This window comes from Pseudochaenichthys georgianus, chromosome 5, assembly GCF_902827115.2.
Source record: "Pseudochaenichthys georgianus chromosome 5, fPseGeo1.2, whole genome shotgun sequence".
Taxonomy (NCBI): Eukaryota; Metazoa; Chordata; class Actinopteri; order Perciformes; family Channichthyidae; genus Pseudochaenichthys; species Pseudochaenichthys georgianus.
Window position 1 is genome coordinate 29,292,761 of NC_047507.1, and position 72,089 is coordinate 29,364,849.

Here is a 72,089-nt window from a genome sequence, read left to right on the forward strand (position 1 = left end):
CAGTATTACAGCTTCTACAGATGACATTTTTTTTATGGCTTTTTTGTCAAAGCACTTAAGATATTCATTGCTATCGGGATGTTAAGAGCATTCCATGGAATATAACAAAAAGTGTATCTCGAGCCAGTTTCTGAAACTTACCTACCCCACCTTTAAGTGTATGTAAGTTGCTTTGGATAAAAGCGTAAGCATGTAATGTAATGTAACGCCCTGTACTAGTGCAAAGTCATGCACCAGTGTGTCCTAACGCACAAGAAACAAGCAAAGATATTGCCCAATAGGACTACTACTATTACAGCGTGTCTGACTTCATCAAGTAAATAATAGCATGATAGTTTAATATCTCTACAAAGCACAGCGTGTGACATTTTTCCAAAAGACACAATTCATGTTTTCTAGAGCTTTTGTTTTTGTGTTTCACAAAGGTGGGAGATAGATTAACTTAAAATGTATTCAATCTGTAGTTACATTTAGTTTAATTTAATTGATTTAAAACATGTTAAGACTTCTGCTCGTCTAGCTTCTGTCCAGCAGCTGAAGTTCTTCTTCACTCTGTAAAGAAAAACATTGGTGGTATAACTTTGTTTTATTATCGTACTGTACTCTCAAATCTATCATCAGTCTCTTTATGAAAAACGGTTACATTCTCAAACTTTAATTAAGTGTAAATACCTCTGACATTCAGCAGCATTGAGCACTCGGCTGTCCCCAGTTTGTTCTCAATGACCACTTTGTATTCCCCGTTGTCTTTGGGCCCCACCCGTAGTATGAGCAGGGAGCAGACGCCACACACATTTGTGATGTGGTAGTTGGTGTTGGTGTTCAGGCTAATATCGTTGCGGTACCATGTCACACGTGGAGCTGGATCCCCCTTAACTGCACAGCTCATGTAGCACTCATAACCCTGTGGAGTTGTACGCCTCTTTAGTGGAACGAGGAACGATGGAGGGGACTGGAAGTCCAAAGATTTTCTCTCTGGCATGTCTACTTTGAACTTTCCTGAAACACAAGACATGTATCAAGTTGACATTTTTAGATTATTTATCTTTTAAAGATTTCTCCCTTAACCATCATATTGAACATTTCTTCTAATGTTTACATTATAACGTTGCTGTAATCTATATCCCCTATGTGTCTGTCTATGCTTTTTAATCGTCCTGCTATTGTTTCTCTTTATCTGCATCAAGTAGAAGTGACTAGAAGTAGAAATAAACAGTATCGGCCTGTGTTGCTTCGATTTTGTGCATCTTTTTCCCCGCTATTTTCTTAAACCTATTACAAAATGCGCTGGATTTTGCAGGAACCTATATCTTAAGAATACGAACCAAAATGCAGCATTGTGTACAGGATAGTGAGAATGAATTCAAATGTTTTTGTGATTGAATCTGAGGCACACACCTTTTTCCTTTATGGTTCCAAACACAGGGGATTCAGAAGGTGGTGAAGGACCAATGTCATTTTTAGCAAACACCCTGAAGTGATACTCCCGTCCAGACAACATATTGACTACTGTGCATTTATTGTTGAAGAGGTTATCTGCGATGGTCCTCCAACTGCCTTTGAAGGAGTCCTTCTTAGCTACCATGTAGTGTAGTCTGTCATCTCTCTTCTCATCTGGAGAGGGAGTCCAGGACAGGGTCACTGTTCCTGGGATGTTCTGATCCAGCTCCACAGGACCTGGGGGCTTGGGATCATCTAAAACCAAATGTTAGAGGCACAAAAATACAGAGGTCCAAGTTACAAAAGTGTATATTTATATTCACAAGCAGTACATTACAAACAATCTGCATCCAGTTCAGTTTCTCATTGCTGTTAGTCTGTTTGCATTTTATACTTGGATTTGATTATTTCAACTGGGGTTTATGGGGTCAACTGTATATTGTGTTAAATGTTTGATGGGAACATACTGTAGAAGGAAGCCATGAAAAAGCATGCATTCAGTGTCTGTATTGTCACTGTTTTTGTATTATCCTGAACAGTAGTTTGTGGAGTGCGCACATAAGTTTACCTGTAACTCTTATTTCAACATTGAAGCTTGCTTGGCCGACAATGTTTTTGACAGTTATGGTGTAGATGCCACTGTCGGGCCGATCAGATGTGGGGATCCACAGCTGAGAGCCTTTATCAGAGTTGGTAATAGTTACATGTTTGGCCACTGGAATACCATCTTTTTGCCAAGTGATTTCTGGCAGGGGACAGGCCTGTAAAGATAAAGAAAGATATTACATTTGTTGATTCCACAGTCATCCCATTGGGAGGAAAGCTTCCAGCACAATACCTCAAAGTTGATGTTCAGACGGACTGTGTTTCCAGACCTTACCACCACAAAGGTCTTCATGTTGCGATCGTTAAACTTTGGCTTTACTGTGAGGTTGAAATATAGATATTTAGTACAATTCAACAAACTAGTCCTTTTTCTATACATCATTTTCTCATTCTGTCTAAAGACAAAAAAGACTGTCTTTTATACTGGATATATTTTAAGAAAACACAGCTTTGTTCAAAATATAATATTTCTGAACCTTAAAGGTGGGGTAGGTCATTTTGGAGAAACCAGCTCGAGTGCGCTAGAATTTGAAAATACACAGCCGGAACAAATCTGCCACTTCCTTACAGAGCCCCTCCTCCAACACACACGAACACGCACATGACCAATGAGGGCACGAGATAAGTTTGAGCACAGATGGAAGGCTGACAGGCAGGTAGGCCATCCAGTTACTTTAGCCGTGCCGGCTCAGATGATTGGTCGTGCTTTTTACAGTATTACGGCTTCCACAGATGACATTTTGTTATGGATTTTTTGTCAAAGCACTTCAGATATTCATTGCTATCGGGATGTTAAGAGCATTCCATGGAATATAACAAAAAGTGTATCTCGAGCCGGTTTCTCAAACTTACCTACCCCACCTTTAAGGCATGGATATGAATTTCTTAAGGACATTGTACAGATTTGGGATTAAAGCATATTTAAAAGTTGAACATTGTCTGTATCCAGCTACTGTAGGTCCCTTTCAAATCTTTTGTTTACTGTAATCCATTGTATGCATGCTTCAGTTAAGTATCCATTATTGGCATGAAATGCCTTTGGTATTAAACAACATGTCACGTTGCCTGTAATACAGTGTTTTGATGTAGCATCATGCCTTACAATTACCACTGTTGTTGGTACAAAGATTCAATTGAATTAAGGTATTTTGTTCATGCTGGTCTCCCCAAAATTGTATTGAAACTGTCTTGTCACAACATTATACCCTTGAACTCTGGGTTTAAAAGAACTGTCAATAAAATACATTACTCATCTTTTGCATTCTTGCAGTAATAAAGCAGTGGCAATGTCACTTTTGATATAGCCTTCTGTATTCCAACATAATATAGAGAACGATAGAAACTGTTGATAATTCACATTTTCTTACCAGGAGGAGGCATGGCAATGATGTAATTGTCAAAGCCCTGAGGTTCTCCATCACCTCCATAATTGGTGGCAATAACTCTCACCCAGTATGTGGCCATTGCCTTCAGGCCAAGCACAGTGTAGGAAGTTATAGTAATTGGGGTAGCATTACACCGAGTCCATTCAAGGTTTTCAATTGGTCTGATCTCCACATAGTAGCCTTCGGCCTCATCTTCTACTCCTTTTGTTTCTTTGGGTTTTATCCAAGCCAGAGAAAATGTGGTGTAATTGGAGGATGTTAACTTCAGGTCTGTCACTTTGCCTGGGGGTTCTGCAATTACAGTAATGAGATGTTATTGGCTGAGCATTACATTGCTTTTATAATAACTTAAAAGGCGACATACAGTAGAGCATAATGTTGAGCAGCATTTCAGTTCACCATTAAGCATGACTGGCATCATTTTCAGTGGAGAGAACTGTGGTAGAAAACAAGAGTTCATGTGTTACTTACTCTTTGGATCTCTTGCAATTACTGTGTCAGATGGAAGACTTGGACCTCCAGCACCAGATAGGTTGATAGCAGACACCCTAAATACATATGCCGCCCCTTCGAATACATCTTTCACTGCATATTTTGTATCTGTGGAAAAAGGAAGAAATCGTTATCATGTTGATAGGGAATGTTCATTTATTTTTGGCGAATCATATCAGGCATTACATTTACACTGGATTCTTCCTGCAGCTAGCCATAAGTTGCATACCTGGAATCGGCCCTCCTTGGTTTACAAGGCTCCAGTAATTGGTGCCTTTCTTGTTTTTTTCCAAATTGTATCCCACTATTTTGGTTCCTCCAGTGTCACATGGAGGACACCATGTCAGATTGATGCATACTTTAAAGGCACTGACTAATTTAGGTGCTGCTGGGGGTCCAGGATAACCTGTGAGGGGAACATGACATTTTGGTCATCCTTTTTCTGTAATTTAAATTCTGTGATTAATGGTCCTCCAAAATACAAAAAAGAAAATCACATTTGTTTCTTGTTTCACTCTTGTAACTTTACCTGCTTCCCGGGAAGTTGGGAGTTTTTCAGCAGCAGCCATTACAAAGCCTAAATTATGTTTGACTTACGTAATACACCAGCTGGTATGTCCTCAGTCTGCAGGTATTCACTGATGCCTTCTGCGTTCTTGGCTCTGATCCTGTAACAGTATCTCCTTCCGGGTGTCACATCTGAATCTCTGTAACTTGGGTTGCTTCCAGGAATCTCACCGAGATTTGTCCATTTATTGCGCCCTACTTGTTGCCGCTCTAAAATATAGTTTGTGACCGGGCATCCACCATCGTCTTTTGGCGGTTTCCATTTGAACTCAACAGATGTAACAGCGCTTTCCATAATGTCCACAGGTCCTTGTGGTGGTGTGGGTTTGTCTGTTGATAAAAATAAAATAAATCATACTAACCTTTATCTCCTTACCTACAGTACAATGTGGAACACATGGCATTATGTCTCTTATTGGCAACTTACCCAGCACAATAAGTTTGGATATTGCCTCAATTATACCGTATTTATTTTTGCTTTTGATTTTGACCTCTCCACAGTCTTTCCTTTGACACTTAAGAAGGCGTAGTTTGCTCTCAGTATCTGATGTTTCAATTTTCACATTGAGAGCGGGCAACAGCTCGTCACCATCCTTGTACCACTGTATGGTCATTGGCGCCCCACCTGAGAATGGCAGTTTCCATTCTGCATTTTCACCTGCCCTTATAATGACTGGCTCTGAGAATTGTCTTAGTGCATCGCCATCGATTTTTGGTGGATCTTCAATGTTGGAGAGAAAAGTCTTGTCAAAACCGCAAACCTTTTTAAACCATTGAGTAATTTATAAATTGATACCATGTTAATACTTTTCATGCTGACCTTGAATATTGAGTGTTGCCTCAGATTTACGGCCTTCAGCTTCAAAGCGGTACACAGCTCCATCATCTTTTTTACAGCAATCAATTATCAACCTATGACAGGCTCCATCTTTGATAATTGTTACCCCATCCTCCTCGGTTAGCTTGTCACATAACAACATTTCATATTTATCAGACCACATTTGGACTAATAAGGGTATGCAATGCACTATAACACTTGTGTGTATGATGGATCTATACGGTTATGCAAGCTAGGAAATGGTCGATATGTATGGCAAATAGCAGTGGTCCATGTAGTTCTCTAAAATTGAAGTTGACTTACCAGCTTCCCATTTTTATACCAACGTCCCACAGCGGTCTCACTGCTTAGTTTGCAAGAAAGCTCTGCCCGGTCACCAACATTAGCAAGCGTATCTGACAGCCCACTGACAAACTGAACGCCAGTAACTGCAACAGTAAAACCAAAAGACATTTAGAACATGATACGTGTGCATTGTATTCATCCATATGCAATTCTATGCATTGTATTCGTCCATATGTAACTGTATGCATTGTATTCCTGTAACCTCTTGGGCATGGAAAGCAAAGACCAGAACATGCTGGTTTTATTTTTTACAGAATGTCTCTCTCTAGTGGTCAACATGCAACAATACAGAAGATTTTTCATGAGGCAGATCATAACCGAGGGTCCATTACATATATCATTTATTTGAGTTATTAGTTTGTCTGATGACCCTTACAAATTGTATTCGTCATAAAATGTCTAGCTATAGTGAGTTATATACTATTGGAATACCAAAAGCTATTTACTCCTAAAGTACTTTTATTATAATTCATAATTTCAACTCCACATCCTTGACTACTGATTTCTGACTAATTTCTAACCCTGAAGTCAGTTGTATTAAAGATTCTGAATTCTGACATTAAACACTCCATATTGAACATTTTGATGTTTAATTTAATGTATAGGTCTTAATGATAAACATCACATTTGTCACACACCTTTTTCCTGTTCTTTCCTCCCTGGAGTAGAACGCCTCCTGCTGTGCAGTCACTATATTACTATTTTTAGTGAAACTTTCAGTGCTATACCTAGGATTAATTCTGAGACCCGTGATAAATACGGACTCCAAATAGCCTTGACAATTACTATATAAGGATTTTACCTATAACAGTGTCTGGAACCAAAGGGCTGCTTCGTTCTCGCTTCTTGTTCTTATCATCTGCATCATCCCCTTTATTTCCGTCATCTCCACCTGTCTGAAGGTCCTTATCTGTGTCGTCTCCATCACCCTTCCCACCGGTCCCATCACCATTGCCATCTCCAGTGCCATCTGCCTCCAACTGTTCCGTGTGTGTTGGTAGCTTGGCCTGCTGATCCAATGCCAGTTTAGTCAGGTCTTCTTCATTCCCAGTTTGGGTGCCCTTTTGGCCTTTACCATTTGGATCAACTGCATTTCAGAAAACACATTGTATGGAGAAATAATCATGAACTTTTCTTACATTTTTAAAACGAGCGCTTCAGAAAGTGCTCATCCAGGTATCAAACTATCAAGACTAGAAATTGTATATATTATTGTGTTTATCAAATGACTTCCCACCTTCTACTGTGAGAGAGGCACTGCTAGAAGCTATTCCAGCAATGGCATAATATGCTCCAGTATCTGCCAATTTACAGTCTGTAACTTTCAATGTGTGGATTAGCTTGTCCTCTGAGACAGTGATCTCATATTTGTCCCCATGTTCAAGTGTCAAGTCCTTATTTGACCAGGTAATCCTGTTGAGGGGTATTGACAAGACGCACTGAAAGACGGCTTCTTCACTTTCGAACGTCTTCACGTCCTTGATCTTGGCTATGAAACCCACAGGAGGCACTAAGAGAGGAGAACAAGTGTGGATTAACTGGCCGTATTCTCATTTCTGAATGTTCCTTCAATTGTTTTGCAAACTCCTAGTACAATCATGCTTTTTAGTACAGTTGCAGTAATAAGACCCCACCTTTAAAGTCAGTTGCTAAGACATTTGCATCTTCAACATCAAGCTGGTAAAATCCAGCATCTTCTGGTTGAGGATTTTTGATGCTGAAAACATAATTTGTCCCAGTTTTCTTAAGGCTATGCTTTGAATTGTCATCATCACCATATGGAAGCAGTGTCCCATCCTGTAAGGAGAACACAGGTTACATTTCTCTTTTTGTATTGCTTTTGTTTTGTTTTTGGCAATCATTTTATTCAAATTGTTGATCTTCAAATACTGATAACTCACCTTGTATAAGTTAATTGAACTGTTGGGATCCTGAAGTGTCATGTCGAGGCTAAATTCAGCTGTCCCATTGGGTTTTACTTCTATTTGTTTCACATTGTCCAGTTGCTCTACAACCTACAAAAGAAAAACAAAATGTTGAAGCGACCTTGAACGGAGCATGGATGTTTACTTTATACTATATAAGATGCACTAGTACGTATTTGCCTCAGGCATATTAATACATTCAGAACATGGAAGAAATGACTTCAAACATTTTTCATGAGCCACAAGTAGCCTAACACCCACCTGAAATGTTTAATTTAGTATTGAAACTTGTTTAAAACCCCACAAACTTAAACAAAATACATAATCCAGAATACATTTACATTTTTTATAACCTGCCGACAGCTCAGTACCTTAGCCTGCTCATCTGCCCGTTCCTTTTTCAGCTGGTTGAGTCTCTTCAGCAACCAGCGAAAGTCAAACACACCAAAGTCTGTACAGATCTTTTCATAGTCCTTCTTTGGTGCACAGATAAGCAGTTCAAGGAGCTTTGGGTCGATTTCTCCATCTTTTTTTGGTGGGAGTTTTTTTTTTCTGGTGACAACAACACTGAAAAGAGAAGAAGTCAGGGACATATATTTGGAGTTCTGCAGCAGGAGATATTTGAAAAGCAATAACAAATCATTGAACTTACGTTTTCTTAAGCATCTTTCTGAAATCTAATGGTGGATCTCCATTTGCTGAAAGAAAATGAAAAATAAGACACAGGTTTTCGTGATGGCAAATAACTCAACATATATAATTCTCATAATATTTATTCAAACAATAAACTGTCCTTTATGAATCTATTTAAACCCTAGAACAAACTCTTTTTCTTACTTTGTACTTTGAATCTATAGCATCTCGCTCTACACTTTTTTAAATTAAGGCATAGGTGTTAGTATATTAGCATATTGTCCACCAACATTTCTATTGAAGCTAGAATTCAGTAAACAACACAATTATGTAATCTCTGTAATTAAAAAAATATGAATGCCTAATCACGCATACAAAGCATAGTTTCATACCCGCCGGAGCTTTCTTCTTAACTCCAACTTAAATAAAAACATGAAAACAAAAACAAGAAATGATAGGTAAATATTAGCTTCACAATATATTACCTTCATTTAATTGATTTACATTGAACATGGCATGGTAATAACCCATCTTTTACCTTCAATAACATTGAGATTTGCAGTGCAGACAGCCTGTCCATACTCATTGGTGGCGAGGCATTTGTACGCGCCAGCTTGATCCGGTTTGATATTGATGATCTGATAAAGCAATATCATCATAGTTGGATTACATCTTTAATGCTGAATATTTGGCAATGTCTCACATTGTGATGAATAATAAGCTTTTGTAATTGAGTACTTCAAAGTTCTCTGAGAACAAATCAAAGTTAGTAAACTTGAGTAAGCAATTACATTAAATTACACATTTTTTACAAAATCACTAAGTTTGGAATAACAGGAAAGGGGTTTTGTGTTTACTAGCCGTTTGTAGTAGTGATTCATGTAAATACTGTTTTCTCACCTCCAGAATGTGCTCTTGAGATCTTTGATCATATCTGGTCGTGTACTTTTCTGGCTCATTGAGCTCGCCGTTATTCCGCGCCCATGTTACAGTGGGTGCCGGCTCACCACTAACAATGGCTTTGAACAATCCTTTTTTACCTGAAAAATCCAAACAACAGTGATAGATTTGTAGAAATGGGTGTTTGATGAACAATGTTGTGGTTGTTTGTAATTTACCCTCTTGAGCAGTCACAGCCATTGGCTTGCGGGTAAAATCAGGTGTGGTCTTTCCTGCAGGTAATATCTCCAGGTACTGAGTGATCATCACCCCGGGAACTCTGGACCTTTTCTTTATAGCCACTGTTAGGATCAGAACATGTGGTAAACTCATGTGTGAGCTTTTTGAAGCAAACATAGGCAACAGAAAAAGTAAAGCAAATGTTTTTAAATGCTTGGAAAATCACGTCATGACTTGAAACCTTTATTCAGAGTCTGTCGTTAAGCCGGGGAAAACCATGTAACTGAATATGGTTAGAAATATGTGTTAAGCATATGACTCTTTCCTCATTTATATTGTGTTAAAACCAGTTCTATTATCTGTACAGTCACAAACAGTCATGGTCACATCAGAAGACATTATTTGTGCTTTTACTTATTGCTGCAGTTAATCCACAATGTCACAAGGGGTCAGTATTTCCTTTCACTTTGTCAAATATTATAAAAGCAGTTGTTTGGATAAAGCAGTATGGATGGAGCATTTAAGGTGATGCATTTGATGATATAACAACAGTCTGTGATTACAGATTACATGTGGTTGTTTACATGATGTCTGGGTATCCTTTTTAAAGTTCTGGTTAGTGTGTGGAGTGAGGAGTTAGTTTAGCATTGTGTGACAGATAGCAGTATCCGTATACACATATTATAAAACAATATAACAACACATTGATCATATAGCCACATTATCATTGTCACAATTATGTAAGCTAATAATATAATAATCATCATGACGTAAATTACCACCATGGACTAACGTGTGTTAATTATTAAAACAAGTATTTGAAGTGCACTGTCACCCTTGGAAACCATTAAAGTTCCTCCTGTGTCAGTGGAGACAGTATTAGAGAGATGGGTGACACATGTTTGTAAGCCTTATTCCTTTTTAATATTCAACCATAGGATGACTCGGCACAGACAAGTGAGTTCATCAAACAGCTTTGAAATCAGAAACTCTGACCTGCCATCTGTTACTGCTTTTCCTTAAGCAGCATCACAACTAGCAATGACTCAGAGCTTCTTCGTTTCACTATGAAGCCTGCTTAGAGCATGACTTTACTGCTGCATAACACAGAAAGGACAAACAGCTTACTGTGTGCAGAATCTAATGTTTCCCACAGCTGTTGTTAACTGTACAATCTTGAGCCATATGGCACTATTGTAGTCTAAGGATTTAAACTATTTTTAGAATGATCTCTTATACTTCATACCACATACCATAGCAACACGTTCAGATATAGTTATATATATATATATAAGAAATGACAATCTGGTTTTCAAAAGGAGTCAGTGGCCAGTGAGCCATTTTTAGAGAAAAGTTATTTAGACAACTTATGATTATAAAATGACTCTTCAAGCTATATATTCACTTTATAATTAATGTGTTAATATTCTGTAACATGCTGTAGTTGCACCAATTCACATGGAAACATATGTAAGAGGCAAGTGAAAATGTTATGGAAAAAAAAATTGAATTCAATAAAAAATCACAACTTTTCAGTTCCCCAAACAAACATACCTGTCATGAAATAAATGATGTTGTCAATATAGGAATGCAACAACAAAGTGTTTTTAAAGTGAAACCATATCCTGCTCTCTCTTGAATAAATAATTTGCACGGACACACAGAAGCCAAGGATTGACTTATTATTTTAATACTTCCAAGGTGAGTTATGTTAAGGTTACCCATCCTTCATCACGTTTAAACAGCAGCCCTTCTCCAAATAGAGGGCATTACATTGCATATTCATCATACTGTATGCGTCATCTCCCAGGGGATTCAATCAATCAGTCAATCAATGTTTATTTATATAGCCCAATATCACAAATGTTACATTTGTCTCAGTGGACTTCACAGTGTGTACAGAATATCAGTATGACAATACAACACCCTCTGTCCTTAGACCCTCACATCGTACAAGGAGAAACTTCCGGAGAAAACCCAGTTTAAAGGGAACATGGGAGAAACCTCAGGGAGAGAAACAGAGGAGGGATCCCTCTCCCAGGACGGACAGGCGTGCAATAGATGCCGTGTGTAGTGGATTGGCTTACACTCTTACAGTATATCATCTGAATGCAGGCAGGATTCTTGCTCCTCTGGCATTGATTCACACATAATCCAAGTCTGGTAGGGAAGCAGTCAGGCGTTGCATACCAATCACTGCTGAGGAAATGTTAGATTGGCACCAGCAGTTATCAGGACACCTCAGTACAAATGTGTCGGCATTCTAGAGCTGATGTAGCTTTCATAAAGCACATTCAAGCCACCGACACTAGGCCTCTACAACATGTGTGAATGGTGCAGACAGTCTGGGATCGTTTTTTCTTGGAGGTATTTTATATAGATATATTTATTATAGAGTTATTTTTCTCTAGTACTGAAGAAGTACATTATGACCTGATGTCAAATGAAGTTCAAATGCATGTTTATTACTTTTCTTCTCTTTTGGTTAGGTTTATGCCAATGTGTGTAAAGTATAGGCCATTTAAACAAAATGGTCTATAAACAACACTCCATATTTCCTTGTACAATAAACAAAACACACAACACATTTTGCAAACTTACCCCTGGGCATATTGGGCCCTGCTTAGTTTTCAAACTCATTGCAGCGACGTCTGATGTTTCTCAAACTCACAGATTTGATCACTTTGTAGTGGAAACACACCAGCCTGGAACACACCAGAATCACAATTGTATGTAAGCTATTCCATTTTTTTTCATTGTTTACAGTTTTTACAAGTTGACATTTAATCGTAATAGAGAACGGTTGTTCCATGTTGATCTGATCCAGTGGAGCTCTGCAATACACTCTGTTCTCTGATGAAGACAAATAATTATTTACATTTGAGTTTTATTCCAAATAATAATAATAAACTTGAATCATAGTTACATTTTGAATTTTCTTAAATGTTGTCAACTTTGGTGAAATTGTAAAGAAAAGTCTTTCTTAGTCTACAAGGATGGTCTCTGCTTTTAAAATTCTTATTACTTTTAAACTTTTGTAAAACAAAGTTTAAGTAAGATTGGAAGCTGGATAATGATACTTAGATAATGGAGTTAAGACAAAAATATTCACATTTATAAAATGGAATTATATGCATTTTAGCTTAGAAAATTACTTGGGAGCATGAATCCATTATGATAAAATGTGTCTACTTGATAATTCAACTATTGTTTCAGCTCAATGTAGTAATATCAAACTCATGTAAGATGAGCTCCCCACACAGTCCCATGACTCAACTTTAGTGCCGGGGTCACAAGAACTTGGCGGACCCAAAATGGGGGCATGGGGGCAACCCGGGTAAAGGTTTGAGACACATGCCTTTGAGGTTCTCCTCATGTGTCATCTATGTTACCATATGGACATCAGCCTGTCAAAGTGGGGATGCCTGACTCCAACGTGATTCGTGCAGACATGCTGGGACACAGTAAATCGGGAATGTGAATCCCACCTAGTGGCTGACTCTGCCCCAACTGCATATGGAGACTCGTGGCTGGGCCAACAATTTAACTGCTCAGGACCCAAACTTAGACACGATGCAGAATGTCTTCAAATCAAACTCCTAAGCCAACGCACATATCTGTAAATCTCTTTTATGCCACCAATTAAACATTATGATTTGCCCAGTCGGGTGTCTGGTTGTTTTACTACCAGCAAAAGACTGAAAATGTAACCTCAAACTTCTTGTCCTGAATGTTTATGTTGTTGTTATTTGAGTTGGTAGATGAAAAGCACTAATTGTGAACTGTGAAATTTAAAAACAAAACCTCCGCATAGTTAATAAGAGATACAGTAAAAATGTTAACAGGGCTTTAGAAAGATTCTAGAGATTACTTAGACCTACTTTACTGTCTCTAACGAGACCGTTATGTCAAGTATCAGTGGATAGCAATGACCAAACAACTGTTTATGGTCATTTAAATCTAAAAGTAAAATTATTTTTTATTTATCGTAGTGCTGAATGGAATTTAATTGGCTGTACATCAAAATAATGACCATAAGGTTTTTTTCATTGCCCTTTAATTTAAAGGACCACAAGAGGAACATTAAAATTGTGAAAAAGGATACGTGACCTTGAACACCTATAAGCCAGAGTAAAAAATCAAGGTTTGAATTGTGTAACACATCCTGTAGTGAAAACTGATCATAGTCTCCTGCTCAATCCCTTGTTAGTCATGGGGGAGCTAGTTTTAAAGGTCACATTCATGGGTGAAAATATGTCACAACAGATCCTAAACATCAGTATAACAGGGATTGTTTTCAAGAGGTCCATACATTATTTTACTGCTTTTACAGGGCATACCAATTCTGCCATTTCCACTGCAATCATCTTAAACGACATAAAGTAAGTACACATTTAGGGTTTACTTTATATCACATTTCCTGCTACTGAGCCTGTAGCGCTACATACAGTATAGTATATTTATGATTCTGGTTGTTGTGGCCCAGGTAAGAAGTGAGGCTGTGCTATCATACAATCCACTTACAATTTTTAAGAGTAAAATAAAAAAGAATTATATATCAGAAACATATATCAAATACTCTATAAAAGGCCGATAAACCAATCTAATGCTGAACATAATTGATGGTATTCATAAACCCACTTTAATAACTTATTATTCTATTTGTCTTGAAGTAACCTAGTGTAATAAATAATAAATATTAGAATTGAAAATTTATTTGATATGGTCTGTACTGTTTGTCATAGTGTCCTCTCACAAAGTGATGCATTTCTGTCTGTCCCATATTGTACCTTTTGTAGACTAAAGCTGTCCTGTATGAGGGTTTCAATCACAGACCATGTGACCTTTTGGTCAGTAGATCATTTTAATTAAATACAGTATTTTGACAGTAATTTAAAAAAAAAAATCAATCAGACTGACTTTCAGTTCTTTGTTTCTATCTTCAACTATCCTTTCAAAGCCTGTACAATATTTTAAAGGTGACACCCCAATTTGATCGGTGATAAAAGTTTGAAGTGCAGTGCTACAAACCCATATTACAGCAGTATTAAAGGTAGAGGTTCCTCTTACCCATCTCTATTGAAAGCGATCACTTTGCAGTTTTGAAAACACATTATTTTAGGGTTTGCTTTTAAAGATATCTATCCTGTACCTGTGGCACTACACAAGTTATTGTAAAGAAGATTCATTTAATGGTAATTATTCACACAGAAGGGAGTTAAAAAAAAGAAATCGTACTCACTTTCAGTTCTTCGTTGTCTATCTTCCTCTATCCTTCTTCCGCTAGAACAGTTCTCACTGTCCAATATTTTAAAAGTGACACCCCTTTTTGTTCGGTGATAAAAGTTTGGCGCATAAAAACCCATACATGGGTGAAATGCAGTTGCGAAAAACCCATATTACAGCAGTACTGAAAGGGGCGGAGTTTTCCTCTTACCCATCCCTATAAAAGCGATCACTTTCAGTTGGCACTGGAAATACATTATGACTGTTCATTCAATCTGGTATTGGACATATCCAGTCAACAGTTTTTCACCAATACTGTTGACAATATAAAACAAACAGGTGCATTATATACCAATATCGAGATGAATTTTAGATGGATGTATTTTTTGATAGTTGAGGCATATGATTATTGATGCACAATAGCGTTGCAAGGGTCAAAGCATCTTCCTTTGGATGCCCTACTAAGGTCTCTAGTAATTGGATCACTTTACTATTGACTTTATTGGCCAATAAACTTTAACACGAGACATTTACTTGGTAAAATAATCTATGTTGAATGAATTGGCTTTCCAATTAGATTCCAAAGGTATCAATGGAAATCCTCCACAGCATGCCTGTGGTTCGGTGAGTCACACTGGACCTGTGGGTAGCATTATAAAAAGATGTTGCTCATAGTGTGCACCATGCACTGAGCAGGTTTTTGTGTTCACATTGTCAGAGGTTAAACAAGCATGACTTGTGCAGAGAGTTTGAATAGTCACCCGACCTCACAAAATAGACTTAACTGCAAGAAAGCCTGAAGGCACGAGTGGAGAATAAACACATATATCACCTCTTGACTTGGCAGAGGAAAGAGGTAAGTACAAGTACATTCAAAACCCACTAAATATTTCAGGGAAAAACAAATTGGAATTATTTAAAATGTTTGCTCTTCGGGGTAAGTATAATTCCCTTGAAAAATAAAACTGGCAATACATGGCGTCACAGCCATTGATATAAGGGTGGGACAAGTCCCCCCCACTTTTTCAAATGATTAGTTGAGGACCCCCCCCACTTTTACCATGTGGAAAGTCCTGAATCGGTCTCTCACTCGCCGCACTTTGTAGAGCGGCTGTGTCAGTGCTTCACTATCAAATCCATTCCACTTGCTTATTGAGAGAATGCCCAAATCAATGAAACTCCGTACCATGTTTTCACTGCTACTTTGGTACCAAGGCAGATTCTCACATAGCGCGCGCATGTTCAAGGAGTGTTGTCATAGTTGGACAGCTCAGGGGCCTCATTTATAAAGGGATATACGCTCAAAAGATGGCGTACGCCAGTTTCTACGCAATGTTTGCGATTTCTAAAATACTAACTTGACGGGAAAACGTGCGGTCCTCCATGCAAACTCTAACCCATGCGTACACACTAAGCACAAAAACGGGAGAGACGAGAAACTGCGACACCGTTGGCAGAAGGAAGAATGAGAGAAATATGTGGAAATAATACCATAAACAAAATGTTACCTCTCATTTATCATATATGAAGAATTCATTTTCAAACATTGATTAAAGCCAATCTTAAAATGATTAAACAAACGCCTGTTTGAGACTTCTCAGTGCACACAAAAACATAACTTGGAGAAATAAATAAATACGGAAATGTTATTGAAACCACCTCGAATATGTTGTGTTAATGTTATGAAATGTTTCTCATAAATGATGCGGTTTTGCATTTCTATAGTTGTACGAGCATTGTTTTATATACTATCACGTTTAATCGTGTTTTATGACGTTTGCTAAGACTTGATAAGTCGCTCATAAAACACAGGAGGTATGGAAACTAAGAACACCATATGTGGTAAATTGTACAGCTAATATAACACAACACATTAGTTGTATTTCCTTTAACTGGTGGATATAGAGTTGCTGCAGTGGAGACGTTGCGCACAGCTGATCGACAGCTGGACACACACTGCCTGAGGAAATCTATGTGTATTTGTTTTGTCATGAACCTTTTTCGGACCATTTATTTATTTATTTTGGTGACGATCCGACCTCCGTGCTACTCTGGTTCAAACTGCATCCACCAACAATATGATTTATCTCGACCTCCCCAAAAGAACCAAAATCTGACACGGTGTGAGATGTCTTTTTTAGCTGTTCTGTCGTCATTTCCTGCGATCTTCTTCATAAAGTCAGTCAAAATGAATGAATGAATGAGCGTTTCTTTGACTATTTATAGGCAAATATGGGCGTTACGTGAAGCCCGTAAAAGCTGCACCGCATTTCGAGTCGGTTGTGATTTATAAAGGGAACCGGCGTAGGAAGTGCTGTACACACTTTCCTCGCCGGTACGCAATGTTTGGTGAATCGGAAAATGTCGGAACATTTCTGTACCTATTTTTTGGATTTCTACTACGTAAGCAACCTTCCCACGTGAATCCTACGCACGGCGTTATAAATGAGGCCCCAGATCTGTTGTATGAAGCGATGCCGGTAGCAGAGGTAAGGCACACACACCAAGTGTTCAGGAAATGGTTAATACAGCGAAAATCAAAGTTGACGATCTCTTGGTTTGAAAGGTTTTCTCCCCCAGACAACATGGACATAAGAACATTGTTTTCAAAGAAGAGGAAAGTAAGTCTTCAGCTGGTAGCAGTTAATCAGTTAACAGTGATGGCGGCAAAAGCGTCTCACTTCTGGAGAGGAGTTTCGTCTTCATGTCATGATAGATACAAATACTGAATAGTTTAGATGAGAAAAGGCATCGAAATGCCAGGTTACTAGTATTTATCATGTAAACAGGGAACATGAATAACCCGATCTCTCTGTGCTCATGTAAACACCATGATGTCCATGATCATAACCGGGATAATACCATATACAGTCTATGGATAATACTCATAAACGCTTTACTGATGTCCATGTTGTAGACGCAGTCAGTGTGTTTTACTGGAGCCTCAGTTCGATAAGAGATTATTTCTCGAGTTCTTTAAGGTACTCTCTCTCTCTCAAAATGGTAATGTGCATTATGTTTTAATTATACTTCTTATCATTCAGAAGCCTTTTTGTGTGTGTTTATGTTTTACTGAGTGCTTATAGGCAATTTACATCCCAGTATTCAGTTAAACTATTTATTTTCTGTGCACATTACATAGACAGCTAATATTCTACTTACTGCTTGGGACTTTGAGTCTTCAAAATGTCCAATGTCACAGACTGGGACTTACTTAGAGTCAGTTGTATTACATTCAGTATGACTTGTTATGATTCAACGTGAAAGAGTATACTGTTCAATAAATAATGATCACTTCACCACCTCTCTTGACATCTAGGCGCTTGAGAGTGAGTCAGAGGCAGAACACAGGGACAGTGGAGAGAGGTCCGTTGCTGAGGTGAGTGATGAAAGGGAAATGACAGTTTAGAGTCAATTGTGATGTGGACTCTCATCCCAGAATGTTAAGGAAGTCAGTGGGGATATTGAAACAGGAAGCATTTCAGTCAAGGGGCATCATATGGCCAATATAGACAGAAGAGCAACATTATTTGAACATTTAAGTCAATGATACCATTCCAAGGTGAACTTAACATCTGTATGGAGTCAGATCAGTCCTCAATATTAATAAATGCTCACAGAAGGATACACAATGTATTTTGCGATTTATATATAAATGACTCCACAAACAATATCTCTCAATGCACTTACAATATAAATGTACAAAAAATTGACATTTAACTGCCTTTTTATAATTCAAAGATGGCTCTGAATTAATAATCAAATATGTTTTCTTTCTTCACTACTGGATGAAATTACAAAATGTACCCATCATTTTCCTCATGCTAGTATAGCCCACATAAAAGTATCAAAACCACCTTTTTTTATTTTTTTTCGTGGGGGAGATCCCCAAAACCCCCCCGTTAAAAATGTCCCCCCACATTCAGGATGCTTCCTACGCCCATAGTGGCTATATGTGGATCAAAATGTAAGCCAAGGTCCAGCAGCAATGTTTTTTAAAAATCATATTCATTTCTGTTAGCCTTTTCAGAATGGCCTTGTACACTATAGTATGTATTGTGAATGTATCTGTTCAGTTTTTTATTTTGAAGATATAAGTACGAGCAGGTTAACATGGTTTTCTTCCTCAAACGCTTCCTTCAAAGGTTTGTTATTACAGTCTTGAGCTGTTGGACTGTTCAACTGTAGATTTAACAAGGACTAATTTAAGGTTTGCAGCTAAGGATCTCGTCCTAGACAATTTACTGGGAGCTTAGGTATATATAAATATACTGTATATGGAAATGCACTCGGTTCATGGGGGTTTAATTTGTTTCAGTGATGTGCTTGACGTCACTGACTGAGATATTTGAGCCTTGTGTTACTGAAAACACATGCTGGAAACATCTGATGCTTTAACGATGGCCGAGTTTTTTTCCGTCAGCAAAATCTGTCTAGAATATAAGAAAAGTTATAGATAAAGGAATAATCTAGTGACGATAGAAGACTAAAAAAACGTTACACAAAGTTGTCTTTTTGTTGATTTATTGCAGTTGCTACAAGAGAAAACATGTTGACGGATGTCTTTGTCATCAAAGTTTGTCACTTCAATCATGCTAAATAATAATTATTTCTGATGACAAGATAACAATTGTAAATCAGTTATATTTCAAAATAATAAAATAAGTTAAACCATTACAATTCTGGTTATATTGTTTTGTAAAGTGCTGGTGAAACTAGCACTTTACATAACAATTTCACACACTTTTAATGTATTCTATGCAGTCAAACAAAACATTCCACACCCTTATCCAGAATATCTCAAAAGAGGAACAGCTGCATTGTCTCGATGCCATTCTATTCTGTGAAGAAAAAGCAGACAACAATAGTCATTATAAGAATAAACAAAACTGGGTTTTCTGAAACAATTGAAACTCTTGAGTTAAACCTTACCTCTCACAATAAGTTTCGTAGAACACTCTGCCTGTCCAAGTGAGTTGAGTGCAACAACTCTGTAATCGCCGCTGTCTATTGATCTTACTCTGAGAATGTAAATGGAGCACACACCGCATGAGTTGGTGATGTAGTAGTTTTTATCTGAGTTGATGCAGACGTCGTTCAGGTACCAGGCTACAGTGGGTCGAGGGCATCCTCTGACGGCACATGTCATGTAAAGTTGGTAGCCTTTAGGTGGTGTGTGGACTTTCAGAGGAACCAAGATAGATGGAGGCCTCTCAAAGCTGATCTCTGACGAAACAACTCCATATGAAGATATTGGAACTTGATGAGAAACATAAAAGAGGAAAATTGTTTCAGACTTTTGCTTGCATAACCCAAGTTTGAAATAAATAAACATGTAGGGTTTTTGCAATGTTCTTTCAGAGATTTCAGTGCTCCATTATTGTGAATATACTTTGGAAGTAAAAACAAGACTGTCTACAGCCATGCTAGCAACTTTAGTAGGTTTTTATTTAGTCTTATCTCAACAATATGCAATGAAATAGATTCATGACAATCCATCCAATATTCTGTAAATGTTTTGATCGATTGGCTGACTGACATGTCCTTGTTGGTGTAAAAGCTCTATACATCTATAACCACCACAATATATTGAATCTCTTTTAAACTGTTTGGCATGTTATTAGTGCACCAGAGCTGTTAGGAAGCATGTACAGTACTTAAACCACACTTTAGGCTATATGGGAACATACACTGTTGGAAGGGTGTGATTGTTCAGAAGTCTAGTTAGTTTTTGGTCGTTTTAGTAGTTAATGTATTCACATGTCCGATAATAAAGACGCACATTTTACAAACACACAGAAGCTAGAATATTCTTCTAGCATTGAAGTTAGCTAATGTGTTATGAAATCATGATTAAGCCAATCGTAAACAAACAAAAATCAATAATTAAGTTGGAAAAGATAATTATATTCTTATCTAGTGCAGAGAATGCAACATTTGTTAAGTAAAATACAACTTTTTACGATTACATTTACATTTTTCAAACCTTGTCAAACATCCTAAACTGGAACAGCTCGTAATACCCACCTCTGTTGCTGTTGGCACCCCATGTGGGAGACTCGGATGGATCTGAGAGTCCCATGTCATTCTTGGCGTAGACCCGGAAATGGTACTCTCTCCCAGGATAGATTTTGCTGGCTGTGTATGTGTTAGTGAAGAGGCGATCTGCTATATTCCGCCACACTCTGGTGTTAGAGTCGCGTTGAGACACCATGTAGTACAGGCGGTCGTCCAGCTCCTGGTCTGGAGATGGAGCCCATGAAATCATCACTTTTTCCTCGACTGTTTGCTCCAGCTCCACTGGCCCTGGAGACTTGGGTTCATCTAATAACAAAACATATAACAATCTGATTATTGGCTAAGAGAAGCCAAGATCAATTTCTCTAGGCTTATAATCTTCCTCGAGGCATTTCCTTTCCCCGTGGGTTTTTGTATAACATTTGCAATTGACCTCTGTTTTTAAATTAATCATATCCTATTACTGCATGTTACACAGTAAGAATTATGTTTCTCATTCTATTTAGAAGTTGTTCACAGTTAATTAGGGTTAGGCATTGATTTACTAATACATCAGTGTGTCATTGAGGTTTAATTGGCTAAACATTACTCAATGAATATTGTCGGGTGTCAATATTAATGAGGTTTTCCTCTGACCAGGGGAACGAAATGCAGGCAAATGAGACATGAATTCCTCATTAATAATAAAATAATAATAGATTTAATTTGTTAGCGCTTTTACAGGTGCTCAAAGACGCTTTACGGGCGGTGGTGGCGAAGTCCATAGGGACTTGGCTTGGCAACTGGAAGGTCACCAGTTCAAGTCCCGGAAAGACCAAGTGCTACCGAGGTGTCCCTGAGCAAGGCACCGTTCCCTACACGGCGCCGGCTAGGATGGGTCAAATGCAGAGAAACCGTTTCGTTACATAGTACCTGTATTACGTAATGACAATAAGTTGAATCTTCTTCTTTACATATATAGTGAAGAGAAAATAAAATAAAATAAAGGAACAACAAATAAATATATAGTTAAAGTTAAAGTCAAATAATACAAAAACAATCACACATTAAAAGCCAGATTGAAGAGGTGAGTTTTTGTAAGTTTTTGAAGGTGGTGAGGTCAGTGCAGTCTCTGATGGGTTGTGGGAGTGAGTTCCAGACGGAGGGGGCAGCGACGGAGAAGGCTCTGTCCCCCCACGTCCGGTGATTGATGTGGGTGTCATTAGAAGACATGAGACTTACATGCAGTTAATATCAGCACAAAAATAATAGCTATGAGTAGTTTCAGTACAAAAATGGACTGTGTCATTATTTGTCCTTACCTGTGACTCTAACCTCAATGTCAAATGAAGCTTCACCAACTGAGTTCTTGGCATGGATAGTGTAGGTGGCTGAATCTGAGCGCTTGGATGAGGGAATAACAAGCTGAGACATTCCCTCTGTATTGATGACACTAATCCACGGGGATATTGGCTCATCATTCCTCAACCAAGTGATCTGAGGTGGAGGTTCAGCCTGGAGATATCAATATTGGATACATTAGATAAAGTGTGAGACCTTCAATATGCAGTCACGTCACACTATAGTAAACTCATCACTCAAGAATATGACATTCTTGCAATGGTTTAAGGGGTTATTAAATGAGTGAAAAAAGATAGATTTAGGATTCACACCATGGAAGAAAGACGCTGTATACATACCAGCTTTTAGGCTTGTCCTTACCTCATAGCAAATGTTCACACGTACAGAGTTTCCTGCTCTGACAACAATGAAGTCCTCTGGGTCTTTAAAACAAGGTCTCACTGGAAGAAAACACATTAAACATGACATGCTGATGGAAACACACATTGTTCTGGATAGCAGAGTTAAATAATGAATAGACAGTTAACAACTTACTGTTGGGATTCTTTGCACACACCATTTCAGAGGGGGGACTTGCATCTCCTGCTCCTGACTCGTTGATCGCTGCAACCCTGAACTCATACTCTGCTCCCTCAGTAACATCTCTCACTGCATAGTTCACATCTGAAAACACAATTATAGCCGTGCAGGACACAATGAAATTAAGCACATTTTTATTCAATCAAAAACATAATCGTATGTTTGTCTGACCAACCTTCAATAGGTTCATTAACGGCATTCAGGGCAATCCACTGATTTGTATCCTTCTTTCGTTTCTCCAATTGGTAACCGATGATTGGTACTCCTCTGTCGTCCTCAGGAGGGGTCCAGGTCAACGTGATGCAGGTCTTGGTGGCACTCACCAGTGTGGGGGCACCGGGTGGACCGGAGAGAACTAAGGAATAACAAGAAGTCTAATTAATCAAGTGTTCATTATTAATAATTAAGAAGTAATTAAAGACATTGAATACATTAATGACATCCACATCACTAAAGGGCATTTACTTACTACATAGGGCAACGTTTACATCAATGCTACAATGTACAATGTACAGTGACAATGTAGTGCAACTATACAGAGGCATTTTCAGTTATTACACCCTGAGGGAGATTCACATGGTATTCGCTGAGGAATGCTAAATGAGACTTGTTTTTTCTTTTCTCACTCAATATTCCAGCCATAATGCTATCAGCCGTCTCCAGGGAGTCGCTGATGCCCTGTGGGTTTTCTGCGTAGATGCGGTAGTTGTATATCTTCCCATGAGTCACATTCCTATCTCTGAAGGAGGTCTTGTCAGCTAAGACATCGCCAAGTTTCATCCAGTGACTTTGTCCTTCCTGCTGACGCTCTATAAGATAGTTGGTGACAGGGGAGCAGCCATCGTCTTTGGGAGGGTTCCATTGAATCTCAATCATGGATGACGTGCTTTCAACGACTTCCACTGGACCCTCCGGTGGACCTGGTCGATCTGTGACAAAAAGATGGGGTAACATTTCAAATGTAATTATATAAAGTATAGTAATATGATGCTTATCCGAGGTAGCTATTTTCATCGATATCTTCAACGATGACATGTTTTTTATTTGACGCATGTCTGTCATTTTGAAAAAAGCACATGATGAAAGGCTTGCTCCTCGGTGCATTGGTCGCTTGCAGGATCGGTAAATACAATGTTTAGCGAGTCCTGCTGACTTCTGATCGATTTGTGTGAGAATTTTTCCGACTTTCAAACTTTATCTGAAGGGTCCCTGGTAATTCATAATCTACATTGTGAAAGATGAGCTCAATTGGTTTAGCTTTTGGAATACAATCTAAACGGCCATGAGAAGTTGTATATCTGAGGAAAAGGCACCAAAAAATATGTTTGTCAAATTATTCACATTTTCTATTTAGGTAAAGTGGCTGGTTTATTTTTAGTGTAAGCACAAGAATAAATGTAATGTACTTTATGTAGGTTTGAGAATAAAAGTCGAACCCACTTCAGACTTCAATATTTATTATCATCTTTTTTCTCCATGCCCTTATACATTCAAGTATATTTATTAAAATAAATCGTATCAGGGAATTATTATTAAGTGCTCTTAAATATGTTTTATAATCAATAAAGAATAAGAATGACAAAACAATACATTTAGACTGCATTTTTGACACAACGTAAGCCCTGATGATTAGTACGTTCACATTTGATGTGTTATGTGTTGGCTGTGAGTGTAGAGGCAAACGTTTACTGCAAATGTGATCTTGTTATCCGTCAGTATTTCTCACTTTTCTTGTTGGATCACTTTTTTTTCTTACCAAGCACAATAAGCCTAGATGTGGCCTCCACAGCCCCAAATGGGTTTTTGAGCTGGATCTTTATTTCCCCCGCGTCTGTCCGCAGGCAGTCTCTGAGCAGCAGCCGGCTGTGATTGGGCTCCCTCACGATCTTTACTCCTCCTCCGTCATTGAGCTCAGCGCCATCCTTGAACCAACTAACCACCAAACCCTCCTGGGGAGTCAAGGGCATCTTGAAGGCAGCGTTCTGCCCCACTCTTACGATCACAGGTTTGGAGAATTTGTGAAGGTCATCTGGGTCAAATTCAGGTACGACTATGAAGCACAAAGAATAATTCAGTTTACTCCACAGAAACTATTGTCGCAGTTACTATATGTTCTGCTACCGAGGGATATCATTTCTACCTCCAACAGTGACTTTTCCTTGTGTACTGACACTCCCTGTTTCAAAACGATAAAGTCCAGAGTCGTCCTCACTGCAGCTTCGAATCAACAGGTTGTGAGAGGTTCCAGCTTTGGTTATTTTGACCTCAGAACCTGAGTTTAACTAGCACATTAAAGGGGAAAAGGAAACTTTATTTGTTTGTGTTACATTATCAAATATGCAAAAATATCCCATAAAAGAATATTGTACTGCTTATAGTCCCAAACTACTTACTAATTACTAAGTCAGGGAACATATCAATCTCTATAGTTTTCATATTGTAAGTGTGTTGTTATCAATGGGCTCTACAGTACCTGCTCTCCATCTTTGAACCAGGAGCTGTCGCAGTCAATGTCGATCTTCACTGTTAAGTCAACCGGATTTCCACGAAGAACATAGACGTCAGACAGCGCGCAGATAATTACAGGCTCTGGGAAACATTGAAAATAAAGTTACTCTCCTCTGCTGCACGCAAATTAGTGTGCAGAAGCTTTCAGTTTACGATTACATATATACTGATAAAACTACACATTTACAATACAATAAATCAATTACCTACACATATGATTAAAATCCTTCCTTATTAATACACTTAAAATAAAAATAGGTTCTGTAAATGTTACGTCAAAATCAATTTCCTACAATAAATAAACTCATACTGTAGTTCTTAACACTAAGAAAAAAAGTGAGACACTTTTACAAAAGATGTCTTGACACATTCAAATAACCAACCTAGTGCAATGTTCAATTGTTATATTAGGGCAGTGGTTCTCAAACTGTCAGGCCCCCCCAACACAAATAGTCAGGGCTCAGTGGCGGCGCCAGAGATTTTCTTTTGGGGGTGCTGTGGGGTAAGCTTGACGTTTTCATAGAGGGTGCTCAAACATTTAGGGTTTCCCATTAATGTACCGGGTCGCTACAGTGGAATGTTCTACGGCAACAATCCCCACGCAAATACACAATGTACCCGCGACTGTCACAATGAAGGCTCGATAATCAGCTCACGGCATATAGGTGTAAGCAGGGGTAAAGTGCTATTTTTACAGGTGGTGTGTGGACCTCACATAGGGGGGTCCGGGGGCAAGCTCCCCCGGAAATATTTATTTTTAAATATTGAAGTTAAATGCATCAATCTGGTGCACTTGAGAGCAAAAATGAAGCGGATCTATGGATACATCTCTCAACATCCATATGAAACAGAACTGTAAACAGATTTACTTTTTCTTTATGGATATTTTACAAATCACCCTTTTAAACTTTATTCTTGTTTTACTGTCATATAGTATTTCATACCTGTTTTTCATTTATTCTCTTATTTGTGTATAACTATAATGATCATATACACGTGTGCCTCGGAAATAATTGTTTACATTAATGGTGACCAAAACGTTTGAGACCCACTGAGATAACACTGAGAGAGTCCTTTAGCTCACTGAGTCTCTCAGTCTGACAGAAGAGGACTCTCCTCCACTTTGTTGTTGAAAAAACTCTTAATATCCGTTAGCGTAGCTCGCTAGCACCAGAAGCTAACAACAACGATCTCCAGTACCGGTGCGCTCTCTCTCTCGCGCACACAAAATGGCTCGTTCCACACACACACACACCACACACACACACACACACACACACAACACACACACACACACACACACACACACACACACACAGCACACACACACACCACACACACACCACCACACACACACACACACCACACACACACCACACACACAACACACACACACACACAGAGTCGAGCTTTAATTGAAACACAGAGACCCAGACGTACTGTATCATATTATTTTCGAATCAATAATTTTTCAAATTCAAATATAACCATTTTTCCTCCTGGTCTCCTCGCGCCCCCCATGGCATGCCTCTGCGCCACCCAGGGGGGGCGCACCCCCCACTTTGAGAACCACTGCATTAGGGTGATCTGGTTAGAACATGTATGATAAACAAGACACACATCAAAAGCAAACATGATTACAAGCAGCAAACTGTGAAAGCTTTGTTAACAGAATAACAGTGAGCACACAAGACTTTTTAAGAAGACATCTAAATTAGGTATAAGTATTATATATATATATATATATATATATATATATATTAAAAAATCCATATGTTATTTATTATTTCATTCCCTCTCAGTTCTAATATTGCAGTCTAAATTAGAGTAAAACATGTAAATTCACACAACCAAGATGTTAAAGAGAATACAATACATTGATTAGATATAAATGTGTTAACTTTGAAACTATATTTTGTTACTAGTGCAAACCATAATTCTTCTGCATGACTTAATGCAAACAATTAGTTTTTTTTTTTTTTTTAAATGTGTTACTTTTGTTCTTTCAGTATTCATTGTCTGGCAATACCAGCTCCTGCATCTGCGAGTGGTGGGTCAAGTCTTTTATCGGCAATGTCTTCTTCAGCTGAGCGGCATAACAATAATAAACATTAGTATGTCTATTAAACTCAATTTTAAAAAATGACTCCTTCAAATTTGATTATACTCGACTGTGTCTCTCTTACCACTTCCAGAGTCTCCAGCTGGGGCTGGTGATGTTTTGTCTGAATGACCTATCATCGATCACAGACATTAAAACATTGTATCCAACATTTGAGACATTTATTAATTAATTTCATTTAGACACATAAGCTTGTTATGTTTTAGGGTCATAGTCTTTAGAATATTTTAGTGCATTTTCGACAGATCATTTACACTTACTCTTCTTTTCCGCCAGCATGCCATAGTATAAACATTTGCACGCTTGTTAAAATAATAAATTAGTCTTTTTAATACATATGTTAATATCTTCTTACAGTATTCACTATCTGACATACCAACTCCCACATCCTCTACTGGATCGAGTCTTTCAGCGCAAGTGGCTTTTTCAGCTGTGCATCCTGACAGCAATAACATTAGTAAGTCAATTTAACTTGATATAGTAAATTATTGATTATTTTTGATCGACTGTTGTCTCTCTTACCACTTGCCGACTCTCCAGCTGGTGCTGGTGATGTTTTGACAGAATGAGCTAAAGAACATTTGAGATTTGTATCTTTTAATTTGTGTTCATGAATGTTGTAACACAGGAAACTTTCTACAAATCTCGTACAGTCATAATTACTCCTTACCATATTGCAAAGCATGCCCCTGTGGCAAACTCTATTCAATGTTTTTGTAATTACAGCAGCCCATAGGGTTGTGGAACTGGCTGATTCTAGGATATGCTCCTTTGAAAATTGTCCTTTTATAGTTTTCAAACAGTGTTGTGGGCTTGAGAGAGAGGGGTTGATTTTTGATCCATTTCAAGTAGTTACATTTTTTCATGTTTTATTGTGTCGCAGAGACCTTACTTTTGAATGTAAATATCATGTCTGTATGAATAACTTTCAACAGGTCTGCACATACACAGGCACTAAAGTAATAATAGCATTAACATAAGAACAAACATAAAGACCGATCAGCTACAGTATCACTAACAATATTGAGTTACTTAATACAAAAATACAAAATAAAGCGTGCTTTAAAAACTAGAAAAAAAAGAAAAGAAATTGAGCCAAAACATCCGTAAGCTACAGTGTGGTATGGTTGCTAAAGGGAAAACTGTTGAATCATATCTCATAAAGTGAATGGATGCAAGCTTTAGAAAGCAAGTTGTAACGAGGTATACCAAATCTGCATCTATTCATCCGTGTTGCAGTATTTAGGTCATTTAAGCATTTCTCAGCATACTAAAGACCACAGTATACAGCTATGTATAAACAAGACATGCTTAGCATATTGGCAGTTCATCTAAATGAGCTAAATACAATCAGGCAAAACCTGACCTTAAGGAGACAGACAATCACATAATGAGCAGACAACACAACAGATAAATAAAATAAAACATTACAGTGACCTCAGCAACGGAGTAAACAACTTTGTGAAACAGATTTTATATGTCGAAGTATATCAGGATAAGAACCCTTTTACTGAAGTTTTGTATTTGAAAATGCCATAAATGTTCATATTGCATGCAGGGGTTGTCACAGACATTCAGGTTTCTTACCAGGTGTTACTTCCTCTACCACGGGTGGATCTGGTTCCTTCACGATTTCTATCAACCATCAAAACTAGTTAGTGGTTGCCATATCAACAAATGATGATCACAGCAAGTGTTATATGCAAATGGCTACAGCAAATGCACCCATTATTGTAATTCCCTGAGACCATTTCAACTTCTCAAATGATTTCAACTAAATTAAATACAAATGCTGTTGCTGCCAAAGGTACCATTTTGTGAAGTAAAGATGTTGCAATTAATGGAGATGAAAAATAAATAATGAAAAGGAAACACACAGAGACTAAGCCTACAATTCAAGATTTCTAACATGGCTTCCATGTTTGTGAATTCAACACTAGTTTCCATAAACCTTGTGGTCAGCTTTCTTACCCGGCTCAGGGTCTTTGGGTGCCTCAGGTTCAGGCTCTGGTTCTGGTGCAGGTGGAGGTGCAGGTGCAGGTGGAGGTGCAGCTGCAGGTGGAGGTGCAGGTGCAGGTGGAGGTGCAGCTGCAGCAGCTTTAATCTGTTCTTTTATTTCCTCTCTGTCATTTACTAATTTCGTCTTCTGCTCTTCGGCTAACTTCTTCAGGTCCATCCCTGATCCTCCAGCCTTTGTTGTTTTCCTTACTGATTTTTTTCCCTTTTGAGCATCTTTATCGGCTGAATTCAAAAATAAATAATATAGATCTGCTGTTAGTTTGACCTTAAAATGCCATAATATGATATGAAAAGCAGTAATAGACAGGATACATCAGGCATCTTATTCATTGTTGTTATTATTCCACTAAAAACTATTAGCGTTATTCAGTATTATGAAGAGTTTGGTGAAGTATAATACCTTACCTTCAACAACAAGCCAGGCATTGCAAGACTTGATTCCCGCGCAGACTGAATAAATTCCTTTGTCTACAATCATGCAGTCTTTGACCACCAGTGTGTGAATGAGCTTGTCATCTGAAACCAGGATATCATATTTATCCCCCTGTTCCAGTGTCAAATTCTTGCCAAACCACAATGTCTTGGAGAAGGGATTTGACAGGACACACTCGAAAACAGCATCTTGTCTCTCTACTGCCTTCACTTCCTGAATTTTCACCAAGAAATCCACCATGGGGACTGAAAAACAAGAAGCCAAGTACTTACGTTAAATCTGCCTTATTAAAAAGTTTAAATCGTGGCTGTTTCAAGGGAAACATCAAACACAGTTGTCTTCCTTTGTTTTAATTAGGGATACAAATTTGTTGGGTGTGAAACTGTTACTTACTTTTAAAATCTGTGGAAAACATATTCACCCCCTCTACATCCAACTGGTACAGTCCAGCATCGTCTGGCAAAAGGTCCTTCATGCTGAAAATAAACTTTCTCCCCACTTGTTTAAGGGTGTGCTTCATCTGTTCTCCCATGTCCTTTGTATAAGGAATCATTACACCATCCTGCGGGGCAAATAGACGATTCACATAATATCCTTTTGGAATGCTTTAAAAAGAGTTGTGCTTGATAACGTATTTTTGTAGGCTGACCCGGAAGTTAGCACAAGGCAAAAACTAGCACCGGCCAAAATGCAAGGCGATTCTTCCATAGGATTTGGAAAATTGCAGAAAATAAGATCCATGGCAAACACAAGTTTATCATACTTACACGTTTTGTACAGCATATTAACACCACTGCCGATATTTCAATTGTAAATGCAATCGCCGCAGTAAAAAGCTCACGTAGGCTATGAACAAGACTTCACTGCAACACCACTAAGCTTAAGGCTTAAGGCTGACTCGCTGTCATGGCGTTAAGTAGTCTCATTTAGGAACTTGTTAGCAACAGCCGTGTTTTCAAGTCACATAAAAGCTCCCACCATTCACAAATGGTGTATTTACTGACGCAGTTTATGTCGTATAACAAAACGTGAAAATCTCATTTAAGGTTTTAGCAAACTCTTCCAAAAGAATGTTGAATTTGAGACCGGAAGTGGTAACATGCTAACTTATTTCCAGTTGTTAGGACTCTTTCGAGCACCACTCTATTGTGTCTGTAAAACATAGCCGTAAGAAATGCCCCTTTTTGACTTGCATCATAGGACTTCATCAACAGCCATAAGCTTTACTATATACATATTCCTGTGCTGTAAATATCCTAGCAAGAAATAGTTTACCGTCAGATTTGCCCAATGATGTTGGTCCATCTGTTTAATCATCGATGACTTATTACAGCAACATATTTTATTCATCTTTACAAGTTTTTGCCAGATTGCAGTTAAATTAATTAATTAATAATTGAATGAATAATTCCTTAATTCCTTTACAGTATAGCTTCTAGGATTCATAGATTTGCTGTGAGAGTTTGAATTTGTTTACACACTAACCTTGTATATGAATACGGAGCTCCTTGGATCAATAAGGTCCATATCTATCTCAAAGGATGCAGAAGATGCTGAACTGAACTGCATTGGTTTCAGGTTGGACAAGCTTTTGACGAACTGGAACAAAAACAAAATAAAAAATTAACATGGTTACAGAATTGCTTCACATGCAATTGTGTAATGTAACTACACAGCTTCAAACTCCTTGATCAGAAAAAAAGTAAATAACACCAAAACAAACCTCAGCTTGTTCTTCCTCCCTTTCTTTCTTAATTTCATTAAGCTTCTTGAGCATCCAGCGAAAGTCAGTTATTCCAAACTCTGCACAAATCTGCTCATAGTCCTTCTTCTTAGCGCTAAGTAAAAGCTCCCAAAATTTAGGATCGATCTCCCCATCTTTTCTCTCGGGTTGTTCAGATTTCGGAAGGACCTTACTGGAAATTAAAATTAGGGGGGCATTTAGTTAAAAAAACTCTACTGTACACAGAAGACCGATAACACACGTCATACAACCTTTTCCTTTTGAGTACAGTCTTAAAATTCCCATTGATGGCCTCAGCTGCTGGTTTCTGGCCAGCGTTCTTATTGAAACCAACTGAGAGCAGGAAAGAGGGTGATCACGTTATTAATACAATCATATAATTAATAAGTCATTATACTACTGGAACTGCAGGGCGATACATTACACTCAAGGGTATAAAGTAATGAACTGTCCAAATTGAGTTCCAAGTGTACTCAATTTGTAGTACACTAAATATAATCCCGGTGTAATTTTCCAGAATGAATGACTCTCACATACTACTTGATACACTATGATGAAAGCAGGCAGTACTTACCTGCAATCACATTCAGGACAACTGTGACCACGGCTTGACCAAATTCATTTTTAGCAAAGCATTTATAGGTATCAGCCTGATCCGGCATAACATTTGGCATCTGGAAGATATAAGACATGCTTCAAATAAAAGACCCTTTAGGGGAAATGTGTATTATACTGTAAAGTGATTACCATTCTGTTTGTCTTTTGTTATGTAACCAAAAAGAAATCGGAGCAAACCAAATATCCATTGATAATGCATTTTGGTTTTGGTTTCCTGGATCCTTTTTGGTAGATTTTTCAATCATTTATCCAAATCTATCCTATGCTTTTATAGTTTGTGCTCACACATCACGTCATGTCAGACTTTCACAGCTACTGTATGTCAAATGGAATTATTTTTTTTACCAAACCGTCCTTCGCTGATTTGCAGAATCCAATTAATAGGGCTATACATAGATATGTTTCCCTTTGTGAGAACGTGAGCATGACAGACTAATGACGGTGAACAATAAAAGGCTTTGCACACTGCTTGATTTGTAGATGGCCTCCTGATGCGTCGCCGCATGCCTTTTATTATACATTTCAATCTCAATCAGCAGTCAGTTGAAAGGTCCTCTGTTTTTTTTTTTTTAATGAAACATATATTTTTCAGTGTGCTCCTCAGTGAAATCACCTTATTATAGAACAAGTAATTGGCCAAGCAAACGGATGGGTCAGAAGACTGGATGGCACTGACATGATCAAATAGCTTCCTCTTTTTCCCCTCTCTTCCTCTCTTTCTATTCATCTATTTTTCATTTGCTATTTTTAACGCCCCTCTTACATCTGTATTTTGCTGTATACAGTAGTATTCCTGCAATTTGAAAACCCATTTTACTTGCCTCAAATGTATGGTCATTAGTATTGGGGTCGTATTTAGTTTGATATCTTGCTGTGTCAGACACATCTCCATTGTTTCTGCTCCATGTTACTGTCGGCTGTGGGTCTCCAGTGACAATTGCTTTAAAATATGCAAATTTGCCTGGAAAAAAAGACAAACAAGGTTGAATCATAAAATAAATTATACATCTGCAAATATACAGATGCAACAGTCTCAGATCTAATTCATGTACAGATTCAGGAAAATTCCCCTCCTTATATTTTGAGATATACATTTTTAATATAATTATTGTACTATCAGTCCTACCCTCTTGGATGGTCAAAGCAATTGGTTTGCGGGTGAAGTCTGGATGGGTCTTTCCCTCTGGCAGCTCCTCGATATACTGTGTTATCATCACCCCGGGGACTGTAGATTTTTTCTTGATCGCCACTGTCAGATTTGCAAAATGAAATGTCAGTGACAACGCATTTGACTCTCAAAAAGGGAACAGAATGAAAAACGTAATCATATCCAACCTTCACAATCTATTGTTGTTTTGTAATGAAATCATCACCCTTTTTCCAAACATGCTGAAGCCCATTCTAATACATTATGTATTAGAATTATGTTACTCGCTTTATCAGTTTATCATTCAGAGATATACGTGCGTTGCTCTGGTGTATATACTTTAATGTTCAATACATTTACATTTCAATAACTTTATCCTGTCATCCGTGAATCCATGCCTAAAATTCAACCTGAGAACAGATATGTAGTGATGCACCGACATATCTACGCGTTCATGTGAACGCATGTACGGTTTATAAATAACCGATTGTATATCAGTTCTTCATGCCTTCATGAGCAGTCTGGGGGGGAACAGATAGCTGACAGCTTCACTGTTGTCTCCTAACCTACCTTCTCTATTAAAATCTGCATCAGGATCTGATAAGGCAAAAGTTAAAGAGCATATACATCACATGTCAGAATGGAAATAACTTTCTATTATGGATAACACTCAAACTCAAAGGTTACAAAGTTATACAATGGGATGTGTGTGCTGTTACTTATCAATGCACAACAACAAATATGATACATATCTGGTTCACAGGTGCACTGGATTAGTAACCCTGTAGAGTTACTTTGCTCCTCCAGTGTACATAGTGTTATGATCAGTCTGTATATCTAACTACTTTACTGTAAGACCTTCATATACTCTTGAAGAGTCTAAATATAGTTGCTAATGGACACATTGCAGCCTTAACGATTGTCTGAATAAAGTCTGTGATTGGAGTAGAATCACAGGGAAAGGCTCCTGAAGTCTTTATGACTGAGATGTAGCCTTTAAATCAAATCAAACGTTATTTTTAAAGTATCTTTCACTCACAAAGGGTGACAGAAAGTGCTTCACAAACCAAAACCAAAAGAGAAGAATTAAATAAAAAATAAATACTACCCAAACCTCCAAGGTATGTAAGACATAACTTTAAGCCCTGCAAATAGGAAGTAACTTACGTTTCGAGACATCATACAGACATAGGACCAGTACTCGAGTTGAGGGGGGATGGCATCCCCCCTGAAATAAAAACGGTCAAAATCATCCCCCTTCTAAAACTACCATTCCCCCTTTCCATCCCTTAAGTCATTTGATCAATAAACGGGGCACTGGTATTACTCTATTTCAACATTAATTTTGCGCATTTTGAGTAAAATACTGTGGGCGAGGGAGCAAACACACACGCAATGACATGTTTACCAAGTCACTGACGCTCTGCTAGGCGAGTGCCCTAGAGGGCGCCAGAGCGCTGTGATGCGCCTGTTTGATCGATGCCAGAAGCGCAGGTAACGGTCATCACAAAGGCAAAGCAACCAGGAGGACAACGCGATCTGAGGGACTTCATATTTAAAAATACTAAAAATAACATTTCAGGTAAGTCAAGAGTCATTCATCTTAGTAATTACTCATTACTTTACTCACCAAAGGTGGAATCTATGGGCATATTAGCAGCAATAACAACTTAGTTTGGAGTTTAGCTACGTTTTTCTCTCGTGTTAGCTAGCTGGTGAGACTCAAAACTGTTGATGAAATGATACCACCAGCACCAGAAGAGCTGAAAACCCTCCTTCAAGCAGTGAACACTTTGGTCATCTCCACAGCTGAGTGTGAACGTGGGTTTAGTCAGATGAACATTTTAATCACAACTAGAAGCTCCCTAGAGGTAAAAAGCATGTCAGCCTTGCTTTTCATCAAGTGTTGGCCCTCCACTGAAGAAGTTCAGACCAGAGGTATATGTCAAGACTTGGCTTCAAAGCCATTGCTTAGCTAACAATCCGAAAGCAAGAGCCAGAAAAATTGAGACCAAAAAACATGATTATGAAAATCTTTGGAAACTTCTATGAGATGGGAGAGAGTGGAGTGGCAGCCATTGACAACATTGGTCCTATTTTGTATTATCTTTATAATCTTTTAATATATTTTCATATTTTGTAAACAATTTCAATTTGCACTTAATGCCCTGTTAAAAAAAGTAACATTGGGAATGTTAACATAAAATATTTCTATTTGAACTGCAATAAAATGATGACGGATACATTTTTTTCCTAAATTTTTTCACAAAGTGTTTAATTTACATAATGATTTAATGAATAACGATACAAATGTAACCCTTTAGATACCAGTAACTGCTTTTTTTTAAAAATACACTATAAAACTATTTTGACTTTATTATTAGTATAATCAGCTGATCCATCTGAATAATAAATGAGGGACTGTTAACCTACAAGATGTGTACCATAGACTTCCATTATAACCACATTTTTGTATCCCCTCCCCCCCTTTAAATTAAAGTGAAAAAAAGATTTTGCACTAATTGTCCTCTGCATTTGACCCTAAATGTTAGTGGTGCCATGGCAGCCCGGGGACCGACTCTAATTCTGAGGTGCCTTGGTCAAGAGCAATGAAAGGAGTATCTGAACATCCATAACATGCATGTTGTTTTAGGAGTATAATACTTATCTTTATGCTGGTTGGTCTCCCATCCTCTGCGGGTTATCAGCACAAATTATGTCCCCATATGATAACATCCACCATCCCCCCTGATTTTTTTTACAACTTGAGTACTGCATAGGACATAAGCAAACAGTGTGAACCTTTCTTAGATGTATTAGTAGATCTCCTCGCCAACCTCATTCTATCAGTTCTGTTAGACTCTGATCTGGGAATATGTCATTTAATTACTTTGTCGAGAATGTTGGAAATCAATCTCACCGCTGTGCTTCTAATTGATCATCACCAGAGTTACTAGGAAAAGAATAAAGTACATTTGATTGGAAACGTTTCTCTTGTATAATATGTGATGCATACCTTGGCCAGTGGCCGACACATCCGTCACTTTAGATCTTTTGAACATCTTGAGTCCTTTGGTTCCTCGAGAGATTCAGCAAGACTTTCTCAACTGCAATAGATAATAGAAGCGATTAAAGTCAATGTGGCTCGTCTCATTGACAACATCACAATTAATAATTGACTGGTAGCTTCCTGGAGTTATTTTCCTTTAAAGTTGTTGTTGTTGTTGTTGTTGTTGTTGTTGTTGTTGTTGGAAGAGAGTGTATTTGTTTAGGTATTCAGCTTCAGCAGCAGAAGCCCTGCCTGGCAGTCACAATTTATGTCAAGAAATATTCTTTGACGTTGAATAACTCTAGACTTTGTGAGGTTTGACTTACACTGATTCCTTAGTGGGTCATCTTATGCATAATAATTCAGTGTTTGGCTGAATTTGCAAATGTACTCTTCCAGTTCTTAGTCGGGATATTGGGGATATAATAGAGACATTTCAAATTCCTTTGAGTTATACTTGGATTAGTTACATTTTATTTAGTTTTTTTTTTGTTAATTGTTAAGATAAGCAACAACCTGGAGAGACTTATAAGGAAAACGCATACATTCAATAAAGTTAAGAATGTAACAGCTTCTCTAAAACAGGAATTAAGATTATGAATTAAACGGGGAAGCACATGTTTAACCTTTGTTTTTATTGCACTGGCTAACATTTAGCTTTGGCCTTCATTCATCTGCAGACTCAGACTACAGTAAAATACTCAAAACATGATCATCTGTGGCCGCACGCCATGCAGCTGCTTTTTCAATGCTGTGTTATCAAATTTCCCAACATTTAAATCCTCTTTAAATTTGACTGGAGTCTAGTATTTCTTCAACATTGTGATTTGTAATTTCTTACCAGGCTTTAAATGGATACTTCTGATTTGTTTTCAGTCAGCGTATAACTAGTCTGTCTTTCTTGATGTAAACTTGGGCTGTAAACTGTTCTTTTCACGGTGTACATTATTTGTATAATAAAAATATAGAATAGTTTTAATTAAGCATTGCTTCACTTCCTGAGTAATTTCTTCTTTTTCTGCCAAAATGCAAAACTATAGGAAAAGTCACAGTTAATACAATCCAAAATTCCTCTTTAACTTTTCTTCATGTCATTTCTGATGTCATTTTAAACGGCAGCATGAGGGAGTGATGTTCAAGGATGACTTGTTTATTAATTCATTATTTTTTATGATCCGTCAGATCCAGTCGCAGCAGGGATCTCTACTAGGACATAGCAATCTTTACTACCACCCACATGGATGCTAAAGGTAGGATGACACATGTCACTTCACTAAAATAGACTGATGGAACATTAATTGTGAAGGAGTCAGTGGAGTGTTTTCTGTTGGTTACCGTTTCTGGTTCAAACATTTTAAGAAAATTAGCGTTACATAATTATGTTCTATGAACAAGGAATAGTATCCTTTAGTACATCAACATTTTTTAAAAACCTTAAAGGTGGGGTAGGTAATTTTAGAGAAACCAGCTCGAGTGCCCTAGAATATGAAAATACACAGACGGAAGAAATCTGCTACTTCCTCACAGAGCCCCTCCTCCAACACACAAGAACGTGCACATGACCAATGAGGGCACGAGGTAAGTTTGTGCACAGATGGAAGGCTGACAGGCAGGTAGGCCATCCAGTTATTTTAGCCGGGCCGACTAAAATGATTGATCGTGCTTTTTACAGTACTACGGCTTCCCTCTAAGGATAGAGGGTGTCGTTTTTCTCATACTGATATTCTGAACAATCTGTGTTGTTGTATTTGCTGTAAAGTGTCTCTACTGTAGGCTATTTTTATTATACTGTATGTACAGCACTTTGGCTCGACCAAAAATCGTTTAGAAATGTGCTATATAAATAAAACTTGATTTGATTCCACAGATGAACATTTTTTTATGTATTTTTTGTCAAAGCACTTCAGATATTCATTGCTATCTGGATGTTAAGAGCATTCCATGGAATATAACAAAAAGTGTATCTCGAGCCGGTTTCTCAATCATGTTTACATTGTTAAGAATGTCAATCAATTTAGTAGACCTCCCAATAGAGAATAAAAAAAGGCAGTTAACCCCTGCGAAATGAACCATGGTCTACCATGGTAGAACATGGTTCATTTAACCATGGTATAACCATGGTTGACCATGGTTGGGATATGGCACCACAGTCAACCATGGTAGAGCACTGATATAAACCATGGTCTACCATGGTCACAATAAACCATGGATTACCATGGTCTACCATGGACATAAACCATGGTCCACCAGACTGGAAATAATATAAATTAATACAAGCTTTTCAATAGTTTCAAGCATTTAATTTTAAAATATTTGTATCGATCAAGTTAATTGCACTTAATTTCATCTACAGTACACTGTCACTCTATAGTTGCACACACACTCATTAAATGCTCATTTAACAGTTGGTGAAAATGTAAAGACTATTTTATATACATTCATCAGGTGACGGTGCCTGCATGAGCCTCATTAGAATTATTGTCGACCATGGTTTCTGCAGACCATGGTTCAGATATTCAAATGGTTGACCATGGTTTCTGGAGATGACATTGTGACCATGGCAGGCTGACCATGGTAGACCATGGTAGACCATGGTTTCTTCCCCATGGTACTGTGACCATCATGGTATTTTGTGGTCAACCATGGTATTACCATGGTTGGCAATGGAATACCATGGTGACCATGGTCAACCATGGTTACGTTTCGCAGGGGAACTGCTTGAATTCTCATGTTTTCAAAACCATTCTCTATTGCATGACTCATAAATATAGTGTATTCAAATGTCAGTTTAGTTAAAGACAACAGGCAGAGCATTGCCTGGACCAAGAACATATTTTTCTGATTCAACTACAAGCTTTTCCTGTTATTCCATGTACTCTTTCTCCTCCTAGCTTTTTGGTTTATAACTTTGGTGGGAAGAAGTTAAGTTAAAGTTAAAGCCTTTTATTGTCACTATACACAGAGTATAACGAGATGCAGAGTGCAACTCTGTCCCGGTGTGCAAAAAATATACAAACAAATACATAACACCAAAAAAAACAGCAATAGGACATACAATCATACGGGGGAATAAATAGTTAAAAATATTTAAAAATATTGACATAAAAAATAGTATATAAAGTGCATTAAAAGTGTGTGTATGTGTGAGAATGGTTACAGTTATTATTATGTGTGGTGGTTGAGCAGCCTGACGGCCCAGGGGTAGAAACTGTTTTTGAGTCTGTTTGTTTTGAGCTCATATTTACAAATATTGATTGTAAAACGCACCGATGGCTAACATCAACACCACACACAGACACTAATAAAGTTATACTATAGATTTGATTGCAAACTGATTAAAACAATCCTATTATTTATCCATAGCAACGTGAGTATGCTCTTCTATCTTTAAGATTATTTTGAGTCATAATTTTGAAACATTTGTGTCCTAACAGTAAATATTGCTGATGCTGTCTTAACTCTGTGGCTCTTTGTTCTGAAACAATTCTCCTTGTCACAATAGCCGGTAAACTACCCGCCCTACTGATCTGCAAAATAGGCTGTGAATTCCAACTGGATCAACATTAGAGGTAAAGCATTTAAAATAAATGAACCTAACTGAACAATGACATGAGATTTCCCAGCGTAATTTATTGTTTTACAAAACTGTTGACATTGTTGATAAAGTAGACACATTGACCATTCATTTCTGACATGTTTGACCTCTCTCATGTAAAGTATTTGTACAAGTCTAGCACCACCCAGTAAAGTCGTGTGATATTCTCGTGTGTCGATGGACCACGGCTGTTGGAAGATGAGAAAACTGGATTGACACCCGATATGTCACATGTCACATAAATCTGCGAACATCCCATCTTGAACATCGTAATATGCTTGTAAATCACTGTTGACATTATGACGTAATGGGTGAACCTGCTCAGTAAAGCAAGTTCGAACATATATATACCTCATGACTAATTTTAATGGCATGCCTAAATGTTGCATATGTTTTTTATCCACCCATTGCCCTTTTAAATGCTGATGTGAGAAATTGAAGATACAGTTGAAGAATATTTCTCCTGCTCAGCAAAAATGTAGTTGCTCTTAAGTTTTAAGACTGTTCAAATCTTTGGTTTGTGTTGCATTCAACTTTAGACATGTTGCTAAGCCAACAGCTTCCTCGCTGCAAGAGTTGTTTTATGGGGTTCATGTGGCCTGTGCTGCACGCCACTGTTAACGCTACCAGCTGCTCATGTGACCAGTGCTGGAGTAAAGCATGTGGCCCATAGTCTGAGAGCATCATAAAAATGATTCAAAGCAAGACCATACCAAGGGCATTTACAGAAAGATATGACTATCTAAGGAGTTGAAGTTGATGCATGCATGTCGTGACAGGTTTGCTTAATATGGGTCATTACGTAGCTCTCTTTTCTTCTTAGTTTTAGAAAGATTTTTTGGATCTTATTTTATTGAAACAGAAAGCTGGACCTGGGCAATGTTGTATTAAATAAAAAGATAGCTAGGCGTTTTGAAAAGGTGGATGATGCTCCTAAAAAGTAGGGATTGTTATGCTGTCACAGCCAGGATAAGCAGTGAAAGACTCTACTTGTTAATGTCTTTTTTTACTGCTTATGTGTGAATTATCTCACTATATATATATATATATGTGGTGGAATGTGAATATAGAATTATGAATATGAATGCATCCTTTTTATTTCCCAACTTGATAAAAAGTTACCACACCAAACTAAGCAGTTAATTTAAACTGTTCTAAGAAGCCACTGTTGATATTTGAATATACATTAGCATATATTTGCATTTCTAAACTTAACCTTATGACATCTGATTTAAATGTGCACACAGTTTATACCTAACACTCATACAAAATGCACACATTTAAGTAAGCGTTCAAGCAGCAAAATCTGAAAGCAATATGACCAAGCATTTATATAACATAAATTATGACTGATGAATGAAAGCTGAAACTGTACCAATTGGAATAGGTAACCAATTTACTAAGATAGGGCTGCACATGTTTAAAGGCAACACCTTACTATAGGCCACATTTCCTCAATGGTATCTTTGGATTTAAGAGTTGATAAACCAGAGGATTAGTTTAGTTTAAATTCTGAATTCTTAACACCTCCATCTGAGAGTGGTGCTGTAAAACGATGAGTGATGCCCTTACCTCAGTACTGCTGTGATCCTTGAGTGGTGCTGCTTCCCGGTCTGATATGGGAGTGTTGCCTCCCTGGTCTTTAAACTATTACATCCTAAGAGGAATGCCAATGACTCTACGACAGGGTGCCTGCCAAGAAAGGGATTGCATTTTAGTTGTTGGCATACATCATAACCTCTTGCAAAGGGGAGGGGGAGAAAGCCGAGGCTTTCAAGGCGCACTGTGGGATGACCATGACTTTTAGATCTTCTGACACATGCGTGAGCTTCCTTACAGTACGAGTGGTCTGATGATAAAAATATAACTTCTGAAAAATGTAATAAAGCCTATACTTGTCATGATTGATGCTGTGTTGCCCCGTATACTTATTGATTTTAAGCTGACTTTGTTTTCTTATATCCTCAAGATTTCTCGATATCCAAATAATTTGGCATAACTATTTGTAACTTTTGCAGGTAACTTCCTGAATTAGGCGAGGTAAACCTAAGCTACAGAGGGATGTGGAGGTTGGGTCTTTCTTTTGGCTGTTAGTCATGTCAGCCAGTTGTGTCGTGCTTGGAACAAGAGCTTAGTGTTGACAACCAAGTATGCTTGTGCTGACACTCTAATGGAATTATGAGAACAACAAAATGTTTCATAAATGGTTGGATGCACTAATGATTCTTATTGAAACCAACTCAAAATGCAATGTGTTTATTGGGTGTCAAAAGAGTCTTGGATGACTATAACATTAACAACATTGTGAGATCCTCACAAGATGTCAGCCCATACTTTTTTTCTTTCTTTCTTTGGTCTTTTAATGTTACAAAATATCTGGTCATCTTGGAATTAATGCTTTATTTTACTAATATAAATTACATTAAGTAGTTATACAGGTATAAATACTACTTTGTGGTTTTACTGCCTCCATTTTGGCAATATATTTAGAAATATAAAAAAAAAGCACAAATACAATAACCACATGGCTGAAAATCATGATCACATCAGGCACAAAGGTGGCTATTTTCAACTGTATAACCAAAGGTTAAATTGCATTCAATTGAACTTTTACTTTTAAAATAATTTCCTCTAAGAAGTCACAGTTATTAATATTGTTGTTGTTTTTATCATTACTTCACTGCCACGGGCTATCTTTATTGGTTTATGTTGTTTTACTGTTCAGCTTCACAGGTAATAAGATTTATGTTCATTGTTGCAACATCTCTTGAGCTCGGCGTAGCCGTCATCTGCATTGATTTAATTCTGAGTAAAAGTCACAGCTACAGCAGCAGGGAAGTGTTTCTATGATTAAAAACCACCTTTAGTCAGTTATTTACTTACACAAAAACAAAGAAATGTGGGATTGCTTGTTCCAAGCTGTATCCTTATAAAAATGACCTTCAAACTCAGTTGTTTTCGTTTTATTTGTGGGTAATTAAAGAAATATAAATGTCTGGAAAACATACTTTCCAATCATTCAACATGCAGTGTGTTTCTGTTGTAAACACAAACCATCTTGAGGATTTAACCTTACAAGTGATAATTCATTTGGATTCCTCATGGAGTCTGTGTTGCTGCCACGACGACCACAACCGGTCGTAGTGTTCTTAGAATTGCCTTGTGTTGAAAAGTGCTATATAAGTAAATGTGCCTTGCAAACTTGCCTTGCCTTAGTAATAACAGAGCTATGCTCAGTTTGAGCACGATTTTGTGAGTTGATATTACAACCAGTGCAATAAAAGTGGGTGATGCGTGGCCCCGGAACCATGACTGTTTCTCAGGCATGGGAAGCTTATATGAGACGCTTGATGTTCTTGAAGGCATTTACTGAGCAAGGTCACTGCAGTCAGAAGCTTTGAATTCTTCCCTGCAACACAATGACAAAACAAACCGACATCACACAACACTATACAACTTGGACAAAGATAACCCCATACCTCTGTTGGCAACTTTTGTTTCACTTAAACTGTATAGCAAAGTAAACTGCATCAACCTTATTTATTATAGTATTGAAACTACACTAAAATTGCTAAAAATCTTTCTGGCTAATTGGTGAAAAAGTGTGTTCAGTATTCATTGTTTTAAGATGTCTTAAATGTGTTGGATTAAAGGAAACCAAATGTTTACTCCATGGCAACAGCCACTATGTGCAATGTTTTCCTAGGTGTATCACAACAAGGATCTGCAAAATATTAGTGGTATGTAGTAAAAGGCTTTTAAATGTCAAAGCCTACTACAATAAACTCCCAGTGGAGAGTTATGTCTTAAATACCAGGATGCCATGTGGCCACTGACGATATTAGTGTGCCCTACGACTTAACGCAGAAAGATGCACAGTTGTCTGCATGGTTGCACTTTGGCATGCCCATGACATTTTTGTCATTTATGACTTTCCATAATAGAAGTGCAATACGCTTTTAAAGTGTTGCAAACAAGAGCTCACAGTAAAAGAACATTTAAAGCCATGGGACAGTTGGCCAAGTGGAACCAGTGCTTGTGAAGTTACATAATGGAAAGGGACAATAAATGCCTCACATTATGCCAGGGCTACTGTACATGGTAAACTGAATGTATTTGCAACACGCAACATACAGAGTCAAATATTGGCTTAGTAAAGCCAACCATTTTTCATGGTTAAAATACTTGATACATGTGTCAATCAGAACATCTCAAATGTCTTATTACTGTGTAAAATGATGGTACTGGTTGACTTTATACTTGTGATGTCATTTAGGGGAGCATTTAGTGCTACTAAATGATGAATGTTTGAATTGCAACAGTAAATGCAGCGAGAGACAATGCCAGGTCCTGAGCCTATTAATCGAAATGTTTAAGTTTGATATTCTAGCCAGGGTTTTTTGTGTGCATTTTTTTGATACCCGCACTAGATGTTTAGTTCTATCCATGGCACTACAGTATATTCAAGTATTTCATCTGGCTTTTTTAATAGATTGCCATCATGATGTTGACATTTTTGTTCTTATACCTTGACACCGGTGACAGATTGTCCTTCTGTCTCCTCCCGTTCTTGTAAACTCAAAATGATTTGCTTTAAACGTTATGACAATTTTTCGAAAAGGATTACATTATAAGGTGATGGCATTTTGGTGCTTCTCCCAACCGTTGGCACAAGGCAGTATTTGTAATGCAATGTCTTTTTAACAATTTATATATATTCCCACAACATTAGCATAAAGTACATTCATGGTGCCCTGAGGATGAATCCTAATGTCTTTGTGAAATGTGTCAGCAATAGATTGAATTCAAATTATGCGCAGACTGTCATTTTTCATCGAGTGCCATTATTTCAAACCGGAGAGACGTGATGTAAGAATTACATATTTATTGTTTACACGTCATATGAATAAAATGATTGCCATGATAATACAACAGGAGAATGTAATGGTGTTTGGCGATTAGGCCCCGGTTTGCAGGATAATCATTCAGGAGGGAAAGCACCGCTCCGATGAAATCCCTGGGGTCTAGACACTGGTGGTGGTGCTGAGTAGGTGAGACCGGTCTGAAGAAGGAAGGTTTAGCTTTGTCCTGGAGGAGACTGGAGGCGAGAGGGGTGGAGGCGGGTTGCGGTCATCTGCAAATGACAACTGACAGGGAGGAAGAGCAGGCATTTAAGGAATTTAGCATGTGCAGCTATTGGCTGCTGAAGGGTGACGCCCTCATATTTAATGAGGGGGGAAGGGAGCCATCGAGTGACGTGTAAGTGACTCGTGTTAGGTCTTCCTTATTGAACTTGCGCTAAGCTTCATTTCAAACCGGAGAGACTTGTTTACACGTCATATGAATAAAATGATTGCCATGATAATACAACAGGAGAATGTAATGGTGTTTGGCGATTAGGCCCCGGTTTGCAGGATAATCATTCAGGAGGGAAAGCACCGCTCCGATCAAATCCCCAAAACCAGTGAAGTATGAAATACTGAGATGAACTGAGTTGCTTACCTTGTGGGGTGACTGGTGATCTGGGAAGGAAAGATAATAGATTAACACATATGAGCGACATAGTGCCGGAATCACTGCCGGAGCTTACGGGTTATGCTGAGACTCTGACTGCCGAAATCAGTGCCGGTCTTACCTGAAAACGACCTGCGGGTCGCATGCCTGGCCAGCAGGGCTTGACTACGCCGAGGAGCGAGCGGTTTCGTTTTGTAACGGTGGCCCAACGTCCACGACACCGAAGTGTACGGTAGCCCGCAGCTACGACACCGAAGTGTACGGTGGCCTTCCGCCACGCCTGACTTCGCAGGCTATATATACATATATATATCTTTTTTTCTTTACTCTTTTCTCTTTCTCCTTTGTTTTGTAACTGACACCGAAGTGTACGGTAGCCCGAAGCTACGACACCGAAGTGTACGGTGGCCTTCCGCCACGCCTGACTTCGCAGGCTATATATATATATTTTTTTTTCTTTACTCTTTTCTCTTTCTTCTTTTTCCTTTGTTTTGTAACTGACACCGGAGTGTACGGTGGCCTGAGTCCATGCCTGACTTCACAGGATATCTCTTTCTTTTCCTTCTTTACTCTTTCTTTATTTTCATTGTTTTGTAACTGCCACGGGGATGTACGGTGGCCCGAGTCCACGCCTGACTGCAGGAAATACATTTTACACTGATACGTTTGAGCAAGGCCTGGGAATGAAATACCTGTGTGCCGGAGATGAAGCCCGTTACATGTAGTTGCAGCGTGAGACGAGACATTATTCCCTGTGGGCGGGGCCCGCGGAATTAGGACAGGAATGCAGTTTGAATATCAGGTACCTTAGTGAGACATGTATACTTGTGAATGTGTTTATGAGCCACCACCAGTTATATGCATAGATACCATAGTTAGGGTCTGAGAGATCTTTGGGAAGCCAGTACGGCGCTGATGTCCGGGCGAATTATAGGTTGTGAAGGCGGAGGAGGACCACTGTCCTAGTTGTTGTAGGGATGAGGTAGAGAGACCTTGATTAGCAGCAGAGGTGGCTGCACCTATCCTGAAGGAATGTCCCGGGTATGATATAGGCAACCTGATCTCACCAGAATGCGTGACTCCACCACGACTCCTTAACACCACAATGCGTGGTGGAGTGACGAACTTTGTTACATTTGCGTGTCGGCACCACGCAAACAACCCCAATGTAAAGTGAATGAGGCTCCATTGTCGTGGTGCACACACGCATTTCTACAACGTGCATTGTGTGTAATGCAACTGTTAATTTTATTAAATTAGTTTGTTTTTAAGGAAGGCCAGAGCTTCAGCTGTGTCAAATAGATTGTTCCCTTTAGTTAACGTTATTTAAAAGATAATGATCATGTCTTGTATTACGAGCGTCCATTCCCATTGGATAACGGAGAATTTTACACCCGGAAGTAAGTAGCCTATTCTCCTTACTGTCGATTGATTTTACAGTGATATCTGCACTACTCATCGACTAAAAAACACCAAATTGTCCTTGTTAATTACACAACATTGATTGGTTTGAATTGTGTGCAATGCTTTTGTATTTTCCCCCTTCGATTCGGAGAAACAAATATTTTTTCGGAGTTTTTGGACGGAGTTTTTGGACGGCAGAAGACACTACACTACCCAGAATCCTCAGCTATCGTTTGGGACTACACCATGAACCCCGTGATCAGTCCTCAAGTTCTTTGATTGGTTGACCTCCAACTGCATTCCATATGAAAAAAAACGTTTCGTAAAAGAGAAAATCATACTTTATTCAGCAGTGCTTGCTTTACTCTTTGATAGTCATCACATGAATGCATTGTAATAAATGGTTTGGCTGCATTAAATATTACACATCTGTCTTAGTTCTTTATTTATCTACAGAGATCGGGCATCAGAATACACCGGAAACTATTCTTTTACCGTTCTGTTTTAATTTCACAATAAAGTTAGTAGTAATATTTTGTTTTGATATTATTGTTTTTTATTAACTACTAGACGACTGGGTCATGTTAAGACCATCTTTTTTTGGTTGCTATGGGTTTTTTCCATCGCTTTTGTGTTACAAATATCAAAACAATAACAAAATAATATTCGTCGTAAACTAAACCAGAAACAGCAGTATATTTTATTTTGTTAACACTGTAAATTTGACAGCCTTTTAACCCAAACCACCTACTGGTTAAAGCACGTTATTGCACGTTTAGAGTAATTGCAATGCAGGAAGATTGTGTTGCTTTTTAATGACTGTTTAAAATGCCTTTTTCTTAATGTCTTTCATTTTTGTAACGCACTTTTGAATGCGTTATATTTTATGAAAACATTCAAATATTAAGAGTACATAGTGGGAAAAGTAGAAGGTCAATTATATAAATATAGAATAGAAAATATCAAGAAGATACTCAAATGATATCTAGAGTAAAACAGTTTAGTGCCTGATAGGAGGATGTGCTAACTAATAAGGCTTTATTTAAAGAAATGTGCAGAATACGACAGTGTAATGGTGGAAGTAAGTATATACACATTGATAGATGTCTTGTAATGCACTGTTGATGAACCTGTGACCCAAGTTGTTCATTCATTGCATAACTACATTGTTGTGTATATGATATGTCAATAAACCTTAGAAAATCTTGAAATCTTGAAAGGGATGTGCAAAATAGCAATTATATACAGTCTTTAATGAACTATTAGAGAATAACGAGTAATGAATATGCTTTAAACGGATCTGCAGATAAATATTTAGTCTTCTCAAGCAACCAACTATCAAATATCTCGCCTGATTGTTGGCACTTGACAATCACCTTCACTGAATTTCATTCAGGTGTAACTAAAGTCTGATTTAAGGGTTGTTTATATTTCACATCATTAATCCAAATCTGTAAAGTAACTAAAATAAATGTAGTGGATTAAAAATACCAGGTTAACCTTAAAGAAAGCCCTCAGGATTATAAAAGACCACCATCACCCCAGCCACAAACGGTTCTGTCTGCTGCAGTCTGGCAGGCGGTACCACAGCATTCGGACTAAAACCACCAGACACAGAGACAGCTTCATCCCACAGGCCAGAAGACTATTAAACACCTGCATTTAGAAATAACATTCATCTGGCTGCTACTTAGAAATTATTTATCTAATATATCATATTCCAATCACTTGTATATAGACTCTTATTGCACTATTTCACTATTTTTTCTGTGCATCTGTTTTATTGCGTAGCACTGTTGGAGGAGCCTGTGACCTAAGGGGGGGAGGGGGGTAGGACACGTTCGATTCCTGTTTTGAATAGTGTGCCGTCGATGGGTTTCATTCCATTTCAAAGTCCTTTTGGACGCTCTGTGTAAACGTCGCGCATCCAATCACAGAGGTTGAGGACTGATCACGGGGTTTGTCAAGCTAAGCACATGGTGTAGTCCCAAACGATAGCTGAGGATTCTGGGTAGTGTAGTGTCTTCTGCCGTCCAAAAACTCCGAAAATATATTTGTTTCTCCGAATCGAAGGGGGAAAATACAAAAGCATTGTACACAATTCAAACCAATCAATGTTGTGTAATTAACAAGGACAATTTGGTGTTTTTTAGTCGATGAGTAGTGCAGATATCACTGTAAAACCAATCGACAGTAAGGAGAATAGGCTACTTACTTCCGGGTGTAAAATTCTCCGTTATCCAATGGGAATGGACGCTCGTAATACAATACAGGGGACATGATCATTATCTTTTAAATAACGTTAACTGAAGGGAACAATCTATTTGACACAGCTGAAGCTCTGGCCTTCCTTAAAAACAAACTAATTTAATCAAATTAACAGTTGCATTACACACAATGCACGTTGTAGAAATGCGTATGTGCACCACGACAAAGGAGCCTCATTCACTTTACATTGGGGTTGTTTGCGTGGTGCCGACACGCAAATGTAACAAAGTTCGTCACTCCACCACGCATTGTGGTGTTAAGGAGTCGTGGTGGAGTCACGCATTCTGGTGAGATCAGGTTGGATATAGGTGATAGGCCGGATTTAATGAGAACTTGCTTGAGGTAGAAATTGACAGGGGCCATGACCCTGCGAACCACTCTCCCTGGAAGAAACCCCCAAAACCCACGGATGGGGCGGCATCCCTGAAGACCCTCATTGAGTCAGAGGAACGCACGAGGTCATCGTAAAAGAAAGTAACTCCGTTCCAGTGGGCGAGCAGGAGGGACCAGAAACGTAGGTCTGAGCGGCAGCCTTCGTCTAAGAAAACGCAGTCATGGAGTTTGTCGACCGCTGATGCTGCACCCAGGAGGCGGGAAATGAACGAGCGCCCCTGGGGGATGACGTGCATGGCGAAGTTGAGGTGTCCGGGAAGGGAGAGCAACTGTTGTTTTGTGATAACTTGTTGCTCGCAGTATGACTTGGTGATGTCCCGGATGCGCTGCAATTTGTCGGAGGGGAGAGACGCCTTCATGTCTATGGAGTCGAGGATGATGCCTAAGAACTCTAAGCGTGTGTCGGGACCTAACATTTTCTCTTCGGAGAGAGGGACACCTAACTCCTGAAGCAGTGTTTAAGCTTGGCCAGTGAGGTCCCTGAGCTGTCCTGTGGCGGGTCTATGGGGAGGAGTCGTCCGGTAGGTGAAGGACGGAGGGGATTCTGACGATGTTCAGCAGGATCCAGCAGAGCGCTTCCGAGAAGGAATTGAAGATGCAGGGGCTGCTTTTGCGAATGGTGAAAATAGAGTTTGGACTCCCACTTAATACCGAACGAATTCCACTGAGACGGATGAATGAGGATGATTTTGAAGGCATCGGTAATGTCCGCTTTGGAGAGCCGAGCTCCGTGCCCTGTGAACTTGATCATCTTTATTGCATTATCCACTGAGGCATGGTGAAGGGAGAACTGATCTGGAGGGATGATGCTATTGACGCTGCCGAATGGCCGGAGCGGGGAGCGGACAGATCGAAAATCAGCCTTTTATTTACGTGTGGCTTATTCCGATGGAATTTGAACGGAACACTGAGAAGGGGGAGGAGCTAAAAGGGCCGATTATATATCCTTTGAGAAGTTCTTTGTCGATGAGCTGGGAAACTATGTTGGGTTCTTTAGCGGCTGAATGTAAGTTTCTTGCTATTAAAGTCACTGTGGCGGATTTTTTTAACATTGCTATTGCTTTGTATCTCGGGGGCAAGAGATTCATGTGATTGGTTGTTGGTCACGTTGCTCGCAAAAAAAAAACAGTAGCGTAGGCAGAAATGTACTTTAGGGTGGGCCTGTAAAAATATAGGGTGGGCCAGATTTTTGGCAGATTACTTTTAGAATACTTCCAAGTTCCTTTCTTCTCTTTCCTCTTCTTTTTTCTTTTCTTTCCTTCTTCTTCTTCTTCTTCTTCTTCTTCTTCTTCTTCTTCTTCTTCTTCTTCTTCTTCTTCTTCTTCTTCTTCTTCTTCTTCTTCTTCTTCTTCTTCTTCTTCTTCTTCTTTTTTCTTTGGAATACTTTCTTTCCATAACAGATGGGTATGTTTTGGTGAACGGGAGACATGTATTTTACTGTTTTATCAAGAGCACAACACAACATCTTAGTGTCATTCTGGACAGCTCTCATCTGCACCACACGTAAAACTCACCCATACTGCATTCTTGTACCGTCTTAAAACCTTTCCTTGGAATATGTTATGCATTGTAAGGTGTCCTTGGGTGCTTTGAAAGGCGCCCCTAAATAGAATGAATTATCATTATTATTTATTATCTGAAACGATGTAATAACTTTGTTTCAGTCACTTGCCCTATACATTCAGCAGGCCATTCACTTTGATTTGATCCCGTTATAAATGTCATCATTTCGACAATAAATAAATGCTACATAAACGTTATCTTCCACGTTTTATCTAACCATCTCCGTTTCTACCTTTCAATATATTTTGAAAGAGAACTCTCTCTCTCTCTCTCTCTCTCTCATCTGCGTGCGGGGGCGGGGCCTCACAGACACGCTGCAGCGCTGTGCAGTGTGCACACGGTTCTGCTGGTAATGAATATTACATTTTGTGAGGAAACTTCTCAACCAATAGTTCCAATAAGTATTCACTTCAGGTTTACGAAAGTAACTGACTCAGATTACTCGTTTTTCAAATGTAACGCCCGCTGAATATACATGATTTTTAGTATTTCTGATTACGTAACGCCGTTACATCTATTCCGTTACAACCCGACCCTGTGTGGGTGAGTGCAAACATTTTCGTTAACACTAGTACCTGACCTGAGTGCCACGGAAGTCGAAGCTCCTGTGACGGAGTCTTCCAGGGCCTGGAGGCGAGCATCGATAGCTGTCATGGAGCTAGCCAGGGATTGCAGGGAGCCGGCCACGCTACTCTCCATGAGGGGTGTGTTAGTGACGCTCCCGGACTGGCGAGCCTGGGAAGGGGTGGATTTTGGAGGTGGACGGGATCCTGGAGGGCTCGACTTCTTTCTTTTTTTTACCTCCGCGTCCTCGCCCTGCTCTCTGGGGAGCTGACTGGAGCTGCTGCCCCGGACTGGGGAGCTGTGCTGGAGACCTGATCCGAGAAGCTCTCGGAGCTGCAAGAGAGTGAGGCCTGGGGCTGTGGGGATGCCCTGCTGCAGGAGCCGGGCGATGAGGAAGTCTGCCTCTGGTGATAGGCCGCTGTGGGGAGCCGAACCGGGCTCGAATAATTCCATACCAGGTTCGTGATCTGAATTGTCCGAGTTGGACATCTTGAGCTAGTTTTTCTTGTGCTTTTTTCTTTTTCTCACGAGGAGGAGTATTGTAGTACTGCTACTGTTTGCGGTCATCTTCAAATGACAACTGACAGGGAGGAAGAGCAGGCATTTAAGGAATTTAGCATGTGCAGCTATTGGCTGCTGAGGGGTGACGCCCTCATATTTAATGAGGGGGGAAGGGAGCCATCGAGTGACGTGTAAGTGACTCGTGTTAGGTCTTCCTTATTGAACTTGCGGTAAGCTTCATTAGTCATTAATTTTGTATTCACATCTGCAAATGAACATGATATTAACATGGTCATTTTGAGTGTTAGTATGATGACGTTAGCATTTAGCTTAAAACACGGCAGTGCCTATACTGTACAGCCTCGCAGAGACACTGAGTGCGTGTAGACTTTTAGTCTTGGTATATAGCAAGTAAAAAATTATGATACAAATTAGGCTAAAAACAGGCAAGTAAGACCGTTTCTGCTAAACAGGATGCATTTATTTACATTTTGGAAATACGATTAATTCATCAAACAGACATTCAAAAACTCAGTCAAAGCCAATTCTGTCATACTGTCAATTTTCCAAGATGTTTTTACTTCAGAGAAGCCAGCTTAGTTTCTGTCTTAGCAAAGAAAACAAACTCCAATTGCAGCTCAGCGAAAAATAGGTCAATGAATAAACATGTTTGGATGCAAGATAAGCATATCATTACTGTTGAATCTCGGATGTCTCTTGTCAGAGTTCTCTTTGCATCCAGTAAGTAAATCAGGTAAAATTCACACGCAAAAACAAGAAGATCTAGTATGAATCCATGCTTTTAGATGTCCTTCTTTGTTTTTAATTTCTTCTCCAGGGTTAATTTAAACACATTAATATATTCATTCACAAAAAGGTTTTAAAAATAGGCAAATCCTTTACTGGTAATTCTATTATTCAAATAAAACGGGCGTCTTCCGAAGATCAAGCCCACTGCATCACTCTAAACTGAAAAAAAGAAGGAGAGTAGGGAATTATTAAACCATATAGCCTGAGAATAATAATTTAAATGCAACACATACATTTGAATGTGTTTTACCTTCAACAACAAGTTTGGTTGAACAGTCCACTCTGCCCACTGAGTTTTCTGCAGTGACCATGTATTCCCCATCGTCATTGGGCCCAACTTTGAGTATCACCATGGAGCAGACCCCGCATGTGTTGGATATGAAGTAGTTAGTGTTGGTGTTCAGGCTAATGTTATTTCTGTACCAGGTTACATGGGGTCGGGGGTTCCCTGTCACTGCACAAGTCATGTAGCACTCGTAGCTCTCTGGACTGTTGTGCTTTTTAAGTGGGACAGAGAATGAGGGAGGCGTGTCGAAGCTACACGTTTTAGATTCAGGAAGGTTTAAAGAAAATGTTTCTGGAAGAAAAAAAGAGAAGGAAAGAACAGTTACACGGTGTAATGCCAAATGATGAAAACACCTTCCAATGTTAAATTCTATTTAGTCTCTTTTTTGATTAATTTCCATTTAGTGTATTTCGCAGAACATTTTTCATAGCAATTACTTTTAAATTGTACTAATCTTAATTATTTTGCAGTTGATCAATTGAATGATTAGTCTATGCTAATATTTTTTGTATTGTAAAATGTCAATTTTTCCAAACAAGTTTTGACAGACTAAAGGGACATCTTATTTTATCTGAATGACAAACCCAAATATGTTTGATTTAGAAATGGCAAGAAAAACCTGAAAATCCTTAAATTCGAAAAGCTAAAGCAGCAAATGTTTCGCAATTTGTTTTATGATTGGCTGAAATGATTAAGCAGTTATCAAAATTGTTGCCCTTTGATTTCCGGTTGATTACCTAATTGATTAAGGAACTATTATTTACAGTTCTACACCAAATTCTTCATCACTTTTGGTGAAACCTACCTTTTGTTTTCTTCACTTCCCAGAATGGTGACTCAGAGGGTTCGGAAAGACCCATGTCATTCTTGGTATAGACCCGGAACTTGTACTGCGTTCCTGGCATGATGTTGATGATGGTGTACTTGTTATTGAAGAGATGGTCTGCCACAGTTTGCCAAGTACACTTCACAGAATCCCGCTTGGTGATCATGTAGTGCAGCCTGTCGTCTTTCTTCTCATCTAGAGAGGGATCCCAGCAGACTGTCACTGTTCCCAACACGTTCTCTTCCAGCTCCACGGGGCCCGGGGGCTTGGGGTCATCTAGAAACAGGTAGGAAGGATTATTATTATTATGTATTTTTATTATTGTTACCCTATGCACCCTTTTAGTGCAAAGTGAATACAAAAGATCAATGCCTTTCTTTTAGGAAGCTTGATTTAAAAATGTAAACTGCACCCTAACATTACTTTAATAGGCCTACACTTTAAATTCTGGAAATATTTGTTAAACTTCCTCCAAAAAACAGCAACTCTAGGAAAGGTCTTTCAAAAAAACAATGCACATCACATTGCAAATCTGTAAACCGTAGGTGCTCATTTTACTCTTATTTATTGCCAGTAGTTTAACTTTCTTTTTATTGTACCTGTGACTCTTATCTCAACACTTGAGGTCTCCTGACCAACCATGTTCTTCACAATGATTGTGTAGATCCCAGTGTCCTGCCGCTCTGATGAGGGGATCATTAACTGCGATGAATTGTCTGTGTTGCTCACTGTCACATTCTTGCCGACAGGAAGGCCGTCCTTTAGCCATTTGATAGTCGGTACTGGAGAGGCCTGCGAACAACAGCAGATACATAGCTTAGATACAGGGTTTCACTTTTTTGAAGAGCAGAAGGCAAGGGTCAAATTTGAATGTTTTTATACTCTTTGGAATTAATAGAATATACTGTACCACAAAGTTGTAGTTGACTCGAGCAGAATTTCCGGCTTTCATTACAATGAAGTTCTTACTTTTTTTGTCGGTGAATTGTGGTCTCACTGTGAAAAATGTGAAATGTTGGAATAGTGATTACATGGAGAGAAATAGAATCAAATTGTTTTACTTCAATATGTGCACAATTTCCACTGACTCACCTGGAGGAGGCATTGCAATGATGTAGTTGTCTAACTCTTGAGGCTCACCATCTCCACCCTCATTGGTGGCTACAACTCTCACCCAGTACATGGCCATAGACTTCAGACCGATAATAGTAAAGGATGTAACAATGATAGGACTGGAGTTACAACGACTCCATTCTGGGTTTTCTGCTGGTCTGAGCTCCACAAAGTATCCTTTGGCCTCATCTTGGACCCCTTCCTCTTCCGTGGGTTTGGTCCAGCCCAGTGATAAGGTGGTGTATGTGGAGTCTGTTACCTTCAGGTCAATGACCTGACCAGGAGGCTCTGAAAGTGTAAACATTAAGGCATTAAAACATTGAGCAATTAGCCTTTGAGAAAATAACAATTGAGTTTTTATCGACATATTACTCACCCTTTGGATCTCTTGCAAACACAAATTCAGAAGGCGCACTTGCCTCTCCAGCACCAGAAATGTTGATAGCTGATATACGGAACTCATACTCGAGGCCTTCTACAACATCCTTACATGCATACGTTTTCCCTGTTGGTTTGACAAAAAGTATGGATAAGACTATAATGTAGAAAATAACAATCTACTGTTTCACATTCGCACAACATGGGTATACAAACAAATAAATGCATTACATTTCTAACAAGCCTTACCTCTGATGGGCTGATCGGCTGGGTGGACAAAGCCCCACAGATTACTGCCCTTCTTGCGTTTCTCAATGTTGTATCCCAAAATGTCGGTTCCTCCGGTATTGGTAGGTGCATACCAAGCAAGATTGATACAGTCTTTGAAAGCACTTTCAATTTTAGGTATTGAAGGAGGTCCAGGGTAAGCTAAAAGAATGAAGACATTTAAAAGATACCTTTGTATCGGCTACTGTTTTCAGGACACTGTAAATACATTTTGGTCTGCATGTAAGAAGATTTACCCTTTGTCCCTGCCTGGATGTCATCAGTCTCCATCAGGTCACTGGTGCCTTGATCAGTCTCTGCCCTGATGTGGTAGCAGTACTTTCTGCCATGATCCACATCAGTATCTCTGTATTTAGCCTCTGGTCCAATCTTGCCTAACTTCTTCCTGCTGTTACGGCCAATTTGCTGGCGCTCCAGGATGTAGTCGGTGATAGGAGAACCTCCGTCATCTCTGGGATTCTTCCATTTGATATCAATACAAGTTGCATTACTTTCAATGATATCCACAGGGCCCATGGGTGGTGTTGGTCTGTCTGTAGTGAGATCAAATAATAAAACACAAAAACACTCATATCCACGTCTGATATTACGTTAAAGGTCCCATGTCATGCTTTTCCGGTTATTACCCGTCCCCTCGTGTGTTATGTAGCTTTTTCTGCATGTAAACGGTCTGCAGAGTCACAAACCCTCAAAGTACACCCTGCAGCGAGTAAAACTCTAACACAGAAAAGACCTGTCTGTGCTGCCCCAGAACGCCTCGTTGGAGATTTTTCTTTTTCCATTTGTTTCTTCCGGGGCATACTGACGTAACGCTGCGGAGCTCCGCACACACACACACTCACTCAGCCTTATCTTTTCTCAGCCGCGGTGCTGCACGGAGCTCCGTACACACACACGGAGCTCAGGCTGTGAGTGTGTGTGTGTGTGTGCTCAGGCTGAGCTCTGTGGTGTCTCGCTGTCTCGCAGACCCCATGCAGCAACCAGGAAACTACACCAGTAATCCAGCTCACACTGTCCGCTCCTCGAGCCTCAAAGGGCGGAGCAGCGAGCCCCGCAACGTCCCACCAACACGGCACCCAGACCCCACGCAGCATTCTCATCTGTTTGTCCTTACTGGTGTCATTTTCTGGTTGCTAACACATAAACACTGATGTCCAGCTGTAACGCTGGTTGACTAATCAGAACATGTGGGCGAACTGACCAATCAGAGCACAGTGGTCTCATAGGGAGGGGGGGGGGGGCAGGAGCTCCAACAAGGTGTGCAGGATAGAGAGTGAATACACATACTATACAGAGATGCTGTATGAGAAACCAATGTGAGTTTGGAACATTGAACATTGTAAATCTATTCTAGTAGACCTCAACAATGGAATTATGATCAGTAGAAATGGCCATGACATGGGGCCTTTAACAACCATCAGACAAGTGATGAAGATTCAGCTCTCAACATGCATCAGAGAAACCTTACCTAGAACAACAAGCTGCGTGATCGCCTCAGTCATTCCACATTCATTTTTAATCTTAATCTTAATTTCTCCTGTGATTTTCCGTTGGCACTTGGTAAGCACCAGGCGGCTATTTGTTGAAGAACTCTCGATTCTGGTATGGGCTTCTTCAAACAGTTCTTCTCCCTCGTTGTACCACTGGATCTTCATGGGTTCACGGCCAACAAAGGACAGCTTGAAAGAAGCTTCTTTCCCAGTTTTGATTACGACAGGTTTCATAAATTCAGTAAGGTCATCAGGGTTAATTCTTGGAGGATCTAGAAGAAGAAACACCTATTTTAACTGAAATTGTAATTGCTGAGCTAAGCAAATATTATTGTTTTACTAGTTCTCACAATGGCTGCTTTATTTGGAGTACCTCCAATTAATTCTGATTACCGTACCGTCAACACATAGCGAAGCTTCTGTTTTACGCCCATCTGCTTCACAGCGGTACTTTCCAGCATCATCTTCTTTGCAGTTTTTGATCATTAGTTTGCGGAAATTCCCATCTTTAACAATACAGATATCATCTGAAGCTGTAATCTGAAATCCAAACACAGACACACACATATGTAAACAAGCTTAAATACGAGGGTTATAGTGAAAGCTATTCCTTTATCAACTCTTTCTCACCTCTTTCCCATCTTTGTACCAGAATGCTTCACAGTCCTCACTGCTGAGCTTGCAGACCAGTTCTGCATCCGTACCAATGATTGCTGTTACATCGGACATTCCGGCAGTGAAATATACTCCTGGATCTAAATGGAAATAAGTCTTATTGTTAACCGAGAACAGAAATGTCTATAAACATCAAAGCAGTTCTTGGAATAGAATAACTATGTTCAAATGCTTACCAATAACTGTGTCAGGGACAAGTGGACCTGTTCTCACTCTCTTTCTTCTCTCTTCAGTGGGCTCCACTTCTTCCTCTTCTTCAAGTTCAGCAGGAGCCTCTCCTTCCTTTTTGGGCTCAGCTATTTTTTCCACCTTTTCGACCTCTTCCTTAATCTCTTCCACCTCATCAGTGGTTGCTTCTCCTGCATTCAATGCCTCGGCTTTCTCCGCTGCAGCTCTTGCGGCTGCTTCAGCTGCTGCTGCTGCTTCTGCCCTCGCCCTTGCAATAAGCTCCTCTCTGTCTTGCATTAGCTTAGCCTGTTGCTCCTCTGCAATCTTCAAAATATCTGCTCCACCACCACCTGCTCTGGTTGTTTTGCGAACTTTCTTCTTCCCTTTTGTGGCTGGATCCTTGTCAGCTAATACAAAACACAGAGTACCAGGCAATTAATGCTTTATTTTCAATATTTGGTCATTTTCGTGTTATAAATAGATAGAATATGTAAAAAAGTACCTTCCACTATAAGCCATGCACTGCAGGATTTAAGTGCAGTCACAGCAGCATAAATTCCTTGTTCCACTACCAGGCAGTCCTTTACCACCAATGAGTGAATTAGCATGTCCTCTGAAACAAGGATGTCATATTTTTCCCCCTGCTCCAGTGCGACTGTCTTTCCCAACCAACTGATCCTTTTCATTGGTTGAGATACGACACACTGAAACATAGCATCCTCTCTTTCCTCTGCTTTCACGTCTTGTAACTTAACCAAGAAGTCCACAGGGGGAGCTAGATGAAAAATTAAATAATTATTAGTATAATCACAACTCATGGCATTTTTTTTTTTTGTTACAATTGTTTACTATAAATGTAGTACATTTGGTGTAACATCTTACGTTTGAACTCAGTCGAGAAAATCTTAATACCATCCACTTCCACTTGGTATAGTCCTGCATCGTCTTGGTCAACACCATTGATGCTAAACACAAACTTCTTTCCCACTTGCTTCAGTCCATGCTTAATCTCTGTTTCGAGATCAAAAGGTACCATAACTCCATCCTGTAAGCCGTCATAAACATTTAGGAAATGTGCCCTGTTTTAGAATACGCAATATGACATTTGGTGCTTTTAAATATGTTAACCATTGATAAAAAGAGTAAGCATCTCACCTTGAATAAAAAGATTTTGCTGGTAGGGTCTTTAAGAGACATTTCAAGTTCAAACTCTGCGCCACCACCCGGCTTCAGTTCGATGGGCTTTAGGTTACATAGCCTTTCAACCACCTGTTGTTATTAGGAGGAAAATAATCCAAAAGGTTTTAGAGTTTGTACTCCAGCATGTAAGGTTACAAAGGATTATATTTCAATGTGGATGAAGCTGAAACATACCTTTGATTGCTCTTCCTCCCGTTCCATCTTCTTTTCACTTAGTTTCTTTAACATCCCACGGAAATCAGTGATACCATACGAAGCACAGATGGACTCATAATCTTTCTTTTCTGCACTCAACAAAAGTTCCCAAAACTTGTCATCGATTTCAGGTTTTTTGTCTTCTTTTGCGGCCATGTTAACCCTACAAAGAGATAGACAAATATTATTACAATTACATGTGGCTAGGAAAGAACTTTTTTTTTTCTCATTCTTAAATATACTCCTTACTTATTTTTTAAGGCCTTTTTGAAGTCTTCAGGTGTCTCTCTCACAGCTACAACAAAACCAGAACCATGAATACTTTATTATAACAAGTAACTCTGCATTATTACAGATTAAATGTAAGATGTGTACAGTACCTGTCCTTGATTCTTGCATGGCTCTGGCCTTCTTAAAGCCAACTATAATGGAAAAGTAAAGTGAAACGAATGTAATTTATCGTTAAAATTTGATTTGATGCAATATATAATGGAAAAAGAGCAACAAAATAACTGACCCTCAATAACATTGAGCGTAACCGTAACAAACGCTGTTCCATATTCATTTCTGGCACAACACTTGTAGGTGTCAGCTAGGTCCGACGATACACCGGGCATCTAACAATCAATAAATGATGATCAGTATTTTCACATAAAGTATAAGGGCAGCTTATTCATCATTCCAATGTATTCATTGCTCTGCTAGTCTTCCTTTCACTTGTAAGTTATATCACTAACATGTTCATGACATGCTCAGGGATCTCACCTGCAGTTGATATTCACCAGCTCCTTCGTCCACGACTTTGTACCTTTCTTCAGTAATTTCCCCATTATTTCTCATCCATGTCACAGTTGGTGTTGGGGTGCCCACAACAATTGCTCTGAAGAATGCCAATTTTCCTATAGAGATGGCAACAAGAAATTAGCAATATGTTACAATTTTATACAGTACACAGTTCAGATCTGGTATTAAAGGGGCCCTATTATAGGGCTGCTCGATTATGGCAAAAATCATAATCTCGATTATTTGGGTCAATAATTTATATCACGATTATTAAAAACGATTATCCATTTACTTTGAAAACATCAATTTATTGGAGAAAAAATGTGAACAGTATGTGTTTAACAGTTGATTACCCTGAACTTTAAGTATAATTCAACTGAAAAACCAAAAAAAAAAAAAAAAGTAATAATAATAATAAAAAAATCATTGTTTTATTTCGATTATGTTGTTTTTGTAATCGTTGCAAGCCATAATCGTAATTGCGATTAAAATACGATTAATTGAGCAGCCCTACCCTATTATGCTTGTTTTCAGGTTCCATATTTTTATTTTATGCCTCTACTGTGACATAATCACATGCTTTAATATTCAAAAAGCCCTTCATTTTTGAGTGGGAGAGAAACTCCCTCTGGAAGGAACTTTGGGAATTCAGCCTTTGCAGACCATTTATATGCACACAAACCTACTGTATATAACACACTACATGGAATGGAAAACCCCCAAAAAGCATAAAGGGGCCCCTTTAACAAATCAGACACTCACAACTCTAAGTATGTCAGTTCACACCTGGCGATAGCAAGCGTCTTGACATACTGTACGTCTCAAGGGACCACTCGTAATCCTATATCACCTCCCTGAACTACACTGAACAAAAATATAAACGCAACATGTTTTTGCTCCCATTTTTTATGAGATGAACTCAAAGATCTAAAACATTTTCTAAATACACAAAATAACCATTTCTCTCAAATATTGTTCAAAAATCTGAAAAAATCTGTGAGAGTGAGCACTTCTCCTTTGCCGAGATAATCCATCCCACCTCACAGGTGTGGCATATCAAGATGCTGATTAGACAGCATGATTATTGCACAGGTGTGCCTTAGGCGGGCCACAATAAAAGGCCACTCTGAAACGTGCAGTTTTGCTTTATTGGGGGGGTCTGGAGGGGTCCGAAAACCAGGCAGTATCTGGTGTGAGGGATAGGGTTAGGGGTAGGGGTAGGGTTAGGGTAATGTTGTGAATCGAGTGGCCTGTGTTCGTCGTCCATTACATACGCCTGCCCATACCATAACCCCACCACCACCATGGGCCACTCGATTCACAACATTACCCTAACCCTACCCCTAACCCTACCCCTACCCCTCACACCAGATACTGCCTGGTTTTCGGACCCCCCTATCACTATCACAGATTTTTTCAGATTTGTGAACAATATTTGAGAGAAATGGTTATTTTGTGTATATAAAAAATGTTTTAGATCTTTGAGTTCATCTCATGAAAAATGGGAGCAAAAACAAAAGTGGTGCGTTTATATTTTTGTTGAGTGTATATTAAAGAGAATTAGGAGTAACTGCTTGCTAAACGCCAACGATTAGCAGCAACATTATCTTCGGTTTTCTGTGACATGAGCAGAGGAAGTGATCGTTTGCAAGGCTTTAGCAGCACCATATGCAATCTAACACTGCATATGCATATCGGACACTGTTCCACCATCTTATGAGCTGTGTGGATCATGACTATCAGTGAGTAACAGGAACACAAACACAGTTGATGCATCTAGGTACACAGAACCTTACCTTCTTGAATAGTTAGGGCAATGGGTTTCCGGGTGAAATCTGGGTTGGTCATGCCCTCAGGTAGTTCTTCCACATGCTGGGTGATCATAACTCCAGGCACCATTGACTTCACTTTTATTCTCACTGTCATAAAAGGATTATTTACAAAGAATTAAGAGATTGTGAGTACAGCTTTGATTGAAGTTCATATCATGTTTTAAAAATAAATGTTCACATACTTTGTTGTTTGGCAGTTATTTGCATTCGATTATTACTTACCCTGCCCTGGAGCCGTCGGCTCCTCCTCCTTAGATCTACGTATTTTAAACATCTTGAATTTCACAACAGCTTCTCTGTCGATGCAAAAACAATTTGCTTTTAAAACGATATTCTTCTAACACTTTTTCATTTGCTTTATATCTGGTCTTCACTTTGATGGTTTCTTGGGTTGTATAACAGGGTCTCCATGTCATTGCTGACACTTCCTAGAGTTTCAATGTAGTCTGAATCTGTTAGTACGGCTTGACCACATCCAATTCCCCATCTGTCTCCCATGCATTCAATCTCATCCAGATGTTCTGAATCTGTAATGGGTATCACTTATCATTGTTTAACTAGTTGCTTAAGGCAGTATGCTGGCTTTTACAACAAGATGCTGATGCATTTAAATGAAAGCCTTTCCTCTGAGAGACAGTAAAGATGTGGTGAGAAATAATTTATTTATCCATCTAATTAAACAAAAGGTTAGGGCCAGATGATGTGAAGGCGTGTGCTTGATAGTGCTACATCAGTGTTAAACTTTTCGTGAGATCTATATCTTTTATGGTGTGCGGATACCTGAGTTGGTAACTTTATCTGTGCTATTAATGAAAGGATTCCCGTGATCAAAACAGACTTAACGTTCTGTTTGTAGATTCCTGCAAGGGGCTTGCTTAATTTTGCAGGCAGTACTGTAGCTCACATACCTCATCCATCATGACTAAGTAATTGATGCAAGTGGCTGACTGCAAATGTAATATTAGTCATAATCATCTTGGTATTAGATGATGCTTTCTTTATCACATTTATTTAAGGGAATTACTTAAATGACATAATCAAAAATATCTTCCATGATTAAAAACTGACACCTTATTTGTCAATAAATCATCATGTTGTTCTGTCAATTTAACATTTTCCTTTTGATTATCTATTATCACCTTAATCATTTTAATCAATTCAGAAATAATTTCCCCAAAAGTATCGTATTAGTCATGTGACAGACTTCATAGCCAAGATTTAGTATTGAATATACCTTAACATCAGCATAGCAATATGATGTCATACAAAATAGCATCATATTGTTTGGACTGACAAGAAGTTTAATTTAAAGTTTAAGTTTAATTTAAATGTACTCTTAATTTCCTACAATCGAAGATTTTACTTGGGAGGAAGGATTTTAATCAGATCAGATGATGAATATCCCTTATTTACATATTGTATTCGTATATATTAATACATCTTTAAATCTCATTATAGTAATGACATCAGTCTTTTGTTCTTGAATCATATTTATAGCCACTTTAACAATTGAAACTAATACAAAAAAAGAGTTGTCACTTGATGACGTCTTTTGCATATTGAGCAGTTTGTTGCACTTGGTTCGCTGCTGGGAAACTATTTTTGTCTGCGAGAAAAAACAGCTGTGACAAGCGTGGAAACTGATTTATGACTAACCTGTCACATCCATGTCCTCAATCTCTGCATTTAGCTGCATTTAATGGCTGATCATAAACTTGTACTTTTTGTTATTTGGGATTTTTTTTTTATAAAATATCTCACAAAGCCTGGCAATGTGCAGCCAGTAACCCATTGATTGTTTCAGGAGAAAATACAAGACCAAATGTAGATTACAAACACATATGTATGTTTATATAGTTTGACTCTCAGTTACTGCTAGTCTAATTGTGATATTTCTCTAACATTTGCCTGTTGTATTATCCATCATCAAGCTTAGTAAATAATGGCCATCAAGAAAATGAAATATAAATAACATTAATATAGCTCATCATGTTGGTTCCTATATTTAGCATCACTGAAGTCAATTAAAATGCTGTCAGCATTCAACACACATTTTGCTTTGCATTTAAATAGTGTTATCTAATTACCAATTATAGTTACGGTTCATGATACAGATATATGCATACTAGTGTCCGATTAGCATATCAAATATACTTATTAGCATAAATTGGCAAATGTGCAAGATTAACAAATGTATAGAGCAACATTTTCATGAAATATCCAACGATATTAGGGCATTTTCCAGTACCTGGTAAATGTACTTACTTTTTTCAAGTGAACTGCTGTGCTCTGCCATCTGTTGCCGGCCACCTTCCAGCTGATTTTTGAGTGTGGGCTCGTAGGCAATAAAGTCTTCTACAGACACTGAGAGCAACCTAACCCACTGTGGCCCCCGGGTATAGGTTTACTCCTATGCACGTTGGCCCTAAGGTGCTATAGGTTCCTGGAAAGGGGGCCCTAGAGGAAATGCAGGGGTGAAGCTTTCTAATCCCTCCCTCAAAACTTCAGCAGGGGGCTTTTGGCTGCTCTTTTTAAATAGGGACGTCTCATGAGAAGTGACATAGAAGTGCCATGGGTTGAGCTGCCTCTCCATCAGCCTGATTGCACATGTAGACCGCCAGTTCTTCATCACAACAATTAACCAAAGGGTAAGTGTCAATGCAATTTAAATGTTATAGCTCCTTGCATTAGTTTGTGTTAGAAATGTTGGATATGTTATTTAAAATGTTTAGAAATATCAGAATAGTGGGTCATAATTTCTTGGGGAGAAGTCTTGACACTGTTTCGGACACATCAGACGAAAAGCACAAAAACAAAACAGGCCGAACCGATTCTAATACCGATCAGCCTCAACTATTTGTAATGGATAATTTGACCAGAATAGAACAGTAAAAAAGTTACGTAGTAGTATATTTAAAATTGTAATGAACACCACACTTTGAAATCAAGAGGTGTCATCCTGCACTGTTCAGGCATGTTTTAGCCCAGGGTGCAACTGTTGACTCTTCTTCAGTAACTCTAAACTTGGGACGAATGTCTGACGTTCCAAATAAAATATGCCCAGAGAGGTAATACAAGAAGACTGAACATAAATTATTCACATAAAGTTTCATGGAGGTGAACAAGTGGTATGCATTTTGATATTGCCATGTCAAGGCCCATGGCCACAAATATGCCAAGGTTCATCATCATCATATATATGTATATATATTATATATATATATATATATACATATATATACATTATTTAATCGTCATTTTTTTCACGTACATTTATTTTCTGTTAATTTTTTACAGTTTTCTCAAAGTAACATGCATAATTAAAGAATTCCACTTCACAATACCATTATTTAATATTTATTTACACTAATCCCACATAATTGCATATGTATAACGGACTATAACACTCAATGTAAGATACATTTGTCGTATTTATCAGTATTCTTTGTCATTTCAGTTGTACTACAGGGGATTTTAAACCACAAATACGGAAAAATAACAAATCCAACCAGCTTTAGACAAACCACTTTTAAAAATCACGTCAAATAAGTGTCAAGTAGTGTTCTGTATTGAACTCCCTCTGCTGTTCCACTTGCATATTACCTCCGTTAAAATGTCAGATTGCACACTAGTTTTTCAAGCATCCACTTTATTGAGATTGTACATTTGAAATCAAAACAAACAAAACACGTTTCTGGCTTTTATTTTAGCAAAATGCCTATGCCTAACACCTTATTGTAAGTTTACCTTTAATCATGTGCCAGAATGTATACAAATGTGTCAAATAGTTGATATAATTATATAATAATTATATGATATAATCACAAGCTATATTAAATTACAATTCATTCTACGTGTGAAAGGCTTGCCTTAATCTAAAGATGTAGTATGCTGATTATAAATACCATCTTGGTGTCTGTATGCGTTTAAAGCAATTTGACCGTCTTCTGTGTGTTCATTTATTCTGGAAAAGAGACAAAGGAAGTTATTTGTTTCAGATTTCAAAGATCATCACTTGCATACAAAACATAGGGATGTTCAAAATAAAGTTAAAATTACCTCTGACGGTGAGTTTAGTGGAGCACTCTGCCCTCCCCAAAGAGTTTTCTGCAACGATCTTGTACTCCCCGGTGTCTTTGGGTCCAACCCTCAATATGAGCAGAGAACAGACTCCGCAGGTGTTGGTGATGAAGTAGTTAGTGTTGGTATTCAGACTGATATTGTTGCGGAGCCATGTCACATGAGGTGTAGGATCCCCTTTTATAGCACAGCTCATGTAGCATTCATAGCCTTGAGGGGCACTGTGCATTTTCAGTGGGACAAGGAACTTGGGCGCACACTGTAGGTCACATGTCTTGGTTTCTGGCATGTTCACAACGAACTTTTCTGGAAGGAAGTAGATGTGCATTGACTTAAATTAGAATTATTCTCTTCTAGATAGAAAACATGTGGGATTATAAAGTAACAGGAACAGTCATTTCTGGCCTTATATACTTTCCTATGCGTATGTTTTTTCTGGTGTGCTAAATGTCATCCACATGGTATTGTGAATCCGAATTCTATGGATAGCTTTGAAAAATGCATCTCAAAGAAAGAACATTTAGTTTGATGATCGGATCAAATCAAGTTAAAGGCCAGACTTTTTGCTGTTAACTTGACACAAGGAGGAGGAAATGTAAAACTCATAATCAAAGAGGTACATTGTTAGGTTGACAATGTGGCTCTTTAAAAATGTAAGGACTGTTGAATAAGTCAACTTGTGAACTGGCCTCTAATCGGATTACAAAAACATCAAAATAAAAATGCTTCTAACTTTTAAGAGTAAACATGGTTAATATGTAAGTGCTGCATTTTCTTAAGCCCATGTCAAATATGCAGATATTGGTGTATTTCTAGATGGTCCAGAAAGTTATGAGCTTTTATACATACCTTTTTTGGCAGAAATCAGCCACTTCTGTGATTCAATGGGATTGGAGGAGCCCATGTCGTTCTTTGCATAGACTCTGAACTGGTATTCTCGGCCCGGCATGATGTTGCAGACTGTGAATCTATTGTTGAAGATGCGATCTGCAATGGTATTCCATGTTCTTTTACTTGAATCGCGCTTCGTCACCATATAGTGCAGCCTGTCGTCACGTTTCTCATCAGGAGACGCAGTCCATGAAACGGTCACTGTGCCAGGCACGTTCTCGTCAGTCTCCACGGGACCCGGTGGCTTCGGTTCGTCTGCAGTTCAAATACAAAGGCTTGTTTCATCCACAGTATAGGAAATTATTTATAGAGTTCAAATGAAAAGTAGTTAACCAAACTCACCTGTAACTCTAATTTCAATGCTGTTGGATTCTTGTCCGACAACGTTCTTGATAATGATAGTATAGATTCCAGTATCTGAGCGCTCAGCAGAAGGTATCAGAAGCTGGGATGTTACCTCTGCATTGCTGATGGTCACCTTTTTACTAACAGGTGCTCCATCTTTCAGCCAGGTCACCTCAGGCCAAGGAGAGGCCTTCAAATAATAATAATAATATATAAATATATGTATAATAACATTTTCAGAGGACATGAATTGATTACTTTATAAGTCAATTAATTATTTCCTATATTACCTCAAAGTTAATGTTGAATCTTGCAGAATTTCCTGCTCGCACCACCATGAAACTCTTGATTTTGGCATCAGTAAATCGTGGTCTCACTACATGAAAGGCAGGGAAAAGTTGGTCATTAATTGGCATATATTTGTATGGTGACAATTGTTTTTAAGGATAAAGGGCAAACATGAAAAAACATATAATCACTATCCAACCACCGCGAAAACAGAACAAAAATATATCTTTCTCTAAGTCATAGTACAATATTCAATACTGCTTCAATCATCTTTATTCTTCTATTGACCTGGAATAGGATTTATTACTAATCTAATTATAGCCATAGTACCATATTTCAACAATACTGACTAACCAACTGAACTTATTGATATAAGTTGTTATGTGCACACTATGTTGGTAGTTATAAAATGACATGGTATCTTTTTGCAACAGTATATCTGAATTTGTAAACCATGTTTTCAGTTGCAATTACTTGTGATAAGATGAAGAAGCAAATTAGATCTCTCAGTGTTAAACACATATGGGTCCATCCACAAACACAATTTATAATTGCATTTATCTTAATTCTTCAAACAATGCTCCTATTCTCCTATAAAGGCAAATCCTAAATGGTTTTGTGGGGTAGCATTTCATCTGTTCAGGTGAACTTAAATCTTCTTTTTTTTATTTTGCCTCCCAACATCTACATATTTAATCATGAAGTTAAACTCAACTATTATACAACTACTGAATCTTTTAATATAAATATGTCCCTGTAATTTAAATCTTTAAATATGACAGTTTGACATGAGTGTCTTTGAAATGATTTGCTTACCAGGAGGGGGCATAGCGAGGATGTAATTAACCAGCTCCTGTGGCTCTCCCTCTCCTCCATCATTAGTAGCAATGACTCTCACCCAGTACATGGCCATTGACTTCAAACCTCTCACTGTATAGGAGGTCATGGTTAATGCATTTGCATTGCAGCGATCCCATTCTGTGCATTCTGCTGGCCGGATCTCCACAAAATATCCTTTGGCGTCATCTTCAACCCCCTCAATGTCCTTGGGTTTGGTCCAAGACAGGGACAGGGTTGTGTAGGTGGAATCTGTCACTTTGAAGTCTATGGCTTTACCAGGAGGCTCTGTAACACATGATTCATATTCAGTGCTGCAATGTGTAGGCTGTATTTAGTGTTGATGAGATAATGACTGTGATAACGGTTCTAAATGTCCACCTACTTTTAGGATCTCTGGCAAACACAAACTCAGATGGTACACTGAATTCACCCGCTCCAGAGTCGTTGATGGCTGCCGCGCGGAATTCATACTCAATTCCCTCAACCACGTCTTTAACTCCATATCCCTTACCTGTAAAAGTCAAAAATACATATGCAGTAAAGGTATAACACCAATAAGTCATTAGACGTCAGTTGTTTGTGTTGTCTCAACATGATCAAAGAGAACTGATGTATGAATGACCTTTGATAATCCCTTCAGCTGGGACGACTGGGCCCCACAGGTTGCTGCCCTTTTTGCGTTTCTCAAGGTTGTATCCGTGAATACTGGTTCCTCCAGTGTTGGATGGAGGAACCAAAGAGAGATTGATGCAGTCCTTGAAGGCAGATACAACCTTTGGTGCAGATGGAGGACCAGGGTATGCTGTACACACAAAAGAGATCTAAAAGTCATTTTTAGATAAAAAACGCAACAACTAATTGTTTGCATACTGTAGGAGAATTTATCGTGACGTCAACGACTCGTCATACCTGAAAGTGTCACAGAAATGTATGAATGAATGAATTAAATATGAGCAGGGTGATGCTTAGTTATTTAAGGACTACTCACCGCTATTTGATCAACTACCGTAGCAGGGGAGATCACTGCTAACTGCTAGCAAGCCCTAACATGCTATCGCTATGCGGTAACAATGCCCCTTTTGACTTAATTTGGTTTTCTCAATATTCTTGCATTCCCCTTTGGGATTTTGTTCTCATTGTACATTATGGTATTTATTGAACAGTTGCTTACAGGACAATAAGTTCACATAGTTTAAATCAAGAGATGTATTGGTAGTAATGACTACTGTCTTATAAGAGTCCTCTTATGTTTAGCAATATAAACTCATGCAAATCGAAAATGGAAATCGAAAAAAGTCTCTAGTAAACCATTCTATTCAACATTCAAGATCAACTCTAATCAAAATTATTTTTGATCAATTGTTCACCAAACTTGATTCAAGACATTTGTACAAATGTACTTTCTCCCCCAAGTGACTCCGAACATTGCAAATTGATTGATTTATCAAATTAATTTTGCTGTGAAATTATGAGTCTGACTGGCCTTTACTAAAAACTGAGATTTTTTCAGTTAGTGGTTTGTCGAAGTTTACCTTTTGTTCCGGCTTGAATATCCTCAGTTTCCATGAGCTCACTGGTGCCCATTTCAGTCTCCACTCTGATGCGATAGCAGTACTTCCTGCCGTGGTCTACATCACTGTCCCGGTATGCGCTCTCTGGACCAATCGGACCCACCTTCTTCCAAGTGTTGCGGCCAATTTGTTGTCGTTCAAGGATATAGTTGTCTATTTTACAGCCACCACTGTCTTTTGGGGCCCTCCACTTGAAGTCAATTACAGAGGAGGAGGCTTCAACAATATCCAGAGGTCCCATCGGAGGAGTGGGTTTATCTGCCAGGAAACAGAGCATAATGATGAATTGTATTCTGTGTTAGAGAGTTAATTTGTCGACCAATTACAGTGAAGGAACATTGAAAATAAGTAACATAACACATGTATACAACATACCCAGGACAATAAGCTTGCTGAAGGCCTCAACAGTGCCAAACTCATTTTTGAGTTTTATCTTGACTTCACCACTGTCCTTGCGCTGCAGCTTGTTTAGAACCAGACTACTGCAACCCTCCGAGTGCTCAATCTTAATATGTCCTTCCTCTGCAAGCTCTTCACCCTCAAGGTACCACTGAATCTTTAGAGGTTCCCGTCCGATATAGGGTAGTTTGAAGGTTGCTCTATGTCCTTTTTTCACAGTTACAGGGGTTTTGAATGCTTCCAGATCCTCGGCAGGGAATCTGGGTGGGTCTATAAAGGGGTAAAAGAGTATAGACGGATATATTAGTAGTTTTAAGCTTTATAGTTCTGTACTTTAGAGAAAAACATTTAAAAGTCATTTTTAAGGAGAAATGCAACGCTTTCATGCAAATTAGTAATTTCTGTAATTTTTTTATATTTTTACCTTCAACAACAATTAAAGACTCTGTCTTCCGTCCGTCTGCTTCAAATTTATATTTTCCAGCAAATTCCTCTGTGACTTTGTGGATTTTAAGTCTGTGGAAAGTTCCGTCTTTTGTAATGGTTATACCCTCAGACGATTGAATCTGTCAAAATGAAATGCATAGCTGTAACATGACAAATATGAAATAAATGTATAACTTCTAATTCGTATTTGGCTTTATTAATGTATCAAAGCCTATCTGCTACACATTTAGACCCTGGGCATACCTCATCTCCATCTTTGTACCAGAGTCCCACACAGTCTTCCCTGCTCACTTTACACTCCAGCTCTGCTGCTTCTCCAACAATGGCTTTGCAGTCGGAAAGCCCCGCATGAAAGTGAACTCCTGGGTCTGAGGATTCATCAACCAGTAAGTTAGTGAATGCACACGACCAACACGTTGTTGTTTTGTTGTTTCAAGGTGTTGAAAGGCATCCATGTGTGGGTGTGAACATACTTACCACATAGTCAAACATGACACATTTTCTTTTCTATTAAGATTTGTTTCGTTTTTTTTGCCTTTATTGATAGTATGCCAAATAAAGACAAAGGGGGATTGTGGGTCAGATGTGAATCTGAGCTGCTGCTGAGGCCTTAGGGCCGTATTTAAAATACATGTTAAAATATACCTTTAAATTATGAAAAGACTAAATAAGAGGAGTTTGTAAGGGATGTAGAAGAGCACATTTGGTCATTGTTTGAAACTTGACAAAGATGTCTTCTTGTGTAGCTCGATAGTTTTGCTTGCAGGTGGACTTCTTCAACTTCAGAGTTTGCAGATTTGTAGCTCATACGAATAGCATCACTGAGGCTTTCATGTACCTCGGTTCGCTTTGTTACTCTTGAAAGAAATACCCACTTAAATATGGGTCGAAGAAATTAGCATTTCGTCTGGTTGCTCTGAATTCAGTCTTCAATGTGCAGAAATCACTTTTAGAGCATGGTCATCCTCCAAATGCAGGGTTCTCTTCTGTCTTCACATATGAGTGTGGCCACGCACAAGTGCTGCAGTTGTCTCAAAAGGACATAATGTGTTCTGTGTTTGATCATTCAAATAATTAACCTCAATGCACTGACTCATCCTGAATCAGCATTTAAAATAGCAAGCACATGTTAACACAGAGCACAGGTGCAGTTAAACATTGCTTAATTGACACACCAAACAAACACACAGCATGAAAACAAAAGAAGAGAGAAAACGGTGGACACTGT

The 72,089-nt window shown here is 38.6% G+C and overlaps 4 protein-coding genes across 4 annotated transcripts in view; all 4 read right to left on the minus strand.

Annotated features, from left to right (window-relative positions):
* Window positions 1-505: 505 nt before the first annotated feature.
* Window positions 506-9,437, minus strand: LOC117446364 (immunoglobulin-like and fibronectin type III domain-containing protein 1). Its single transcript, XM_071203306.1, has 19 exons — window positions 9,350-9,437; window positions 8,251-8,296; window positions 7,970-8,165; window positions 7,575-7,688; window positions 7,308-7,470; window positions 6,911-7,183; window positions 6,476-6,760; window positions 5,632-5,756; window positions 5,311-5,452; window positions 4,918-5,211; window positions 4,521-4,820; window positions 4,153-4,329; window positions 3,903-4,031; window positions 3,414-3,722; window positions 2,279-2,364; window positions 2,009-2,201; window positions 1,399-1,695; window positions 673-999; window positions 506-552 (listed from the first exon to the last, which is right to left on the minus strand). The coding sequence occupies exons 1-19, from the start codon at window positions 9,435-9,437 to the stop codon at window positions 548-550; spliced, it is 3,549 nt and encodes a 1,182-aa protein (XP_071059407.1). The 3' UTR covers window positions 506-547.
* A 9,764-nt stretch (window positions 9,438-19,201) lies between these two features.
* On the minus strand, window positions 19,202-36,167 carry LOC117447220 (immunoglobulin-like and fibronectin type III domain-containing protein 1). Its single transcript, XM_034083902.1, has 22 exons — window positions 36,122-36,167; window positions 33,085-33,207; window positions 32,780-32,919; window positions 31,915-32,014; window positions 31,592-31,673; window positions 31,320-31,512; window positions 31,082-31,195; window positions 29,990-30,158; window positions 29,569-29,841; window positions 29,116-29,385; window positions 28,732-28,779; window positions 24,988-25,103; window positions 24,655-24,796; window positions 24,271-24,564; window positions 23,141-23,443; window positions 22,690-22,869; window positions 22,470-22,598; window positions 22,296-22,375; window positions 21,896-22,088; window positions 20,604-20,900; window positions 19,509-19,835; window positions 19,202-19,417 (listed from the first exon to the last, which is right to left on the minus strand). Exons 1-22 carry the CDS (start codon window positions 36,165-36,167, stop codon window positions 19,413-19,415), a joined length of 3,624 nt encoding a protein of 1,207 aa, XP_033939793.1. The 3' UTR covers window positions 19,202-19,412.
* A 16,753-nt stretch (window positions 36,168-52,920) lies between these two features.
* On the minus strand, window positions 52,921-62,274 carry igfn1.3 (immunoglobulin like and fibronectin type III domain containing 1, tandem duplicate 3). Its single transcript, XM_034082532.1, has 23 exons — window positions 62,223-62,274; window positions 61,965-62,087; window positions 60,151-60,284; window positions 59,903-60,002; window positions 59,766-59,807; window positions 59,635-59,680; window positions 59,365-59,548; window positions 59,146-59,259; window positions 58,873-59,035; window positions 58,493-58,765; window positions 57,999-58,397; window positions 57,778-57,902; window positions 57,546-57,687; window positions 57,126-57,419; window positions 55,894-56,190; window positions 55,619-55,798; window positions 55,368-55,496; window positions 54,971-55,279; window positions 54,789-54,874; window positions 54,478-54,670; window positions 53,858-54,154; window positions 53,017-53,343; window positions 52,921-52,925 (listed from the first exon to the last, which is right to left on the minus strand). Exons 1-23 carry the CDS (start codon window positions 62,272-62,274, stop codon window positions 52,921-52,923), a joined length of 4,014 nt encoding a protein of 1,337 aa, XP_033938423.1.
* A 3,067-nt stretch (window positions 62,275-65,341) lies between these two features.
* Window positions 65,342-72,089, minus strand: part of igfn1.1 (immunoglobulin like and fibronectin type III domain containing 1, tandem duplicate 1) — an 18,457-nt gene continuing 11,709 nt past the window's right edge. Inside the window, exons 14-25 of the mRNA XM_034082686.2 lie at window positions 71,105-71,229; window positions 70,839-70,980; window positions 70,391-70,684; window positions 69,977-70,273; window positions 69,067-69,246; window positions 68,827-68,955; window positions 68,421-68,729; window positions 67,607-67,692; window positions 67,314-67,506; window positions 66,930-67,226; window positions 66,060-66,386; window positions 65,342-65,964 (exon numbers count right to left, since the gene is read on the minus strand). Of these exons, the coding sequence (XP_033938577.1) occupies window positions 65,960-65,964; window positions 66,060-66,386; window positions 66,930-67,226; window positions 67,314-67,506; window positions 67,607-67,692; window positions 68,421-68,729; window positions 68,827-68,955; window positions 69,067-69,246; window positions 69,977-70,273; window positions 70,391-70,684; window positions 70,839-70,980; window positions 71,105-71,229 (2,384 nt within the window). The 3' untranslated portion in view covers window positions 65,342-65,959. The remainder of the gene's footprint in view (window positions 65,965-66,059; window positions 66,387-66,929; window positions 67,227-67,313; window positions 67,507-67,606; window positions 67,693-68,420; window positions 68,730-68,826; window positions 68,956-69,066; window positions 69,247-69,976; window positions 70,274-70,390; window positions 70,685-70,838; window positions 70,981-71,104; window positions 71,230-72,089) is intronic.

Coding starts and splice junctions, on each gene's coding strand:
- LOC117447220 (XM_034083902.1), bottom strand. CDS start 36,167: ATGTTCAAAAGATCTAAAGTGACGGATGTGTCGGCCACTGGCCAAG. Junction 22,089..22,295: donor GTGTGAACATTTGCTATGAG/GTAAGGACAAGC, acceptor TGATATCTCCAG/GCTGAACCTCCACCTCAGAT. Junction 19,836..20,603: donor GGGTGCCAACAGCAACAGAG/GTGGGTATTACG, acceptor TTTCTCATCAAG/TTCCAATATCTTCATATGGA.
- LOC117446364 (XM_071203306.1), bottom strand. CDS start 9,437: ATGATCACTCAGTACCTGGAGATATTACCTGCAGGAAAGACCACACCT. Junction 5,757..6,475: donor GGTTCCAGACACTGTTATAG/GTAAAATCCTTA, acceptor TTACTGTTGCAG/TTACTGGCGTTCAGTTTGTC. Junction 3,723..3,902: donor AATTGCAAGAGATCCAAAGA/GTAAGTAACACA, acceptor CTGTAATTGCAG/AACCCCCAGGCAAAGTGACA.
- igfn1.3 (XM_034082532.1), bottom strand. CDS start 62,274: ATGTTTAAAATACGTAGATCTAAGGAGGAGGAGCCGACGGCTCCAGGG. Junction 58,766..58,872: donor TTTCTCGACTGAGTTCAAAC/GTAAGATGTTAC, acceptor TTTTTCATCTAG/CTCCCCCTGTGGACTTCTTG. Junction 54,155..54,477: donor TGTTGAGATAAGAGTCACAG/GTACAATAAAAA, acceptor ACCTGTTTCTAG/ATGACCCCAAGCCCCCGGGC.